The 71113-nt window shown below is 45.7% G+C and overlaps 3 protein-coding genes and 1 long non-coding RNA gene across 8 annotated transcripts; 3 read left to right on the top strand and 1 right to left on the bottom strand.

Annotated features, from left to right (window-relative positions):
- The first annotated feature begins 528 nt into the window (after positions 1-528).
- On the top strand, positions 529-21305 carry ago4 (argonaute RISC component 4). 4 transcript variants are annotated; one of them, XM_014973090.2, is made up of 19 exons: positions 529-720; positions 8492-8663; positions 8735-8855; positions 8928-9109; positions 9679-9815; positions 10489-10623; positions 10852-10939; positions 11018-11165; positions 11745-11864; positions 11942-12070; positions 14444-14577; positions 14910-15094; positions 15170-15329; positions 16490-16661; positions 16732-16875; positions 16950-17084; positions 17162-17263; positions 17335-17534; positions 18711-21305. In XM_014973090.2, exons 1-19 carry the CDS (start codon positions 702-704, stop codon positions 18817-18819), a joined length of 2592 nt encoding a protein of 863 aa, XP_014828576.1. In that variant the 5' UTR covers positions 529-701; the 3' UTR covers positions 18820-21305. The 4 variants fall into 4 exon arrangements, with proteins under 4 accessions (XP_014828576.1, XP_014828575.1, XP_014828574.1 ...); XM_014973089.2 differs by having other exon boundaries at positions 14429-14577; XM_014973088.2 differs by having other exon boundaries at positions 11942-12103.
- LOC148156615 (uncharacterized) lies at positions 727-4288 on the top strand. The gene is made up of 2 exons (XR_015764696.1): positions 727-2182; positions 2291-4288. It is a non-coding gene; the product is annotated as an uncharacterized LOC148156615 (long non-coding RNA).
- Positions 21306-22457: 1152 nt separating the features above from the next.
- On the top strand, positions 22458-56844 carry ext1c (exostoses (multiple) 1c). Of its 2 annotated transcripts, XM_014973099.2 has the most exons (12): positions 22463-22940; positions 28724-29870; positions 47475-47568; positions 49237-49344; positions 50242-50361; positions 50448-50580; positions 52152-52270; positions 52791-52886; positions 52953-53039; positions 54914-55074; positions 56147-56318; positions 56381-56844. In XM_014973099.2, exons 2-12 carry the CDS (start codon positions 28924-28926, stop codon positions 56564-56566), a joined length of 2223 nt encoding a protein of 740 aa, XP_014828585.2. In that variant the 5' UTR covers positions 22463-22940; positions 28724-28923; the 3' UTR covers positions 56567-56844. The 2 variants fall into 2 exon arrangements, with proteins under 2 accessions (XP_014828583.2, XP_014828585.2); XM_014973097.2 differs by having other exon boundaries at positions 22458-22940; positions 52791-53039.
- Positions 56845-57769: 925 nt separating this feature from the next.
- On the bottom strand, positions 57770-68556 carry LOC106923081 (mediator of RNA polymerase II transcription subunit 30). Its single transcript, XM_088010554.1, has 4 exons — positions 68251-68556; positions 67633-67791; positions 67466-67555; positions 57770-58054 (listed from the first exon to the last, which is right to left on the bottom strand). The coding sequence occupies exons 1-4, from the start codon at positions 68419-68421 to the stop codon at positions 57959-57961; spliced, it is 516 nt and encodes a 171-aa protein (XP_087866680.1). The 5' UTR covers positions 68422-68556; the 3' UTR covers positions 57770-57958.
- Positions 68557-71113: the final 2557 nt, after the last annotated feature.

The raw sequence follows: 71113 nt of genomic DNA, 5'->3' as shown, positions 1-71113 counted from the left end.
TTATAAACTAAACTAAACTAAACTAATCTGGGAGTGACTGGGAGTCATTGCGCGTATATAAAACCCTGTAAATTCTAGACTAACAGGTAACCAATTAATGCACAAAATCCGCGTAGGACAGCGAAAGTCCTAGCGCAAAATTTTCGCGAAACAGGCGGACGGAGCCTGGTGTTGCAAGGCTGGAGGCCTTGTCCTGTTAGGCTGTGATTTTATCTTTTCTTTTTATCTTTTTATTACTTTCTTTTTCTTTCTCACTGTTTAAAATTATGTAAAGCACTTTGAAATGCCTTGCTGCTGAAATGTGCTATACAAATAAAATTTGATTGATTGATTGATTAATCTAAACTAAACTAAAAAGTAAATACAATAAAAATAAAATAAAAAACAATCACTGAAGAACTTCTGAAGAGAAATCTTCAGAAGTTCGTTTACATGCTGTCTTTTATCATCAAGTGGTGTTTTTAAAAGTGCGCTACACCCTCTTTGCGCATGCGTACAATCGGCTGTGGGACTGCTAAGGGCACATGCGCAGCTCAAAATCCCCAGCAGTACCAACGGTGAGTCCGTCAGCAGCAGCCAGCAGAGCGTCCATCTCCAGTTTCCTTTAATCAGACACCAACAGCTTCGACATACCGCCCCCAATTTCAGCCTCGGTACGGAGCCGCCAGGCCGGGACAGAGACGGAGAGAGAGGCCTCGGCCATGGAAGCGCTCGGACCAGGTAAGACTCGTCCCACACCGCGGAGCAGCGGGCGGAGTGCGGGAGGCGTGTGTGGAGGCGGCGCGCTTCACTGGGGGCCGAGGCTGTCGTGAGGCCTCCACGGAGATCCCACCGAGGCCCGGACCGTGGTCCCCGAGAGTGTTGGTGTGAGGTGGGGGGTGTATTTCTACCTGTGTGGGGCGTCTGAGTGTATTTAGAGTGGGTCTCTGCTGGTATTGTGTGTCGGAGGGGATTTAACTGGGACCTTCCTTCCTTCCTTCCTTCCTCCTTCACGCTGTGTTTACGCTGCTGTTTATTCTGCCTCGCAGCTTCACGCTCATTCTTTTCCTCTCAAAATGTCGTCGAAATCCGCCTGAAAACCCAGAAATCTCCTCACCGCCGTAAGCGGCTGCCTGCCTGGAGCCGAGCTCTCAGCGATGGGCGGAAAAACAAAATGAAAGCTGCTTTAAAAACACAACGCGTTTCGGTGGTTGAGCGAGCCAGCGTGCGGGGTTCTTCGGGCTCGTTGTTTTCGGTTTTTCTGCGGGGCTGTCATCGGTTCACGCGCTTCTCCTTGAGCCGCAGCCACGCGCTCAGCGGCGGTGGACGGATGGCGCTTTTATTGATCCCATCTGCGGCCAGCTCCATCATATTCATCTCCTCTTATATGATAACAAAGACACAGCCTGCCGAGAACACGGCCCGGACACGCACTTTCTGCGCCCAGATGCGGTGATTGTGCTTGGAAATCCATTTCATGACCGACCAAATGTGATCACATTTATCAGCCTGGGAGATAAATGAAGAATCTGGTGTTTTTAGTGGCTTTATGTGCTGCTGGTGGGCAGCAGCGCTGCGCAACCATCCACAGGTGTGTTGTATGGAAAACCAGAACTGCCAAAAATTCAGATTCACATCATTAAATAAACATAGGTGATTAATACATCTTAATATCTTAAGTTGAATTAAAATTATTTCACTTTTTTTTGTTTACCTTGCTGCTATATCTGATTATTCAGAAGAGAATATTTATATCCTATTATGGTACAGACTGATGAAGTTTCTCAGACTGACAGTTTTCTTTCCCTACAAGTTAAAATGACTCAATATCTGCTTGATGAACTAATTTAAAGCACCAAATATTTTTTTCCATTGATGTCAAACAGGAAAAACCATTTAAACATATCAAATAATTTAATTTGTAACATCATTTTTGTTTTAGTTTTAAAAAGTAATTTTAACAAGCCGCAGGTACCGTTTACAGCAAGGGTGTTCAAAGTGGGGCGTGGGGGCCATTAACGGCCCCTAGACTGATTTAATGCGGCCCCCCAAACACAATTCAAGAATAAAATACAGAGGTTTAACTAAAGCTGTATTGCCATGATGTGGTCTGTAAATTATATTTATGGAGTGTTTTTGTGGAAATCCAGATTAGAAATGCAGAGACGGCTGTCCAGTGTTCGGTGAGGTGTTGACTGAACAGGTAAATGTCCGGGGTTAAACCCGATCTCTGCCTGCAGACTCAACAGATCGTTTGAAAAGAGGAAGTTTGGGGGTGTTGTTTCAGCTAATTCTGGGTCTTTTTCTGCAGAACAGAGGAGGCCGAGTGCTGGAATGACTCACAGAAAGCTCAGCAACAAGTGAAATGAGGACATTTGTTTCTAGTTTATGGAAAACCAGATTGATAATTATTTAAATTAAAGGGATATATTATATTAAGAGCTGCAGGTTGTTAGAGCATCTTGTCTGGTGATAATAATGCTAAATATTGCTATGATGACATTTTCCTTCTCACCTGTGTTTCCATCACTGTGTGACCTTTAACCTTTTGGGTAATGTCATGTCCTGCAGCTCATCGGTCCAACTGACTAAATATTACGTTGGCATTAAAAATGCAGTTGATTTAATCAGAATTGTATGAATATTTAAATCGGTGGTGTCCAAACTTTTAGTCCCCTGGTCCAAAACTGACTAATTTAAACTAACAGACCACAAAAAACATTAAACTAGAGATGAAAAATTAGTTTGATTTTTTTGTTGTTGTTGTTTTACCAATAATAAACATTTTTATGAACTCTAAAGATGCAAAACACAAAAAAGAAAAGCAGACATTTTCCATCTTTTTGTGGTCATCATCAGCTGTTTTCGTTTTTGTTGGCCAAATTTTTACTGTTCTTGACTTCTGGTTGAAGGGCCGATTAAATTCATTTAAGGGCCACATGTTGAACACCCTGATCTAAATAATACACATTTGTGTCTAAATTATTGTTGAAAATGTGAAATGAGAATTTGTGTTTTACCTGGACTTTCTGGCTGCTCCGTGTTGTTCTCTGTGTTGGACTGTTTCTGCTGTGAACCGGTGAATCGGTGGAGTCATGGAGGTCTGGTGGAAACGGACAGAAATGATTCACTGCAGGAAACAAACAGGAACCGGGTTCAGACTCCACTAGGATCAAGTTCAGCTTCATCTGCTGCATTTCCAACACACTGAATGCCAGTTTATAGCAACATAATTAATCATCTGTGGTCTAGTTAAAGTAAAAGTTTTGGTTTTAAAAGTTTTTTTTTTCTAAGCTGTTCATCTAGTTCCTGCAGGAAAGTTAAATTAAAGCATGTTTGGTTTTGTTTTCAGGATAAACGAATCTTCCATCATTAGTGTAAGAACCAGTTTGTTTGTTTTTAGATGAGCTGTGAGTTTTTATCGTTTCATAACCAGCCACTTCTCAGCGTTGTTGTCTGAATCTGAGTTTGCTTAATGTCTGAAATAAAATCAGAAGCAGGAATTCCAGCATCTCCAGTCACCGAAAGCATCAGGAAGCAGAACTGTAATCTGAGTTTAGACAATAAATATCAATAATCTATTAATTACTGCATTTACTATGTACAAAACTCCTGCCTCAATTAAAATCCAGTTGGGCTGAAACAGTGGGATTAGTGGTGATTAATCAATTTCTGATTTAATCGTCAACTAATTTAGTAATCTATAAATTAACTGGAGTATAGAGACTCTAAGAATGAGCTATAAGAACATCCAGAACAGAAATTAACCCAAAACTGCACAAAATATATAAAGGTTTAGCATTTAAGATAAAAACCTTCTTGGTCTGTAAATCTCTAGTGGCAGTTTTAACTTCACCTGGTTAACATTCTGCAGATAAATCTCCTATCAATCACCTTTTTTTTCTCCCTAATAAATTATTAATCTGTTAATCAATAAATGAATCCCAGATCAGCTGTACTCTGCATTGATGTTGAGTCCAGCAGAAAGCCCTGAGCTTTTCACACGTTGATTCATCCAGAAAGGCAACACTAAAAAATGTTGTTTCCTTCTAGGTAAGGAAATGCAACAACTTATTTAAAAAATCAATAGATTTGTTTGCATTTTTATCTATTTTATAAAATAAGATTAAGTTGTTACATTAAAAATCTGCAAAATGTTCCAGTTTTGTTTTAATTCAGTTAATCTTCAGAGTTATTGATTACTGAAACTATCAATAGCTGCAGCCGTAAAATCCTGCAGAATCTTACTGAAATAGTTTAAGTCCAACTGACCTTCAGCCTGCAGGCAGGAAGTTACATCACAATGAAAGAGGACTGGAGGGGAAAACCTGCAGGGAGGGAAGGCAGATTGTTCTGGGCTTTGATTAGTTTCACCAACAGAAGAAACGAGGAGTAGATGTGAAGATCTGCAGGATCAGTCCAGGTTTCTGCAGATGTTCAGTCTGATTGCCACTGGGGATCTGAGCCGGCGGCCTCTGGTTGCCATGGGCAGCCGGGCGTTAGGCAGTTGGGCCCCTCCGCGGTCCGGCCCCTCTGTGGTCAGCCCCTCCATGGTCCAGTATACTCGATATATCGCGATATTTTAAATTTACGGTAGTTAAAATGACTATATCGCAACTGTCGAGTATAAATTGTCATTCAAATAATAAACTTTCGCCGTCAAATTCACTGCGAGTTTGGTTTACCCGACAGCCTATGAATGCACCACTAGTCCCTCGCCCCTCCCAACCTGAACATTTTCTACCAATCACACTGCGGAGAAAACCAACATGGTGACAGCAAGAGTTTGAGGCGATGAATGAGACGGAAACTGAAGAGGAGTCAGATGAACTAGTCTAGTTCCGAACAGAATCAGCGCTGGATCAATAACTTGGCAGTAGTTTGGATTTTATATGGAGGATGTCGAACAAAATGAGGTAATTTGCGAAACATGTTATAAAACTATTGCGACAAAAGGCTGAACCACAGATTTAATTCACCACCTAATCAGGCTATTCTTTTACATGCCGTTCATAGCCGGTAGAACTTAAAGTGAAACCTGGAGACTTGGTAGGATCCACTTAGTGCTATGCAATGGGAAAAATAGCCACGCTAACACAGCGGTGGTAGATTAGCCACCGCAGCTATTAGCCATGCTAACACAGCGGTGGTAGATTAGCCACCGCTGCTATTAGCCATGCTAACACAGCGGTGGTAGATTAGCCACCGCTGCTATTAGCCACGCTAACACAGCGGTGGTAGATTAGCCACCGCTGCTATTAGCCATGCTAACACAGCGGTGGTAGATTAGCCACCGCTGCTATTAGCCATGCTAACACAGCGGTGGTAGATTAGCCACCGCAGCTATTAGCCACGCTAACACAGCGGTGGTAGATTAGCCACCGCAGCTATTAGCCATGCTAACACAGCGGTGGTAGATTAGCCACCGCAGCTATTAGCCATGCTAACACAGCGGTGGTAGATTAGCCACCGCTGCTATTAGCCATGCTAACACAGCGGTGGTAGATTAGCCACCGCAGCTATTAGCCACGCTAACACAGCGGTGGTAGATTAGCCACCGCTGCTATTAGCCATGCTAACACAGCGGTGGTAGATTAGCCACCGCAGCTATTAGCCATGCTAACACAGCGGTGACTGATTAGCTAGTTTACTAATGATCTGTCAGTTAGTGTGTAGGCCGCCCTTTTTATTTTTAAGCTGAACCAAAACACACCTTATTCCACAGCACATCTGTTTAAGTTTGTCAAAGTCAAGCATAACTGACCTACTTCCCTCTCCCTCACTATTTTTTCTAACTTATTTCTCACCTTGTTATCTAGTCATAGTGTAGATCAGGGGTGGCCAAGTCCAGTCCTCAAGAGCCACCATCCTGCAACTTTCAGATGCATCCCTGCTTCAACACACCTGAATCAAATGAATGGCTCGTTATCAGGCCTTTGTAGAGCTGATCCCGGTCTGTTGGAGTAAGGATACTTCTAAAACTTGCAGGATGGTGGCTCTCGAGGACTGGACTTGGCCACCCCTGGTGTAGATAGTTCACAGAAAAACACTGCATTCCTTTTTATATGAGCTTATATTCAAGTCTAGCAGAGAAATGGAGGCGGGAACCTGCGTGGGTGACATCCTGGTACAAGGAGTCCAGTTTAAAATAACCTTGGAGCTCATGTAAGGATATCGTGATATATATCATGTATCGTGATATAGCAAAAAATATATCAGGATATTAGATATTCCTCATATCCCCCAACACTAGTTGGAAGTACCCAACTCTTAAGATGTCACACTAACAGAGTTCACCAACAGGATGGTTAGGACGCTAACTGGGCAGTTAAGATGCTAATGGGGCAGTTAGGACATGTGGGTCACTGGGCCTCCATTCAGCTCAGGGATTGAGTTGTCCCCAACGATGCCAGGTTTGCTTGGGTCATCTGTCCTGAGGACGAGATGAGGCCCTGGTTGCTTCTCCCACTCTTCTCTTAAGGCTCGCCTTCCCTGTCCAAAGTTTGGACTTGATGTCCTCCAATGACTGTCCCTCTTGTTCCAGGGACGTTTGCGTGTTTGTGGATCCATCCGAGTCTGGACCGGTTGGATTAGCTGATCTGATGGAGAGGTTCTGGTTCCCCTGAACACACCGCCTGGATGTCGGGCTGTGTTTTCTAACACCGACGTGTTCACACCTTCTGCAGCCTCCGGCGGGGCGTTGCTGTCGGTGACGAGGTTCTGCAGCCTCCGGCGGGGCGTTGCCGTCGGTGACGAGGTTCTGCAGCCTCCGGCGGGGCGTTGCCGTCGGTGACGAGGTTCTGCAGCCTCCGGCGGGGTGTTGCCGTCGGTAACCCGGCCAGTTGGATGGAGTGGTCTGAATCATCAGACGTTTTGGGTCATGACAGAACCCATCGGCTGGCGTCATCTCTGAGGTTGGAGTGCAGACGGGTCGGTCCAGAGGAGGGGGTGATGGGGATCGGCGACGGCGTGGGGGGGGGGGGCAGCGGCGTGTTCTCAGAGCGGCGGCGAGGCTCCTGATTGTCTGTGCTCTCGCGCTTCACTGACTAACTGGAGCGTCATGTTTGGGTTCAGGACCCCCGTGTTCCCCTGGCCTCCATCGCTCCGCTCCTCGTAGCCGGCAGCCTTTCTGGGTCGTTTCTGCTAATCAGGAGGTCCGGTTGATGTAACGGAGCGGTGTTGGTTCTGAACCTGGACCGTCCTTCAGATCTGCTCTTCAGCCACTAAATTCACTAAAATGTTTGAAATCCACCAGATCTTAGTATTATTGCTCAGTGTAGCCATGATGGGAAGCTGCACCCCCCCATGTGAACACGGGGTGTAAAGTTCAGGGGTGTACTTTCTTTCCAGAGCAGCCATGCCAACGGTAATCACTCCATCTGGCCGTCTGATGGGGCCCGCTTTGTTCCCCATGGGGGCTAAGGGGGATGTGTCTGGGTGGAGCTGGGGAGGCGGCGCATAACTGGAGGTCGTTGTTTCTCCGCCCTCTCCTTGACCTCTGGAGGTCAGAGGTCAGAGCTGACTGTCTTTCTTCTTCTTCTGGGGTTCTGAAGCTCAGTTTCAGTTCTGTTTGGGTCGCCGAAAAGTTCAGGGGTCGCTGGAAAAGCCAGAACTCTTTCCAATCTGTATTTTTCTACAGTTTACATTAAAATAATTATAAAAATATCCACTTTAGCTCCAATCTGACCAGACAGGCTGAGCTTCAGAGCGATTCAGCTGCTGAGAGCGACTCTGACGTTTCCATGTGAATTTAGATTAAACTTTTAAAATGTCACAAAGAAGAAAAAATAAAATTTGAGTTAGTCGTGTTTCCTTCTCCTAGTGTGGAGAGAATCAACCAGGCAGCGCAGAACATGATGTTATCAGATGACGCTACGCATGGCTGTAATAAACAGGAAGTGGAGGTTGCTAACTAGCATGGAGCAGAGACGGCCCTCGGTTTGGTTCCCCTGGTCAGGCTCCGGCCCAGCAGTGGGTGGGATCGTTCACTACATCAGAATTTATCCAGTAAATCTGTTTCCTTCGCTCCTTTAGCATTAACTCTTTGTCCTGAAAACCAAAATCCGCCTCCAGCAAACATAGAAACAGTTTTGTGAAATTGAGAAAGTTATTTTGATGTTTCTATAAATATTTTTATAATGCATTACTTCAAACTGTGAATAAAGAAGTGTCTACTTCTGGGGGTTGTCACTGGTTCTTCTGGACTGGATTCATGATGATGAAACTAAAATGAATAAATTTCCTCTCAGCACCGACATGTTTGTCTTATTTCCATTTTGATCATTGTTGGAACTTAACGTCTCTCCATTCTGCTTATTGTACTGCGTTGTCTATTTCATTATTGATTATTGATGTGGCGTTTATCCGTAAGCTGGTTTTATCTAGAGAAACTTTAAAGAGGAAGTAAAACGGAGCAGAGCCTGCTGCTGGCAGGGCTCTGTCTGTTTCTGTAACTGTAGATGTTGTTGTGTCGTTGGAAACCGTCTGACCTCCTGACCTCCTGTCCCCCCAGGCCCGCCTGCCCCCACCTCTCTCTTCCAGCCTCCACGGCGTCCCGGCCTTGGCACGGTGGGGAAACCCATCCGGCTCCTCGCCAACCACTTCCAGGTTCAGATACCCAAGATTGACGTCTACCACTATGACATCGAGATCAAGCCGGAGAAACGCCCCCGGCGGGTCAACAGGTGGGTGACGGCCCGGCCCGGCCCGGCCCGGCCCGGCCCGGCTCTGTGGTGATGTTCTGTCCGTCTTGCAGGGAGGTGGTGGACACCATGGTGCGGCACTTTAAGATGCAGATCTTTGGGGACCGGCAGCCGGGCTACGACGGGAAGAGGAACATGTACACGGCTCATCCGCTGCCGATCGGCAGAGACAGGGTGGGTGTCTGACCTTTGAACCCTCTACCTCTCGACGGCACTGGCGTGTTGACGGTTCTTGTCCGCCCCTAGGTGGACCTGGAGGTGACCCTGCCGGGCGAGGGGAAGGACCAGACCTTCAAGGTGTCCCTGCAGTGGGTGTCAGTAGTGAGCCTGCAGATGCTGCTGGAGGCGCTGTCGGGTCACCTGAACGAGGTTCCCGAGGACTCGGTCCAGGCGCTGGACGTCATCACACGGCACCTGCCCTCCATGAGGTAACCGGGCCCTGCAGGCCCACACAGAACCACGTGGTACCGTGACTAATAAAACCTGCATCTACCCAGAAATATTTTAGTTCTGAGAGCAGCTTCTATCTGGATCCCTCAAGCATTCAGATGATGATTGAAAAATCCTTCAATCTCCATGGTAACCATTCAGCTGCTAAACGTCTGGATTGGCTTAGCCCCGCCTTCAAGGCGTAGCTCCTCCCCCCCAGCTCCTTCAGACTAGCCAGCAGAAATTAGCAAACAGCTGCTGAGCTCATTACAGGAGCTGCTGCTCAGAGCAACACTGGTAAAAACATTAACTTAAAGGGTTAACAGAGGAGCCATGATGGGACGACTTCCTGGAGGCGGAGCTTCAGGAAGAGCAGGAGTTCTTAAAGAGACAGAGGCCCAATTTCAAGGAGTTGGATCAAATGTCTTATAGGTCATATTTAATACACAGCATTTTTATCACAAATTAAGGTAACATAGTTTGGATTGTCTTATAAAAGTATACTGTTTATAAGTGAGTGGGTGAATGTTGTTATTCCTGGAGGTGACGGGGTGAATGTCTCCTCCAGGTACACCCCGGTGGGGCGCTCCTTCTTCTCTCCTCCAGAGGGATACTACCACCCTCTGGGCGGAGGCCGGGAGGTTTGGTTCGGCTTCCATCAGTCCGTCCGGCCGGCCATGTGGAACATGATGCTCAACATCGACGGTAAGAAGCTAATCCTTCCCCAGAACCCGGATCAGATCTAACAGAACCTCCAGAACCAGACCGATCTCTGATGATGGAGACTCAACGTCTGCTGAGAAACACAAAGAAAATGTATTTACCCACAATGATGAAGTTAGAAATGTTTTTCTGCTCAACTATGAGACATCTGTGTTTTTGGTTGCTGTGCAGCTAGAACATGTTTAATTTTATTTTTATTTCATTCCTTTCTCCATAAACTATATACAGAGCCATTCAATAAATTAGAATATTACTGAAAAGTAAATTTATTCATGACCTTTATCACACAGTGAAACGCATCAAATATTAATTACTATTTAATTAATAGTTTGAAAGCCTTATGGGTGATGGAAACATGACATTTAAAATTACAATATTACATCCGATCAATTAGAAAACATTTTAAAAACAAGGAATTGCATGTTTATGACCTGGTTAAAGATTAGAACAGATTTCTAAAAAATGTTCATCTTTAATACTAAATATTTATATTTTGTACAGTTTTGGCTTCATTAATCCTTTCAGCAAATTACCTTCGTTTTAGATTTTATATACTTCAGTTAACGATTAGTCAATCATTCCGGTTATTTCTGTAATGATTAATAGGACCGTGGTTCTGGTTCCGGTCCTCTAATGTCTCCTCTTCGCTCCTCAGTGTCGGCTACGGCTTTCTACCGCGCTCAGCCCGTCATCGAGTTCATGTGCGAAGTGCTGGACATCCAGAACATCAACGAACAGACCAAACCGCTGACGGACTCACAGAGGGTCAAGTTCACCAAGGAGATCAGAGGTACACACACACACACACACACACGCACACACACACACACACACACAGAGATAGAGAGAGAGAGCGAGACACACACACCTTATCAGACCCCCAGACAGAGATTTGGTTCATGGAGCCACAGGTGTGTGTTAGCACAACGCCAGAGCGGAATGACACCAGCAAAGCGCGTTGGTGTTGGCGTGTTAGCTGTTGGCGTGTTAGCTCCATGGTCTCTCTCTGCTCTGGCAGGTCTGAAGGTGGAAGTGACGCACTGCGGCCAGATGAAGAGGAAGTACCGTGTGTGCAACGTGACGCGCCGACCCGCCAGTCACCAAACGTAAGCTTCGCCTCCTCCTTCTTCGTCGTCCTCCTCTCCCTCCCAGCCGCTCACCGCGGCGCCGCTGTTCCTCTGCAGGTTCCCGCTGCAGCTGGAGAACGGCCAGGCCATGGAGTGCACAGTGGCCCAGTACTTCAAGCAGAAGTACAGCCTGCAGCTCAAGTATCCTCACTTACCCTGCCTGCAAGTCGGGCAGGAGCAGAAGCACACCTACCTTCCTCTGGAGGTGAGAACCCGCCTGCTTCCTCTCTGACTCCTCTTTACGAATCCACAGACAGTATATGGAAAAACATTTTACTTGGCATAAATTCTGCCTCATGCCTTCTAATTTTTGTTCACAATAAGCCTTTAGGTGGAAAATTTTATCAGGTGACTTTATTATTCTGATCTTAATTTACTATAAATTAAAATCCCTTCTTTGGATAAGAAAATATGTACGGTAATATTTTCATATTAATCCCACTGGCGCCCCCTGGTGGCCCTGCTTTGAGAAACACTGATATAGAATATTCACTGAACTTCAGTCCAGAACCGCACAGCATTCTGGGAGATGTAGGCAGAGGAAAGCTTTTGCTGCTCAACCTCTCATGGCTAGCTAAGCTAGCTGGGGGCCATCAACTAACTCACTCATTCTTCGGTTGCCTAGCAACAACCTGCTGCGTAAGTTGCGCAGCAACAGTTTCAGGTTTCTCAACCAGCAGTGTGGCAGTATTTCAGATATTTAAAACAAAATGAATCATTATTGATATTGACGCTGATGATGTGATCCGTTTGCTGCTGGGTTTTACTTCTTGTCCTCTTGCAGGTCTGCAACATCGTGGCCGGCCAGCGCTGCATCAAGAAGCTCACCGACAACCAGACGTCCACCATGATCAAAGCCACGGCGCGCTCCGCCCCCGACCGGCAGGAGGAGATCAGCCGCCTGGTCAGGCCGACCGCAAAAATAATAATGATGTTCTGCAGCTGCTGTGGGCGGGGCTTAACGCTCCTCCTCTTCCTCAGGTCAAAAGCAACAGCATGGTCGGGGGCCCGGACCCCTACCTGAAGGAGTTCGGCATCGTTGTGCACAACGACATGACGGAGGTGACGGGGCGTGTCCTCCCAGCGCCCATGCTGCAGTATGGGGGCCGGGTGAGTACAGACACAGGGCGGGACTGTGGCAGGGTGAGTACTGGGCTGGGGAGCACCGGGTGGGGGGGGGCGCGCCGCGGGGGGGATCCAAGGTTTCAGGGCCGAGAGGAGCCAGATCAGATTTAAACTGAACTGAAGAGGCGCCTTGAGTCTGAAACCTGGAGCCTTGCCCGAGTTCCTGTACGGAGGGAACCTCAGCAGCTTCTCTCACCGCCTGGAGCAGGGTCGCACCGATACGCCGACCGGCCGATGGGAGATCGGCAACAACAGATACTCATATGAGAAACCGATCTTCGGTCAGGAAATCCACCACCGATACCAGTCACCCAACTGTTACCAACTTTATAACCATACTTAACAATTTTTTAGACCAAAAATCAGAATCAGCAGGTCAGTCTTTTTAAAGATCGGCCAGAAAACTTGAAATCGGTGCAGCCTTGATCTGGTTCCTGCTGTAATTTTGTTTCATTTACTGTTTAAAATACTGAAAAATGAACCGTTTTTGTCTAAAACATCATCTTTAAATGGAAGGAAGTGAAATAAACACTTTTAGGAACTTTTATTCCTGTTATGAAGAATTTTATAAAAGTTTATAACCTCTGTGAGAAAAGATCAGGATCAACGAGGAGAACCCCCTGTTTTCAGGTCATCAGGAGCATCAGCAGCGACATTTCCATCAAAACGTTACGCAAATTTTTAACACGTAACAAAAAGGTAACTGAAAACGCAAATTTATCATCTTTCCATCTTCTGGTTTGAGTCGACCAGGCAACAGAGAGCATGATTTTGTCAGATGTTGACACTATGCATGACTGTAATAAACAGGAAGTAGAGGATGCTTTGAACCAGAGAGAGTCCTCCCCTCCTGGTGGTTTGGACTAGAGTTTGGCGCCTCTGGTGAGGCACAGATCCAGCTGATGGGAGCGTTTGCTACGTCAAAACTTGTACAGCAAATCTTGAAAATGAGATCTGGCTCTCAATGGAGTTTTACTGGTTAAATAAAGGAAAACAACTGCTTTCCATCTCCCATTGGGAACACCAAATGCAATACTTCAAAATGTGCATAAAGGTTTATGGAAATACAGTTGTAGACACGTCAAAGATTGAGTTGCTGTTCAAAACTAATGATTCTTCACAGTAGGAAGTTTGTTACCTAATACCCCAAAGTTTTGGTGTTAAAATCCAGGTTAGTCGATCCAAATGATGCAAATCCAAATGCTCTAAAGAGTTCCTCTCCTAATGACCAAATTCAGGTATCAACCAACAGCAGCGCTAAGCTGATGTTTCTGCGTTTAAACCTCTTCAGTCTGTTTGACTGAAGAAAGAAGCTGAAAGTAGATCTTCAGCAGGTTTACTCCCCGGCTACCACAGACGCTGCAGATAGAAACTGGTTCTGCTGGTGAAAATCGATGCACCTTAATGCATTTATCTCCATTTTAAGCTACTGATGTCTCCCCCTGGTGGACAGAATATGGGTTCATTCATAACAGAAGAAAGACGTGATGAGCTGCTGAGATTCCCTCTCTGAACTTCAAACCAGCTGCTTATAGACCAATCACAGATCAGAATGTTTTCCCATGCACTGATCAACAACCAATCACAAATGAGAGTTTTGTAGCTGGTTTGGGTTCATTGATTGTGTGAAAGGAGAGTGGATGGATGTGCTTCTAACAGGAAGATAATCCGACTCCCAGCAGGAGGATGATAATCCCACCAGACTGCTGTTTTCCAGATAAATAAAACCAGACGTTTTCTGTGATTCTCACAGAGAAAAATATTTCAAATTAATAATAATCTGCTGCCCTCCTGATCCGAATGACTTCATGATCCAGACTCCCTGAGTTTCCTGGTTCCGGTCCTGCTGGTATAGAGTCGGGTCATCTTCCAGTGAACTGCTTTAGAATGGAAGCTTTTCCCAACACAAGTCCTGAATAAATTTAACTCATGTGACCAATTCCAGATGTTGGCTGATTGGAGTACCCTATGACTGGTTGGGACTCTGAAGGGAGAAGCTTCAGTATGTTTCCTGTTGAACATCATCTCCCAAGATGATGATGATTCTCTGTAAAATTTCTGATGCTGTAAAGTGACGCAGGAGCTGCTCAGCTTGGTTCTGATCTTGGAGGATGAATAAAGCTCTGAATAAACTGTAAACATTTTGAATTGAAGTTTTGTCCATATTTTCATGATGTCAGACCCTCTGATAAGGAAGCTGGAAAATCTGAGCTCCTCTCCTCCAAGCCACCTGCCTGATGCTGAAACGTCTCCTGCTGAAGTCTGTGTTCAGTTCTGTGGGTTTGTTTCTAGTTGCAGTGTTTGTATCAGCCCATCCAAACGGGGGGTTGACTAAGAGTGTAGGGACTCTCTCCGCAGAATAAGACCGTGGCCACGCCCAACCAGGGGGTGTGGGATATGAGAGGGAAGCAGTTCTACGCCGGCATAGAGATCAAGGTGTGGGCCGTGGCCTGTTTTGCCCCCCAGAAACAATGTCGGGAGGACCTGCTCAAGTGAGTTGCTGTCTCAACGTCCTGTCAGATTTTAATGCTTGCTGTCGGATTTTGATGCTTGCTGTCAGATTTAGAGCAGATTCATTCTAACTCATGACTATGCTGTGATCTTCATATCTATTATATAATCTTTCTGGGTGGATGTTTACAGTGTTTGAACCTTCACCCCAGTTTCAGGACTTCTGCAGCCCCTAACTTTAGTTAGATACAAAGTAGATGTTGTCTACTTTGTGTTTGTCGTTTTACAACAAATCCATCAGAATTGGGGCCTGATTCTGTAAAAGTTTTAGGTCGACGATTCTTTTCCAGAACAAACCTATAACTTTTTGCAGGAGCTTCACCGACCAGCTGAGGAAGATCTCCAAAGATGCTGGGATGCCAATCCAGGGCCAGCCGTGCTTCTGTAAATACGCCCAGGGAGCCGACAGCGTAGAGCCCATGTTCAAACACCTCAAGATGTCCTACGTAGGTCTGCAGCTGATCGTTGTCATCCTGCCTGGAAAAACGCCCGTCTATGGTAGGAGCTCCGTTCTTTCCTGCTGAAGACGTGTGGTAACGCGGTGCGGGGTTTTAACAGTGATGTGGTTTGCAGCTGAGGTAAAGCGGGTGGGAGACACGCTGCTGGGCATGGCCACGCAGTGCGTCCAGGTGAAGAACGTGGTGAAGACGTCGCCCCAGACTCTGTCCAACCTCTGCCTGAAGATCAACGCCAAACTGGGAGGCATCAACAACGTCCTGGTTCCTCATCAGAGGTCAGTGAATCGTCCTCAGGCTATGGCGCAGTATTGGTGCCAAAATTAGGACTGTCGCGCACGCAGTGGTAGCTACTTCCTTGTAGCTGGAGGCTATATCTAATGGGAGATGTTAAGGAGAGTTCTAGCTGGCGTTGGCATTGGAGAGGTTGGTTACTGGCATGCCTCAGGAGTTTCCCCCATTGGATTGCCTACTTCCTCTGCAGGCCATTAGCATGGATAGACTGGCATTATCTTTTGATGGGCTAACAACTAGTATGCCTACTCCGATCACCCACGACTCGTACTTTCTTCTTTAAAGGGAATTATATCAAGAAAACTGGTTGACATACAATACCTGAGTGCCTTAAATTACATGCATTGATGTCGTCTTTTAATAGTTTACCGTAATCTTCAGCTCTGAATTATACAGGATGTTTATGCTTGGTGTCACATTAGATTACAGTAAACCAGGGGTCCCCAAACTACGGCCCGCGGGCCGGATCCGGCCCGCCACATCGTTTGGTCCGGCCCCCTGAACAATGCCGGATCCGGCCCGCCTCCTCATACCAGAGAGCAGTCAGTGTTCTTTTTTCGTATATTGTATTTTCCGGTTTATATGTGGATTTTTCTTCAACCACCAGGGGGCTCTTGAGCAGATGTGAAACTAACTTTCCCTCAATGGAATATATACTAGTCAGTACCAGTCACCGTTTCACTCACGTTTTTTTCCATTTGCATTCTGGGTAGAAATCTATCTAAAAGCGCGACCAGAGAAAGGAACAGCTATGTGGCCCTCGCAGGAAAAAGTTTGGGGACCCCTGCAGTAAACTGTCAAAAGAATTCATGTCAGTGCATCTAATGCATGGCGCTTACAGATATTGTGTGTCAACCAGTTTTCTTTATAAATTTGCCAACTCTTCTCCTTGTTTATAAATTTGCTCTTATTTGCCAGCGCTGGCCGCTCTGTTGCCTCCAACGGTTGCTCTGTTAGCATTGCCGGCCTGCCAACAATCAGATTAGTAGCTGGCTTTGGAATGAATGTAGCCTTGTGCTACAAGGAAGTAGCCACTGCTAAGGGCGCAATAGTCTTAATTTTGGGGCTAATACAGCGCCATATAAGAGAACCTGGAGGGATGATAACTTCAGCTGATCTGTCCTTCATGCTGCTCCTCGTCCAGGCCCTCCGTGTTCCAGCAGCCCGTCATCTTCCTTGGCGCAGACGTCACTCATCCTCCAGCGGGCGATGGGAAGAAGCCGTCCATCGCAGCGGTGGTGGGAAGCATGGATGGTCACCCCAGCCGATACTGTGCAACGGTTCGAGTCCAGACGTCCCGACAGGACATGTCCCAGGTAGTTCAAACCCTGTCCAGTCCCAGAATCCCTGTCTGGGTCGTTGCTAAGAGCCAAGCTTCCTCTGCAGGAGCAACTCTTCAGTCAGGAAGTGATCCAAGATCTGACCAACATGGTGCGGGAGCTGCTCATCCAATTCTACAAGTCGACCCGCTTCAAGCCCACACGGATCATTTACTACCGCGGTGGCGTGTCCGAGGGCCAGATGAAGCAGGTGGGGGTGGAGTCTGGTCCAAAGAGCCTGGCGACTCGTGTGGCAGGAAGTGATTCGGCTGGTTTGTGTTCCAGGTGGCGTGGCCGGAGCTGATTGCCATTAGGAAGGCGTGCATCAGTCTGGAGGAGGACTACAGGCCCGGAATCACCTACATCGTGGTCCAGAAGCGCCACCACACCCGCCTGTTCTGCTCTGACAAAGCCGAGCGGGTCGGTGGGACTCTGTCTTCTGTCCCCGTCTGTCCTCCGGTCTGTCTGAGTCTCAATGCGGTGTGATTGGTCCACAGGTTGGGAAGAGTGGGAATGTTCCGGCTGGGACCACGGTGGACAGCACCATCACACACCCGTCTGAGTTCGACTTCTACCTGTGCAGCCACGCTGGAATTCAGGTGGGACCTCAGACTTCCTCACATGGATGACGAGATGAGCTGCAGGTGTTTGACCTCCCTTCACCCCCCAGGGAACCAGCCGTCCCTCCCACTACCATGTCCTGTGGGATGACAACTGCTTCACAGCCGATGAACTGCAGCTCCTCACCTACCAGCTGTGCCACACCTACGTCCGCTGCACGCGCTCCGTCTCCATCCCGGCCCCGGCCTACTACGCCCGGCTGGTGGCGTTCCGCGCTCGCTACCACCTGGTGGACAAAGACCACGACAGGTGAGGCGGGCCTGGTACCTGAGGTTCTACTGAGCATCATCCTCAGAGGATTGCTTTCAAAATAAAAGCTGAATATTAGGAATGCGACTAAACACAAGAGCAGTGGTTTTCACTCTTAAGACGTTGGCTGCACTAACCCTAAAATCTAATCATACGCATTATATCTGTAGATGCTAAAGCATTACAACACAGTATTTAATAGAAGCTAATGCTAAAGCCCTATGCTAACATGGTATTTAATAGAAGCTAATGCTAAAGCCCTATGCTAACATGGTATTTAATACAAGCTAATGCTAAAGCCCTATGCTAACATGGTATTTAATACAAGCTAATGCTAAAGCCCTATGCTAACATGGTATTTAATAGAAGCTAATGCTAAAGCCCTATGCTAACATGGTATTTAATACAAGCTAATGCTAAAGCCCTATGCTAACATGGTATTTAATAGAAGCTAATGCTAAAGCCCTATGCTAACATGGTATTTAATAGAAGCTAATGCTAAAGCCCCATCCTAACATGGTATTTAATAGAAGCTAATGCTAAAGCCCTATGCTAACATGGCATTTAATAGAAGCTAATGCAAAAGCCCTATGCTAACATGGTATTTAATAGAAGCTAATGCTAAAGCCCCATCCTAACATGGTATTTAATAGAAGCTAATGCTAAAGCCCTATGCTAACATGGTATTTAATAGAAGCTAATGCTAAAGCCCCATCCTAACATGGTATTTAATAGAAGCTAATGCTAAAACACTATGCTAACATGGTATTTAATAGAAGCTAATGCAAAAGCCCTATGCTAACATGGTATTTAATAGAAGCTAATGCTAAAGCCCTATGCTAATATGGTATTTAATAGAAGCTAATGCTAAAGCCCTATCCTAACATGGTATTTAATAGAAGCTAATGCTAAAGCATATGCTAACATGAAAGCTAATGCTAATGTGCTCCACCAACAATAATTTGTGGAAGTTTATGCTAAAATAAATGAGTGATTTTGAATTCATCTGGGAAAAAAACACGAAATGACCAATCCATGAAAGTTTGTTTGAAACGGGACTGTGCAAAAGTTTAAGGGGTGTTAATAGTTTTGCTGATCTTTCAGAAGGAGCACCTGTGCTGATGACCTCACTTCCTGTGTATTTCCTGCTGACCTGAGCTCTTCCTGTCATTGCAGCGCTGAGGGCAGCCACGTGTCGGGTCAGAGTAACGGTCGGGACCCGCAGGCGCTGGCCAAGGCCGTCCAGATCCACTACGACACCCAGCACACCATGTACTTCGCCTGAGCTGAGCGTCTTCCTGTGGATCTTCTCCTCTTCCTCGTCTCTCTGTCCTCGTCTCTCTTCTTCATCACTCTGTTTTTATTTTCTGACTCTGCACCAAAGCGGCTCGGCTGCCGGTCAAACGCAGCTCCGCGGGGCGCTTTCTGACCGGCGTTTTCCCGCCCGGGCCGCCGTTTCTCAACCAGCAACCTAGCACTGCGGGCCCCCAGGGGCCCCGCTGCACAACCGAAAAAACAAAAACAAACCCCACACACACAAACGACCAGTCGAGCCATTGTTTTGAGTTTGTTTTTGTTTTTTCTTCTATGAATGTCTGCACTCGTGGCGTGTTTGTAAGAAACTCGGAGCCGCGGAGCGCCGCCTGGGCGCGTCCTCGGCTCTCCCAGCTAAGCAGGACTCTGATCTACTTTACCTCAAAGCCCCTCGGGGCCAAATCTGTCACAAGGTCTGGGGTTCGTCGGGTGGTGGGAGGGAGGCGCAGGGGCTCGACCTTTTAAGAATGAAATATTATATATTATATTTTTCCTTTTTATGAGTGCGTGTTGAAACTTTTTCTCCTTTTCAGTCTTTTACAAGCGAGGTGACCTGTGTGTCCATGCTTCCCCTCATCTGTGTGTGTGTGTGTGTGTGTGTGTGTGTCGGTGCTGTATGAGTGTGTGTTTGATGGCAGGCCACTGAACTGTAAAGGGAAACTAGGAGAGAACTGCTGTAAATGCCTCAGATGACTCGTTTTTATATTCACACATACAGGACATATAAGCATATATTTACACCTGCAGAGCAGCGCCTCCTGGAGGCAGCGGAGGGAATCTGTGGGGGTGTAGCAGGGGGGTGGGAGCTGAAGGTGGCGCTGCCGGCCGGGTTTGTTGGCGGCTTCCTCATTGCACTGACCCGAGGCCGCTCTATCAGTCTCTTTATGCATTTCTACATCCAACGAAGCAGATTTGTAAAGTTTAATATAAAGCGTTTGGTGGTTGTTGTTTAGAGCTCGTAGTTTACCCTCGATGTCGTCGTCGTTGTTGTTTATTGTTGTCGATGTTACTGTTGTGATGAACTTTTACGGTGGACGGCCGGCGGCGGGTTTAATCTTTATTTGTAGCATTCTGGTTCACGCTGAGGAGGAGGAGGCTGGATTCATGCTTCCTCCCATGTGATTGGTTCAGTGTAGCAGCTTCCGATCGGATCGATGGAGACAATCAGGAGGGATCTGAAACGATTTCACCGGAGCAAACTCACCGCAAAGTCTGGGCGGTGTTGGCTTTGCGTTTTTATTTTTAAACACTGGACTAAACGAGCACTGCGTTGATGACAGTGGAGCCCCCTGGTGGTGTGAGGCAGGAGTGGCCGGCGTGCACGCCTCATTCAGGTGGGGGCGCTCAGTGGAAACCCTTTTGTAATAAACCGCCCGTAAAGCTGCAGGTTTACTATGAATGAGTTTGAGCACCTTCCTGTTGGCGGCGTGCACACTGGCGCGGTGGGGCGCGGCGGCGGGGGGCGGGGCTTATGATCACTCCCAGAGCAATATGAACCTCGATCAAAAGAAGCGATAATGAATCTCCTCTTCTGTAACTGATTATTATTTTCTGAAGCTTGGTTTGTTTTCTTTGCTCGTGTCAATCAGTGGGGACGTGCATTCAGTGGCGTCAGCAGGCGATTGCCGGCTTCCGCGCGTTTAGTATTGGCGTTTGCGTTCGGCCGGCAACGTTGACGCCTGTTCGTTGGCGTCGGCCTGCGTTTGGTGGCGTTGACGTCGTCGTAGTTTAGACCGTTTCCTTTATCTCGTTGTAGATTTGCTCGCCTGCATGCTGGAGTTTCGTCCTTTTAAAAACTATTAAAACCTTTTTCAATCATATTTATTATAAGAAAAGATCTAAAGTTTGGGGTAAATGTTTTTAGCCTAGCAATATTGTCCCGTCTCGCTGTTCCTGAGGCTCCTCTGTGGATCACGGGGCGGCGGAGGGCGCCGGCTCTTTGCGTCGTGTTCAGATCCAAACGAGGTACTTTGATCAAACGTGGACCCGTTAAAGAGCCGGCCCGCTCCTCCGGGCCGGGTCAGCCGGGGAACAGGGACCTCCTGTTGCCATGGCGACTCTAACTCCCTCCTCTTTGCGGTCCTGAGGCGCCGGCACAGCGCCAGGTCCGGTTTTTAACCTTTTTAAAGAGGCTTCCTGGTTCTGTGGCCCGTTTTAACAGGAGAGCATGAATTATTTTCAATTCCTCTCACTTTGATATCTGTTTATATCTCGATGGATTTGTAATTTTCTGTATTGTGCATTTCATTTTGTTTTTACCTCTTTGGTTCCTGTTGGGGGTTGTTAAACTTCTGAGTGAAAGGTTCTGTTGGACTGTTCTGTTTGGACCGTAGAGCAGAAGGCCATTCACTTGTTATAATTATTATTAATATTATGTGACATGTTAATTTTTTTAGCCTGCAGGGAAAATCTTGTGTTCATGTGCAAAGTAATAAATTGGTATTTTAAGCCCATAAAGTTGCTGTGTACTTATTTCACCTGATGTAATTTCAGCCACCAGATGGCGCTGCTTCTCTTTTACTGCTTCTCAGGTTCGGATGATAAACATGTTTCTAGATTTATTATTTTCTAACTAATAAAAAGTTAAATGTTTATACAATTTAAATTATAATAAAAGAATAGTTATATTTTGGGGTCAATCAAAAAGGAAATAGTCATTTTCTTCAACTCTCCAGCTCCCCCTGGCGGATCTTCAGGTGTTTCTGGTCAGTTCCGGTTCCGGTTCTCCCCGGCTCACGCAGGATCAGCAGGAAATAGAACCCGACCTCGGGTCCAGATCGGTTTTAATGCAGATCGGTCCCAGAAGTTTTATTTATTCTGTTAATAATTTGCCTAGAACTATTTTTCAGTTACTAACCTGTTTGAGAAAATGTACGTTTATCTAATTTTAGTCTTTTTACCTGATGATAAAATGATTCAGGCCCGGTGTTGAGAGGTTTACTTTGTCTATGGAAGTCCCTTCCTGCCATAGAAAATAATAAAGGCCCAACAGGAAACCACAATTGTGAGTTTTAAAGTCATAATTACAAGAATAAATTAACTTTGTCATAATTTTGAGATTAAAAAGTAATTATGATCATCACTGTTTCTCTAAAGAGACTTGTATCTTATGATCTGAATTCCTTAATTTGTGTCAAAATAACTTTGAAAGTTGAAATTGACTGATTCTCAATTATGAATGAAAAACTAAAATGACTTTAATTCTCAAAATGATGAATTTTTATCCAAAAATGACTTAAAATCAAAACTGACTTTGAATATCCAAACTGACTTCAAAAGTCAAAATTAACTATTTTTAATAATTTGACTGAAAGTTAAAATTATGACCTCCTGTTGGGCTTTTACTTCGTCTTTAATGGCAGAAATGGATTTCCATATGTTCTCTGTTTATTTCCGGTATGTTGGTTTCCTATAAGTATCTTTGTTGTTTTTAGAAATCATGGAGCTTTTTCTCTGCAGCTGCTGACGACCACAGAGTGGCGCTGTCGAGCCGCGGAGCTCTTCCTCCTGACTCCTCCTCCTTTAAAGGAGCCGCCGTCACGAGTCTCCGCGTCCCTCCACGGCCGCGCGTGACCCTCCAGTTGCGCAGGTCACGTCCAGATGTTGCGTGTCGCTCTGAACCAATCAGCTGCGGCCGGGGGGGCGGGTCAGAGCGGGGGCTGAGGATGAGGATGGAGCACGGCCCACGCGCGCAGGGACTCTCATCCTAGAGGAGGAAGAGGAGGCGCGCTCCTGTGCACGCGGATCAGACCTGTCTGCGCTGATCGGTTCGGTTCCGGTTCGGATTCGCTGCTTCCTATCCGCAGCAACAACACAGTGCGCGCGCCCAGCAGCGCACCTTTGTCAGCAGGTGATGGAGGCGGCGCGCGCGGCCACGGAGCCTGAACGGAGACGGTGAGGAGAGGTGGACCGGACCGGACCGAACCGGGTCGGACGGACCTGGAGATCCGGGCCCGGTTTGTCGGGCAGTTTTAATTCCGCTGGTTCTGGACCGCAGAACCTCCTCGGAACCCCCGGTTCTGAAAGGAAAACCGGCTCATCTCAGGACAGTTCGGACCGGGACCAGGCAGTTCGGACCGGGACCAGGCACGGGTAAGACTTCCTCTGTCGGGTTAAATGCTGCGGTTCTGTTGAGGTCCGGTCCAATGTAGTGTCAGATCTGAGAGGTTCTAGTTTGTTGTGGTTCGGTCCATCTCACCTGAGATTCTGAGGTTCTGAGGTTCTGACCCAGCGCGAGGTGGGCCGCAGTGCATGCTGGTCCTCAGCAGGTTTCTGGTCTGACGGGTCCAGACCGACCGGAACAGAATTTAACAGGACTTATCAAGGGAAGCTTAGAGGTGGGAGGTTCTGGTTCTGGAGGTTCTGCTCACCGCGGACTGAAGTCGCCATCAGGTCCAGAAACCCAGGTGGTTCTGGATCTTCTGAACCAAAATGAAACCGGTCATTCAGCCCAGAAACACTTGGTTCTGTTCCTTCAGAACCGGGTCTTTAAGATGAACTGAACCTGACCGGGTCCAGTAAGGTTTTGGCTGTTGGTGCCTTTAATGACCAGGAGGAAAAACTGATTCTTTGGGATAGAGCTGCGGATCAGAACCGGTTCTGATGAACTGGATCTCTTCCTGATGTTCCAGGTCCTCAGGAGGTTCTGGTTCTATGCATCTGATCCGGGTCTGAAGCTCTGGTTCCGGATGAAAATAAAAACATTTAATCAGAACCTCTGAGGTCTGAATCTCAGGTGTTTGGACTGGAACCGGGCCCGTCCAGAACCGGTCCAGTTGGATGGATCCGTGTTGGACCCGACTCTGGTTCTTCACCTTCACACAGCCCCCAGCATGATGCTGCCACCACTGGACCGGACCGGACTCCATCTGGAAAGTTCTCACTGATCTAAAATAATGGAGCTCGGCCCATTTACAGCGGGATGGAAAACATTCAGACCCGGTCCAAACAGAACCGGTCCAAACAGACCCGGTCCAACCAGACCTGATCCAAACAGACCCGGTCCAAACAGAACCGGTCCAAACAGACCCGGTCCAACCAGACCTGATCCAAACAGACCCGGTCCAAACAGACCCGGTCCAACCAGACCCGATCCAAACAGACCCGGTCCAAACAGAACCGGTCCAAACAGACCCGATCCAAACAGACCCGATCCAAACAGACCCGGTCCAAACAGAACCGGTCCAACCAGAACCGGTCCAAACAGACCCGGTCCAACCAGACCCGATCCAAACAGAACCGGTCCAAACAGACCCGGTCCAACCAGACCTGATCCAAACAGACCCGGTCCAAACAGAACCGGTCCAAACAGACCCGGTCCAACCAGACCTGATCCAAACAGACCCGGTCCAAACAGAACCGGTCCAAACAGACCCGGTCCAACCAGACCTGATCCAAACAGACCCGGTCCAAACAGAACCGGTCCAACCAGAACCGGTCCAAACAGACCCGGTCCAACCAGACCCGATCCAAACAGACCCGGTCCAAACAGAACCGGTCCAAACAGACCCGATCCAAACAGAACCGGTCCAAACAGACCTGGTCCAACCAGAACCGGTCCAAACAGACCCGGTCCAGCCAGACCTGATCCAAACAGACCCGGTCCAACCAGAACCGGTCCAACCAGAACCGGTCCAAACAGACCTGGTCCAACCAGAACCGGTCCAACCAGAACCGGTCCAACCAGAACCGGTCCAAACAGACCCGGTCCAACCAGACCTGATCCAAACAGACCCGGTCCAAACAGACCCGGTCCAACCAGACCCGATCCAAACAGAACCGGTCCAACCAGAACCGGTCCAAACAGACCCGGTCCAAACAGACCTGGTCCAAACAGACCTGGTCCAACCAGACCTGATCCAAACAGACCCGGTCCAAACAGACCTGGTCCAACCAGAACCGGTCCAAACAGACCTGGTCCAACCAGAACCGGCCCAACCAGACCTGATCCAAACAGACCCGGTCCAACCAGACCTGATCCAAACAGACCCGGTCCAAACAGAACCGGTCCAACCAGAACCGGTCCAAACAGACCCGGTCCAACCAGACCTGATCCAAACAGACCCGGTCCAAACAGAACCGGCCCAACCAGACCTGATCCAAACAGACCTGGTCCAACCAGAACCGGCCCAACCAGTCGGGCTGTAATGACAGAGTCCCCGTTTAATTTTAGCTCCTCTGAGCCGCTCACCTCACCACAAGCTCCGTGTTTTCATCTGAACTGAACTAATCTGCTGCAGCCAGAGAAAACACACACCCCCACACACACACACACACACACACACACACACACACACACACACACACACACACACACACACTGGCCTCCATCAGCGTTTTGCTGTTGGGATCCTTAGTGTTGATACAAGCATAAAAATTCCCATCAGCCACTTGGATTTCAGGAAGAAGGTCATTTTTCCAAGATGGCTGCTGTTTTTGAGCCTTTTAAACCAATTATTGCCATAAAATGTTTCCCATTTCCATGACTTGGATGAACTTTATGTCACATTAGTTGTTTTCGGCTTTGGTACTGATCACACAACTTTAAAAATCAGCAGAATGAGAAACGGAGAACTTCGATATGAGCGATTCTCTCACCGACATCGACTGGAAGGAGATGAAGATGAGACTCAGACTGAGAAGCGTCTTCTCAGTGGTTAGCATTAACTTCAGCTAATTTCTTATGTTTAGTGTTTTAGCATTAGCCTCTGCTAATTTTTGTGTGGTTTGCAGTTTAGCATTAGCTGCCTTTCATTTTTTTATGTTTGGTTGCTTAGAGTTAGCTTCTGCAATCTGATTTAAAATGTTTTATGCAGAATATGCTGCAGATGGAGCAATCAGTGAGTTTTTCAGAACATGCAAGGCATTTTCACTTTCATTAAAACACCGAGAGTTTTGAATATTTCATCTGATTTATATGCGACAGACGTTGATCAATGAGAACTCTTCTAAAACTTGATTTTTGTTTTATATCTAAAATTTTTAACATATAATTGAGCATTGGGACATTTTTTTACTGCTACAAAATAACCATAAACTTTGTTTTACCAACATTTAAGCAGCCTGTCCCTGGTAGGAGCGCTAGGGCAGTCCATGGTTTTGTGTTGAAAACTTTAAACTTATAAAAAATTTGTAGGCGTACAAGCAGGCGCCATAATTTCAAAATAATAGCGGGAGGTCAACAGGCAACGGCAGCCAAATTAGTGGTGCCACCAATTCAATGCGTCAACTATAAAGCTAGCATAAACCGTCTTTACTGTCCCTGTTGCCTAAAAACTTTAGATTAAATAAATAAATGATGCTTAGCCTGGAGGGGGGCAAGTAAAGCCTGGAGGGGGGCAAGTAAAGCCTGGAGGGAGGGGCAAGTAAAGCCTGGAGGGGGGGGCAAGTAAAGCCTGGAGGGGGGCAAGTAAAGCCTGGAGGGGGGGGCAAGTAAAGCCTGGAGGGGAGTGGGGGGATGTCTTGAGAAGAAAATGGGTCCAAGGACCGGCCCTTGTGGTACTCCATGTTTAAAATCAGAGTTTCTGTTTTGGGTCACCGTTACGAGCGATGTGGTTCTGACCCGGTTCTGCTCGGGTTTCCGAGCTGCTTGTCTGAGACCAGAACCTGTAATTCCTTGAGTTTTTCACCTGGGCCGACTCTGTAATCTGATTACTGAAACCCGGTCAAACGATTCTCTGGATCTTCGGCTGCAGGAGGAGAACAGCAGGGAGGAAAATCAATTCTTCAGCTGCAGCAAGAGCTGAATAATTGATGAGGAATCAGGTCCCTGAAGGAACCGAGCTGGAAGCGGACTCTAACCCGACCACCCGGAACCAGAACCAGCATATGTCACGAAAGAAGCCGATCCAGAACCCTTTGGAGCCGGTCTTTCTGTGACTCATGAATATGAGGACAGAATGGAGACACCAGATGGTTTCCTTCAGCGGGAATTCTGATAAATTCATGAATCAACATGAAGCTGAAATAGAAAATCTGTGAACAGAAACACGGCGCCATCTGGAGCTCCAGGGAGTTAGCACAACGCCGCGATGGAAAGACATCAGCAATGACCTTAGAGAAGCAGGTGAGAGGTCAAAGGTCATTCCCAAATCATCTGAAGAGAAATATTCCCAAGAGGCTGAGGTTAGCAGAACAGCAACTGATGGAGGACAAGAACCAGGATGGAGGGAACCAAGATGGAGGGAACCAGGATGGAGGGAACCAGGATGGAGGGAACCAGGATGAAGGGAACTAGGATGGAGGGAACAAAGATGGAGGGAACCAGGATGGAGGGAACCAAGATGGAGGGAACCAGGATGGAGGGAACCAGGATGGAGGGAACCAAGATGGAGGGAACCAGGATGGAGGGAACCAGGATGGAGGGAACCAGGATGGAGGGAACAAAGATGGAGGGAACCAGGATGGAGGGAACCAAGATGGAGGGAACCAGGATGGAGGAAGCCAAGATGGAGGGAACCAGGATGGAGGGAACAAAGATGGAGGGAACCAGACACAGGAGAGCTGAGCAGAACCTATTTGGACTGAAGCAACATTGAAAAGGTGAGTGGACCTCTGATCCATGTTGGTTCCATCTTTAACCAGAACTCTGTAGAACCTGCTAAAACCCGGTTTGTCCTGTAGAACCTCTAGAACTGATCCCCAGAATGTGCTGGTGGTTCTGAATGGAAGCTTGTTGCTCCACATTCCAGATGTTCTGGTTCTGCAGTCTGAAGCCGGGTCAGAATGTCGGTCAGTAGAATCAGGTCGGCGTTAAGCCTGAGTGTTCTCTGCTGGCGCCGATTGACCCGGTTCTGTTTGTGGAGCTGCTAGCGGGCCGGGCAGGTAGGAGGAATGTGAAGGTGAGGCCTGAAAGCTGCCTTTGTGTGACTGCTGGCAGGAGGGGAGCTGCACACACACACACACACACACACACACACACACACACACACACACAGTTAATGGGGGGAAAGTTTGTGTAAATAAAGAACCGCAGAAGAACCGTTGAAACTCACAGAGACCTGGTTCTGTTCAACTGTTTAAACGGTAAACTGGGGCCCAGTGTGACGTTCCCAGTTCCTCCCTTCCTGTTTCCTGTTTGGACCTCATTCTGAAATATCTCATTTTATTTCTTATGATTTCTGTTGCTTTCTGAAGACTGGGTGGTACACTCTCTGTAGTCGGTTCTGGTTCTGGCCTGCTGACCTTTGACCCCTGACAGTTATGACCTCTGCGGAGGTTTTAGGCCTCCTGCTGAGCTGCTCCACCCTCATCGACATTTAAACTGAAGCATGTTTACTTCAGAACACGAACTATGTTTTTATTTTTATACAGTTGATGACATCACGCATCGTGTGGATTACATCGTTTCCTAGCAACCAGCCGTTTCCATGGCTTTTATTGGCTGATGTTTATGGGCTGCTGGTAAAGTTACAGTGAAAAGTTGACAGCAGCAGCTTTGGTCATTTATCCTGTTCTAAGAGGAAAACCTGGAGCATTTCCACCGTGTTGCTCATTCATTTAGAAATGCCAGATAAATATTTAGCTTCAAATTATTAGTTAACAACCAAAATATTTAATTAACTCTGCCTCAAACTAAGTATTGGTATTTGTAAATCCATGTTTTGACAAATCGATGTGACGTTTGGTCAGGAAGTTGCTCCACCTCTGGCAGAGGGAGGTGTCAGTCCTGGTTTGGTTGCCCTGCCGGCAGCAGGCTCTCCTCCGGGGACCCGGCTGGTTTAAGATGTTTGAATCAAACTGGATCCTGTTAGAGAATCAAAGCGGTTCCAGTTCTGCTGCTGGAGCGGGTCCAGCCCCCGGTCCGGCCCGCGGAGCCACACAGCAGCAGCCTTGTTGTGCAGTAATGTGGTCTGTGTTTGCTCTCTCCTGTCCAGGTGGCGCCGCGCGTCAGCATGAGGCGGAGCGGGGAGCCGGCCTTCATCAGCCAGAGCGCGGCCGGACGGCAGCAGGAGCGGATCAGAACCTCAGATCGGATCGTTCTGGATCAGCGGCTGTCATGTTAGCACCCCGGCCCGGACCCCGCTGTTAGAGTCCGGACCGCCCCGGCCCGGCCCGGCGGGGGGCCCGAGCCCCCATGCAGGCGCGTAAGAAGTACGTCCTGCTGGGCCTGTGCGCCTGCTGCTGGCTGGTTCTGTTCTACTGCGGCGGCGGCGTCCAGCTGCGTCTGCTGCGCCTGCTGACGCGCCACCGCTCGGACGTCCTGCGACCCTGGCCCAACTGGACCGACCGGGCCTTCCTGCCCCGCTACGCCCACCTAGACGAGCTGCAGACCGACCCGGGCTCGGCCGAGTCGCCACGGCAACGGCGGCAGGCCTGGTCCACCGTCTACAGAGACAGCCGCTGCCGCATGGACACCTGCTTCGACTTCTCGCGGTGCCGGCGCCGAGGGCGGGAAGGCTTCCGGGTCTACATCTACCCGGCGGAGAAAGGCGACCGCGTGTCGGAGAGCTACAGGAAGATCCTGACCTCCATCGCCGAGTCGCGCTACTACACGCCGGACCCCCGGGAGGCCTGCCTGTTCGTCCTGGGGATAGACACTCTAGACCGGGACCAGCTGTCGGGGCAGTTCGTCCCCAACATGGACGAACGCATCCGCAGTTTCCCGTCCTGGAACGACGGGCGGAACCACCTCATCTTCAACCTGTACTCTGGCACCTGGCCCAACTACACGGAGGACCTGGGCTTCAACGTGGGCCAGGCCATCCTGGCCAAGGCCAGCCTGAACACGGAGCACTTCCGGCCCGGCTTCGACGTCTCCATCCCGCTCTTCTCCAAGGATCACCCGCAGAAAGGCGGCGAGCGCGGCTGGCTGCTCAGGAACACCACGCCGCCGCGCAGGAAGTACCTGCTCATGTTCAAGGGGAAGCGCTACCTGACTGGCATCGGCTCCGACACCCGCAATGCGCTGCATCACATCCACAACGGGAAGGACATCGTTTCCCTGACGACCTGCCGCCACGGGAAGGACTGGGAGAAACACAAGGACGCCCGATGTGACCATGACAACCTGGAGTATGAGAGGTAAGGGCGGGGTGGGGGTAGTGGGCGGAGTCAGGGCGGGTTACCTGTAGGTCCATGTGGGCCGGGTCAGTTTTCCAGCATCACTCCTGGACAGGATGTTTCTAACTTTGACAATATTCTGGAGATTAATAGCAGATTATTAACATTTATCACAATGATGATTTTCTACAATAGGAATCATATATATATATATATATATATATATATATATGTAACATAGTAAACCATTTTGAGAACCTTTTGACCCTTTGCGTGTCGATAAATATAAATCTGATATGATTCCAGATTCATAATTCTGATAAAAGAACCGGTCCGAACCCAGAGCCCTGTGGGATTTAAACAGAACCAGTTCTGTTCCTCTGATACCCGCATGTCCAGGCCGTTCTAAGAGAATATTGTGATCAACTGGATCAGAACCGGAACCAGTGGATCACAACTGGTTCCGGTTCTGATCACTAACCATCATTAGTGGTTTTCACAGGATGTGGATTTTATTAAAAATGGAGGATGAACATGGAGAGCTTCCTCCTGGTTCTGGTTCTGTCCCAGTGACCCGCGGTGCAGCCTGAGGTTCTTACTGGGTCCCTTCAGGCTAATGAGCGGCTGCAGCTGCTGCCAGCAGATTAACCTGAAGGGACCGGAACCACCAGCGACCCAACAGGTCCAGAACCAGCAGGAGGAGCAACAGAACCCGACCAGCTCAGATCCATGACACAGTTCTGCTCGGTTCTGCTCAGCCTGGTTATGACTGATAGTCATATAATTATAACGATGAGATTCTGCAGATCAGAGGGAAAAATGGAGAAAGTCAGAAACAGAAACGCTGCAGACTGAAAAATAATAAATATAATGAGCCCCTGCACCCCCACCGCCCCCTGCACCCCCACCGCCCCCTGTACCCCCAGTCCCCTGAACCACCACCGCCCCCTGCACCCCCACCGCCCCCCCAGTCCCCCTGCAGCCCCCCCAGTCCCCTGAACCCCCACCGCCCCCTGTAACCCCCCAGTCCCCCTGCAGCCCCCCAGCCCCCTGCACCCTCCTGTACCCCCTGCCCCTTGTAGCCCTCTGTAGCCCCCTGTGCCCGGCCCCCCCATGGCCCCAGCAGCGCCCCCTGCTGCTTATGCGATTACAGCAGGAATCCCTGCAGCCGATGCGACTCTTTGTCTGGATCAGCTGGAGTGGAAACCTGCAGCTCTGCTAGTTAAACCTCAACGACCTCTGACCCCTGCATCCTCACCTAGTAGAGGAAGGGTTGCAGCGATTAGACCGGGCCCAGCGACTCAGAGAAACCGGGTCAGAACCACCAGGCTCCTCCAACCAGAGGAAAAACTATTTAATATCAGCTGCTTTGGTGTGAGCAGAGCGCTCTGATTGGCTGGTGCTCAGCGGCACTTCCTCCCTGCAGGGGAACCGAACCGGAACAACTTCCTGGATAGGGTATTAATGGCGGGGGGTAACAGGGCTAAACTGGGATTTACCCGGTGGGGGGCAATTGATGGGCTGACTGATGATTATAAAACATCAGATTCTGGAGGAGGTTCTGACCCGGATTTGACCTTCAGATGGATGGATGGAGAATTTTAGATTCCTGTTTGCCTCGTCTCTGTGTGTGTGTGTGGGGGGCGGGGGGGGTGCGTGTGTGTGTGCGTGCGTGGGGGGGGGTGCGTGTGTGTGTGCGTGCGTGCGTGTGTGCGTGCCTGCGTGCGTGTGTGTGTGTGTGCCTGCGTGTGTGTGTGTGTGCGCCCCAGATAGCGCAGCAGAGGATGATGAATCACTCATGAGGCTTTAAAGATGGCCATCTCCTCCTGATGAATGGGAAACGTTTGGAGGAATCAAATTCTCTGCGTTGCTCCAGAAACGTCTCGCCTGCAGGTTTCGATCTGATGGATGATCTGAACATTCAGCTACAAACGCTGCTGAACCCACAAACCGGCGGCTCACTCCAGCATGCAGCTGATGATGAAACACGACTTCCTCTCCATTCCTCAGTCTCTGCTTCAATCTGGACATCATGGCGGTTAGCAGGCTCCCGCTGACCTCTGACCCACAGACCAGCAGCAAGATAAACATTTAGGGCTAAAGAGGTAGTTAGCTAATATTTATATCCAAGCTAAATATTTAGTTAGCAAGCTAATTATTTATTTATATAAAAATAAACATTTAATTTTGTCATTATAAATAAATAGAGCATTTACCTCTGGCAAAATATTGCGTTCAAAGCTAAATGTTTATTTAGCTAACAAATAAAAATATAATAATAACTGATAATATAAAAAATAATTTTACAAAATAAAAAATATTATTATTTTTAGCTACATATTTAGCTTGCTAACTAAGTATTTTTTGAACTGTAACATTTGTAGACGAGTAGAAGTCAGACTTTTAGACATAATTCCTGGTTTCTGTCGGTTCTAAGAGGCTAAATAACTCAGATTATTCCCGCCGGCGCCCTCTGGCGTTTCCTCCTGATTCTGCAGATCTCAGCTGGAAACAGACGTTCACCATTTTACCCCCCATGATTTTACAACACAGATGCAGCTGAACAGTTGGAGTAATCTTTAAAAGCTCCAGATGAGCAGGAATGCTGATGAGCATCAGGCTAGCGCTGGGAGCTAACCTGGTCACCGCTCCTGTTTACAACACATGGTAAAAAGCGTCGTCATGATGACGTCAGTCGGTTATGAAAACGGCCTGATCTCCACAGGAGATCAAAGGCAGATTTCATCATGGCCGCTCTGAGACGCAGAATGTTCTGGAGGAAATCTGAGCGTTTCCCCAGAAACCGGAGGAAGTGAGGTCATCACCTCTAGCTGCTTCCTCTTCGCTCCCTCTGGAAGTGAAGCCTCACGTTCTGAGCCGCTTATCGCTGCCCTCTGATTGGCTGTTCTGCTTCACCTGGGTAACGGACCAATCAGCTATCAGCCTCGGACCTGGAGCCGCCAGCGGTTCTGATCAGACCTGATCTGGTTCGGACGGACCGGCTGGTTCTGCCATTCAGACATAAAATCTGACAAAGTCACTTTTGTCTTCATTGTAAATATCTTAGTAACCTTCAACTCCAACCCGTTAAAGTAATAAATCTGAACTTGTTTTAAGTCAATAATCCCTTAATATTGATGAAAAAGTTTCACTTTCAGATTATTTCAGTTAAAAAGTTTTACTATATTATAAGTGAAATAATCTGAAACTGGAATTTTTTCAATAATATTAAATAATTATTTACTTAAGTTTCTATATATTGATAAAAAAATTACTTTTACAAGTTAGATAGTTCACTAAAATATTTACACTACAAACTAGATAAAAATACTTGGTAAGATTCTGTGTCTTTGCAGAGTTAATATGTATGGCAAGTCATTTGGGTCAAAAACACATCAGTAAAAGAAATCTCATAAAAATTATAATTTCTTTTCAGTGAAGACGGTAAAAATGGGCAGTTGATCCAAATGGATCCAAAGTTCTGTAAGTAGTTCTGCACTGGTTCCATTTGGACCTATCGGAGCGTTCTCCGGCGCTCCCTGGTGCCACCAGTGTGATGTGTGACGGAACCGGACCTCCCGCTGCGAGCGGGTCGCTGCTAAAGACCAACCAGTCGGATGTTCGCTGCTCTAATGAAGCCCTCAGATCCAGTTCCAGGGATCTGAGGCTCGGCAGTAATTGGATGCTGCGTGTTGGTGCAGCTCTGAGGACTTCAACAGTTCAGTCACACTCGCTGCTCGTGTTGTTGTTTAATTAGAGGATCTCACCTCCCCTGGAGTCCCGCTGCTGCCTCTGATTCCTCGCTGCTCTGCCTTCATCGCCTCTGTTTTATCTCCCATCATGCATCAGTGCTCCCCTCTGGGAGGAGACGGTCACCAGTTAGACAAAAACATCAGGAGCCGTTTTCTCCTCTATTTGTTGCTGTTCAATAAATAACTTTACTGCTGAGCGCCTGGAGTGTTTGTAAAGATTCAGTCAGAAATTACCAGCAATAATTTGGATTATTTAGGAGTTAGGAAAATACAGGAGTTAATTTTCCAGTCATATCTTCACCATGTTGTTCACTCATCTATAAATGTCGCCGTTTCAAATTAAATCTATAGATAGAAAGATAAATATTCAGTTTCAAGCTAAATGCTTAGCTTGAAGTTAAATGAATGTATTTAGAAAATTCAACCTGAACATTTTGTTAGTAAGCTAAATATTTAACCAGCTATGATCAACATTTGGTTTACTAATTGATTATCCAATCATATTTGTCCTGATCCGGTTCGGAGCTGCAGAACCTGTTTTTCCGATTGTGTGTTTCTGGTTCTGGACCTGCTGGCGCCCCGGTAGCGTTTCTGACCCGAACCCGACCCGAACCCTGACCCGGTCGGTTCTGTTAAAGACGCCACATCAGCAGCCGGTTCCAGAACCTGGAATCTGGACGGGATCCCGGAACAGAAACATGAATCCAGCCGCACACACGCATCAAATGCAGCGCAGCGTGTCGCCGCCCTGCTGCACCCAACACCAAAAATGTCAGAAACCACAGAAATCCCAACATAAACGGCACATTTCAGCAGAATACGGAGAGAAAAGGAGCTGCAGCTGCCGCCGGTTTCTCCCTGCAGAGACGGAAACACGACTGGAGACAGAAGCGGCAGGATTTACTGGATCTGAAGGTTTTTCTCTGAGGCTGAGCAGTAAAAGATTTAAATAGACCAGAAACCTGTTTGTCAAGCCTAAAATGGATGACATGAAAAGTTGCTGTGGAGTTTTCACCAGAAAACATCCACAGTCAGACTATTCAGTCATTTAGCCCCTAACCATCGCAGTGGTTGTCATGGAAACTGGCTTCAGGGTCCAAATGAAGTCAGGAGAAAAAGTTTGATATTTCTTAACATGGATCAAACTGACAGGATGATCTGAGCTCAGAGTGAAGGAAACAGGACACAGCATCACCAACAGATAATCCATAATAATCCTGAGGATTATGCTGCTTCTGTCTGAATTATTACAGTTAGTCAGAGATTTTATGGCTTTAATTGAAGCAACAAATGTCTTTCATTCTGTTAGTGAAATTAGGTCAAAGAACAAAGCGACCAGATGGAGATGGAACCAGGCTGGCGGCTCTGGATGAACCTCCAGAATATTTGCTAGTGCTTGCTAACCTCTGCTAACCTTTGCTAACCTCTGCTAACCTCTGCTAACCTTTGCTAACCTCTGCTAACCTTTGCTAATCTTTGCTGCTATCTTGGCCTCATGCACCAACCAGGCTGCAAACTTTCCATCTGAAGCTGAATCGATTAAATCATTATAATAGGACTGATGAATGAAATCAGGTTCATTAATTGGTTAATAAAACTGATTAATTGCAATTAATCGAATAATAATATAATAATAATCATCATCATCTAACTTAGTGATTGATTAATCGTTAGCTGGATTATATAGACTTTAAAAAACCATTTGCTGAAAGAAGCACTCAGCCAGTTAGACAAAAACATCAGGAGCCGTTTTCTCCTCTATTTGTTGCTGTTCAATAAACAACTTTACTGCTGAGCGCCTGGAGTGTTTGTAAAGATTCAGTCAGAAATTACCAGCAATAATTTGGATTATTTAGGAGTTAGGAAAATACAGGAGTTAATTTTCCAGTCATATCTTCACCATGTTGTTCACTCATCTATAAATGTCGCCGTTTCAAATTAAATCTATAGATAGAAAGATAAATATTCAGTTTCAAGCTAAATGCTTAGCTTGAAGTTAAATGAATGTATTTAGAAAATTCAACCTGAACATTTTGTTAGTAAGCTAAATATTTAACCAGCTATGATCAACATTTGGTTTACTAATTGATTATCCAATCATATTCAGTCGGTACTGAAGCCAGAAACATGTTGGACCCAGATCTGTTTCAGGTTCTGGAGAGAAATCTATGAAACACTTTAATGATCAGCTGGTTAATCCTGACCAGAGCTGCAGTAGCTGATTGTATTGCAGTTAATCAATAAATCAATCAATCACCAGATCAGCTCCAGATGTGTTTTTCTCATGTTTGTGTTTTCAGTTGCAGATTCATCTTTGGTGCAAATGATCAAATGTTCTCTAAAGAAAAGCAGTTTTTAACTTTCAGGCAACAAAATGTTGATTTTATTATTTAAAACATTTTAATTATTATCATTTTTTTATGTGTGATGCATTTCCAATACTGAATAAAATAAGTTTAGGTGATTAAATATAAAATCTTCAGAATGTGGCAGATTTTTTATCCGATTAATCATCAGAATAATTGATTAGTAAACTTTAGCTGCAGCTTCAGAGATCTGTCTACAAAGTCAGGTTTTTAAATCGTCAACAGGTTTTCTCTGATTGGCTGAAATGAGCCGGGGTTGCCATGGCGACGGCAGCTCTCCTGTAAACAAACCAGTCGGTTCTTCTTCAGTATGTCCATGAGAAACGAAGATCAAACGGTGGAAAGCTTTGACTGAACCGACTGGTTGGTTCTGGTTGGGTCTGGTTGGGTCCGGTTGGTTCTGGTTGGGTCTGGTTGGGTCCGGTTGGGTCCGGTTGGTTCTGGTTGGGTCCGGTTGGGTCCGGTTGGTTCTGGTTGGGTCCGGTTGGCTCTGATTGGTTCTGGTTGGTCCGGTTGGTTCTGGTTGGGTCTGGTTGGGTCCGGTTGGCTCTGGCTGGTTCTCATTGGCTCTGATTGGTTCTGGTTGGGTCTGGCTGGTTCTGGTTGGGTCTGGTTGGGTCTGGTTGGTTCTGGTTGGGTCTGGTTGGGTCCAGTTGGTTCTGGTTGGGTCTGGTTGGGTCCGGTTGGGTCCAGTTGGTTCTGGTTGGGTCCGGTTGGGTCCGGTTGGTTCTGGTTGGGTCCGGTTGGCTCTGATTGGTTCTGGTTGGTCCGGTTGGTTCTGGTTGGGTCTGGTTGGGTCCGGTTGGCTCTGGCTGGTTCTCATTGGCTCTGATTGGTTCTGGTTGGTTCTGGTTGGGTCTGGCTGGTTCTGGTTGGGTCTGGCTGGTTCTGGTTGGGTCTGGCTGGTTGGGTCTGGTTGGTTCTGGTTGGGTCTGGTTGGTTCTGGTTGGGTCTGGTTGGTTCTGGTTTGGTCTGGTTGGTTCTGGTTGGGTCTGGTTGGGTCTGGCTGGTTCTGGTTGGGTCTGGTTGGGTCTGGTTGGTTCTGGTTGGTTCTGGTTGGGTCTGGTTGGGTCTGGTTGGTTCTGGTTGTGTCGTCTGGATTTGTTGATCAGGGTGGTTTCAGACCAGATTCCTGCAAAGTGACTCCATGTTTGTTCAGTTTGTCTGCTGGTTTATACTGGATATATTGGATGCAGGCTGGAGTGTTATTGTGTGGAGTGTGTGTGTGTGTGTGTGTGTGTGTGTGTGTGTGTGTGTGTGTGTGTGTGTGTGTGTGTGTGTGTGAGTTTATCGATGCAGAAAGCCTCTCTCTCCAGAGCTGCAGTAGCTGATTGTGTCGCAGCGTGAAGAAGCTCCCTTTCTCCTCTGCGTGTCTAATTGACTTCACGCCTGGTTCTGGTTCTGGTTCTGTGTGGGCTGAGGCCGGCTGCCAGAGCTAAAAGTGGGAGCGCTTTGTTTAGAGAGCATTTGTCAGCTTCTGAGAAACAAACCTGCTGAGGAAAATAAGTATTCAACACGTCAAAATGTTCAAAGTAAAAACATTTCTGATATTTTCACCAGGTGTTTGTTAGCAAACCAAAGCAAATGAGTTTATGTGTGATAACATAAATACTGATATTTATAGCAAAGCTTCTTGGTAACAGCAGCTTCATTCTTCCTCACAAACCGACTTTAGATCTTCTCTGAACTCTGATTTTTAGTTCTTTACATATATTTTCAATTGGATTCCAGTGGGGATGAAACAATTTATTGTGATTAATCAATTATTGAAGTCAACTAATTTAATAATCAATTAATGGTTGACCATACAGACTCTTAAAAATGAGTTTTCTCTGGTCCAATTAGATTTTTCTAAATTAAATTTGCTTAATTTAAAACATTCTTTGCGTCACTTGAGTCACATGATCAGCCAGCGGATGTTGCCGCTGGCGCAAACCACAGAGAAAAACAAACCAGGAAGTCGTTGGAGGACGATGGCACTGAAAGCTTCTAATGACTTATAGCTCAGCAGGTTTATTCTCACATGGTTTTTAATTGTTTATTAAACATTTAAATTGTGAAATTGTTTTTTGACATGGTTAGAAAATTACTAAAGATTTACTCAAATTTGTGATGAAAACGCAGCTGCTGATGGATTTCTCTGTTTGTGTTCAGTACTTTTTCCCTGCATCTTTTCACATTATTACATATAACTCAAATTCTTAATTCATATTGCTTGAGTTTCTGGTGTCAACAGCCTTTAGAAATATGTTTCCAATAAAATATGTTGTGTTTAGTTCTGATTCTAGCTGCTGTATATTAACTCCACAATCTGTGTTGTAGCTCTGGGTTTTCCTCCAATCAGAGGGCAGCTGTGATGATGATGTCACACCGGCTGCAGAGAGCTGAGGCCGTCAGACACAAACAGGGAAACAGAAAATCAGATTTAGAGCCTGAAACAGAGACGTGTTGCTCAGACCTCGAGTTTTAGCAGGTTTATCAGGTTAGCAGGTTTAACAGATTTATCAGGTTAGCAGGTTAGCAGATTTATCAGGTTAGCAGGTTAGCAGGTTTATCAGGTTAGCAGGTTTAACAGATTTATCAGGTTAGCAGGTTAGCAGGTTTATCAGGTTAGCAGGTTAGCAGGTTTAACAGATTTATCAGGTTAGCAGGTTAGCAGATTTATCAGGTTAGCAGGTTAGCAGGTTTATCAGGTTAGCAGGTTTAACAGATTTATCAGGTTAGCAGGTTAGCAGGTTTATCAGGTTAGCAGGTTAGCAGGTTTAGCAGGTTAGCAGCAGCTGGTTCAGATTTAAAATCTGGACGTCTCCTGCAGCTCTGCTTTTGTTTCAGTGGAGGTTTGGGCTCTTTAAGCAGCAGATTGCTCTGCAGAGCTGCACATTCTCATGCAGCTCACTCTCTCCTCTGAGGCGTCAGGAGATCAATAGAAACCAGCTTCAGTCAGGAGCCGGCGCCGCGCCGCTGCAACCGTAAGGATGCAGCCTCCGATTAGCGAGCTTCTGCTCCAGCTCAGAGCGAACCCAACATGTTCCTGCAAACTGAAGCTCTGATCTGCTCCAGACTGGTGATCAGAACAGAGACGATTAATCAATTTTTTAATAAATAATTGTCAACGAATTTAGTAATTGATTTGTTAATTATCTGTAAAAAAAAAAAGGCCATTCGCTGAAAGAATTACAAAGTCAGAGCAGAAATCCAAAACTGAAGAAAAATAAAAACATTTCGATAAATTTGTCCAGAACTTCAATATCGGCGGGTTCAGTTTCTCCTGTAAACTGTCTCATATCCAGTTATTAATCTGCTAATCCAGATTAATCACCAGATTAGATCCATGTGAATGTCCAGCAGGAAGGCATGAGATTTTCACAGGTTGATGATGTTTGGATTTTTTAGATGCAGGTGATCAAAGGTTCACTAAAGGAATAAAATGTTTATTTTCTTATTTAAAACAAATAATTTGTTTACTTGCAATTTTTTATGTATTTCTAATATTGTGTAAAAAGGCTTTGATGAAGAATCAGAAGGTTTTTTTAAATCAGAATAACCGATTAATCGTCAGAATAACCGATTAATCGTCATAACTGATTATCAGAATAACCGATTAATCGTCATAACTGATTAATCGTCAGAATAACCGATTAATCGTCAGAATAACCGATTAATCGTCAGAATAACCGATTAATCATCAGAATAACCGATTAATCATCATAACTGATTAATCGTCAGAATAACTGATTATCAGAATAACCGATTAATCATCATAACTGATTATCAGAATAACTGATTATCAGAATAACCGATTAATCGTCATAACTGATTAATCATCAGAATAACCGATTAATTGTCGTAATAAAGGATTAATCGTTCTGTTCTCTGAGCGTTAATAGTGTGTAAAATGCCGGATCGGGTCATCCCGCTCCGGAACCGGGCCTCCTCCTGCTCTCAGCTGTTGTTCAGCTTGTTTACCAGAACCCTCCAGCTGCCAGGCGGCCGTCTCTCTCAGGAATGTTCTGGAGAGTTTCTGGACCCGGGCCAGGCCCAGCACACTGCCTGCTCTGTGTCCCGCTCCCCAGCGCCGCTCAGAGCGGATCGGCCCGACCCGGTTCCGGAGCTCAACCAGTGCCTCTGTGCGGCGGACGGCTGGTGTCACGTTTCACCAGCCGAAGAGACGCAGCGGAGATAAAACATCTCTGCTGCGTCTTGCAGCTGCAGACGTTCTGACGGGTCCAGTTACCAAACGGTACCAGTCAGGCGCCGACATGTCAGGAAAACTTAACAAACATCTGAACAACCTGACATGAAAACCTTTTCTCTTGGCTCATCATTGTGGTTTTCTTTGTTCATCCTAATGAAGGTTGAAGCTGTTTGAACGTTTCGACGTTACAGGATGAAAAGTTTTCCAGGTAAAGAATCAAAAAATACATTTTTATTTACTATGAGTCTGATGGTTCTGGTCACATTTTAGGACTATTTGTAGTTTACAAGGATAACAAAAGAAAAATAGATGAGTTGATTTAGTAGAGACCAAAATGTTCCTTCAGCCTGAAACTATAAACGTTTCTGACATCGTTTGGTTGGTTTGACTCTGGAAGAACCGCAGCAGAACCGGGTCAACTGGACTACCAGACTTCGATTCAGTCTGACGATGATGGCGAGTCCATCGGAGGGGGACGTGTCCCCTGTGTCCATGTCCTCAGCAGCAGGTTGGGGAGGGGCGCCCTGGACTCCATCGCTGCTGTTTCTATTCCGAGGAGCCAGCTGGGAATGAAGCTCTGCCGCCAGCAGGCTCAGCCGGGCTTAAAGCGGAGGGACAGAGTTCCACCGGGCCGGGCCGGGGTCCAGCAGGGGTAAACAACCCGGGGTCAAAGGTCATGTCCAGGGTGACCCAAACGCCTTCCCAAACTTTCCAGCTGCAGACACAGAGAGACGGAGATTCATGAGAAACTCCCAACATTCCAGAAACGCCTCACAGATAAACATGGTCAGGCTGCTCCATGTCACACACACACACACCTACACACACACACACACACCTACACACACACACACACACACACACACACACACACACACCTACACACACACACACACACACACACACACACACACCTACACACACACACACACCTACACACACACACCTACACACACACACACACACACACACCTACACACACACACACACACACACACACACACACACCTACACACACACACACACCTACACACACACACACGTTTGTTTTGCTATCTTTGTGGGGACTTTCCATTGACTTCCATTCATTTCTACAGCCTAAACCTGACCTTTACCCTTTTCCTAACCCTAACCAACCAAAACTCAATTCATACCTTAGCCCTAACTCTGACCCCTGACCCAAAAACAGGGTTTCCCCTCGTGGGGACCAGGCTCCGGTCCCCACAAGGAGCAATTGGTCCCCACAATGTAGTATATGTCAGGAAAATCGTCCCCACAAGGTATTACAAACAAACAAACAAACAAACACACACATGGTGATGTCACACCATCCCTTAAACATTAAAACCATCAGGAATCTAAAAATAAAGACATTTTTTATTTTTCAAGGCGTTAATTGATTCTTTTTTCTGTCAGGTTATTCATTCATTTATAAATGTCACAATTTCAAACTAAATATTTAGTTAGCAAAATTGACTTGTTTAGCTCCAAACTAAAAATTTAGTTATCTCTGTTTAGTTTGGAGCTAAAAATTTAGCATCAAATTGAATTTTACCTCCGAGCTAACTTAGCTAATATGCAAAGTGGAGAATAAATTGTATTTTCTAAATAAATAGCTTACACCCTCAGGGGGTATAAATAAATTTCTGCCTGACAAAAACACACAAAAGTAAATCACTTATAGCCTCACAGCTATTAGATTTAAGAAGAAACTTTTGGTACCTCTGTAAAGGTAAGATGTCATAGAATGGTTTTCTGGTGTCAGCACCATTGTAGCTTTGACCCTGCCTGAAATATTAGGGACAAAATACAAAATATTTTGCATTTTTTGAACCTCGCCAAAATTTTCTTTGAAATAAACATTGCAAAACACTACCAAAATATTATTTATAGCACAAAAAAGTAGTACAGACTTTTAAATCTAAATGTTGTGTAAAAATATACCAAATTTGGACTCAATCAGATGAATCATATTTATTTTAGAATGGTATTAGTGAGAAATTTCTTAGGCGGAGAGGCCATTTTGGCACATTTATCCAAAAATGTCACCAAACTGTGCCAAATGTGTTTTTTACATCAATACTGGGGGTTTGTTAAAATTAAATAGCTTATTACCATCTAATGACACTTTCTACATATAATATAACCATTGGTCATGACATTTACCCCATTTATATGCAAAATGTACCATTGTGCACAGTATAATATGTATAATAATGATGAACTGAAAGCTCTTTCTTTGACTCCAAATAGAAAACTTTTATTGAAACAAGGTAAAACAGTCAAAAATACTTTTTGAAGTAATTTCCAAGAACAAATAAACAATTTTGAAAATCCACCACCACCACCAAAAAAAAAAAAAGTTCAAAAATAAAAAAAAACTACAAAAACTAAACTAAACCCTAAAACTACAAAATGAAGCTGCATCACATAGTCTTATAAAATAAAGCAAAGACACTAATGTTGCACTGTGACAACACATTTCTTATTTTGTAACAATTTTTTGGCATAATGGACATCTTATCTCAAAGAAGATGAAGAATCATGAGAGGTGGGGGGAGGTTCAGCTCCATCTGAGCTTGATGGTTCGGCTTCCACTTGACTATGAATAAAAATAAAGTATTTGAAGAATTAGAGGTTTATTACAAAGTAATGAACCAAAGTAAACATGAAATCCTTACTAGTAAAATAAAACATATTTTAGTAAAACATAAATAAACAAATAACCACATGGTTTTACTTCCTGCCGTTATTACAAGCATATAATCACAGAAATAAATAAATAAATAAATATATAAATAGAACCAAAACATCAAATATTTTGTGTGAAATTGCGGGGGAAAACTTACACATCACCGAGATCAAGTCTGTTAGCTGTGTCCGGCTCTTCCTCTTCCTCCTCGTCCGAATCCCACCAGCTATCAGAAGAGTCTTCCAGCTCAACGTCGCTCCGAAATATTTCCTCCAACGCCTCCACATCTGACATCTCCCTCCGCGCCATTCCAGTTCTAATCAAATGCGCTCAGTGAATGGTCCTTTTCGGGATAGGTTTCGATCGGCGTAGTTGGAAGCATCCAAATAAGGTGTGTACAGTGAAAATTCTTATTTCACTTGTGCGTTCTGTGAAAGAACAGCGGCTTTTCGAATTGCTACGAGCGGAGCTAACGCTAGCAAAATTAGTGTAGCTAGCGCACCGAGAGCGCACAGAGAGCGCACGGAGAGCGCAGACGTTTAGATCGGGTTCCGGAAAATACATCATGATGTTGCATAGCCGACATCTTGTGCCATGCTCTGAGAGTCTTTCCACTGTCTCGTGAAGCCACCAAATGGCCGTGATGATCAGCTGATCGGGTGTTTTCCGGGCAGTTGCTTCATCGCCTGAGGACCTTTATATCTCATCAGCTGTTTTTAAATAGCTCTAAAATCTTAACATTTTGGGCAAAACCTTTATGCAGAGTAGTTTTTGAAAGATCAAAGCCTCTTTTAGCGGATAAAAAAAAAAAAATTAAAGGCACGTGGAGCCTTTGTTTACAGAGCGAGCTGAGGTCACGTGGCAGCTGGACCCACCGGTGGGTCCGTCGGGTTCTAGGGGTTAAAGCTAAATATTTTGTTAGCTAAGCTAACAATTAGCTTTATATTTAGATATTGCTAGCTAACTGTTTAGCTTAGTGCTAAATATATGTTTTCTAAACTAAATATTTAGTTTAGAGCTAGCTCCAGACTGAAAGGTTCAATAGGGTATATGCCACGGACTTCCGTTTTAGCACTTCCGCATTTTTTTCCACATAGCCTGCTTCCGGTGCGCAGGTCACTCTGTGTTAGAGATGGAGTTTTTCACTTGGTCCTTGCTGGATTTGCCCACAGTAACCGTTAACCATTTTAAAAACAAAAAGCAGCAGGAGGATGTAACTTCATAACCTCATTTTCTAAGCAGAATCTCAGAGGGAAAAAAAGAGAAATTACATTGTGTAACACAAGAACAGATGATAGCAGCCAAGTGGAAAAATTCACTCTAACGTGGATAATAATGATGAAACAGCAAAGGTAGATAATCATATATTAGGGATTCGGGAAATACGTGATTTGCACCATTTGTTCTGTGGGTTTTTTATGTGGGTCGGTGCCACTTAAGGTTTTGGACCTTAATCTGACTGACTTCTTGTGTGGTTTGGAGCGTTGCTGCTCTCGGCTGTTTTTAAATGACCGTGCTCGGTATCGCTCCGACTGCATGTTAAATGTATTTTATATAATTGTCACATAAACAAAAGCTAAGGAGCTGCCTAAAAATAATTTCATACTCCATATAACATAAACGCACATCAACACACGTATTGACTTACCTTGTGCCGAATCGCTGCCTCTGTCCTCAGCCTGTTCCCGTAGCAGTGGATTTCCTCCGGCATTATTTTCCTCCAACAAATTATTCCACTAAACGAACCACGTACAACTCCCTTTATATCCCCCATCTTCCCATTTCTGACGCTGGATCTTCAATATCCTCAAGCTTTGAAATAGCAGGCAGCTACAAACCGCGTGTTAGCTGTAGTGGCTAAGTTTTTGCTACATTCCGCTGTCGCCTTGATATCAGCTGGAAAATGAAAAAACTAAGCACCGGATGGTACCGGCTAATTACTGGAAACAACGGCACACCACAAAACTCAGTCGTTGTACCAGCAGCTCACAGATATTTTAAGTTTTGCATCTTTTTCATGGTACAGATCTTGCAGCTTCGGCCAAGAACAATAGGAGCAAGCAGGACCTGGAACCAACCTATGTGGAATAAATTCAAACGGAAATACGTCACCACCTCTCCGTATGGCGGCAGAATAACCAAAATTACTGTTGATAATCTCTGACTGTGTAACGTCATAAACTGTCCCCCACGCTGTCCGCTCCCAGGAACGTTCCTCCATGGCAGCAGAAGGTTCCGGTTTCGACCGGACCGGGTCTTGGTGTGTTGTAGATTCAGAACCTCAGCCGGGTTTGGTCCAGCATGTTGGGTTCTGGTTCTGGTCCAGACGAGTTGGGTTCTGGTTCTGGTTCTGATCGGCCCATTTCCCCAGTAACATCTGATTATTGTGTCCAGTCAGAACCGGTCAGCGGGTCCGGGTCGCTGTAGGACAACAGGACACGGATTCCCATCATGTCCAGTTGAGCTCCTGCTGCTAAACTTAGCATCAAACAAAGCGGCCAGAAAACGTCAGAAATAACCTGAGAGAAAATGATGCAGTTCACTTTCATTACAGCGTCATTCAGCCACAACCTGATTCTAACTAAACATTCAGTTTGAGGTAACAAATTAAATATTTAGTTAGGTACTTATTAAGTTAAAAAACTAAATGTTTTGGTTGAAAACTAAAAATATAGCTAGTTCACAACTAAGTATCTAGCTATCAAAGCAAAGACTGAGCTTGGAAACAAAATATTTAGTTACCAAGTTAAATATTTAACAAGCCAAATTTTAGTTGAGTGTTTAGTTTACAAACAACATATCTAGTTAGCTGGCTAAATATTTAGTTTGAGGCTAACTATCTAGCTTCCAAACTAAATATTTTTGCTTGAAGCTAAACGTTTAATTTCTAACCTTGCTAGCTCTGATCTAAATATTTACTTTGGAACTTAGCTGCAAACTGGTGAAAATGCAATTCTGAAAACTCCTTTTTTTCTCTTATGGACTAAATAATCCAGATTATTGCTGATATTTTTAACTTTACAAATGGCTGCCGGTATAAAATCCCCTGCAGAGCCCAGATGAGCCCGGTGGTTCTGCAGGTCGGATGGATTCATGGCAGATGAGTTAAATCCTTGCAGAGGAACCAGTCTGATGTTTTATTTAATGTGGTTTAATCCGAATTAAAGCTGAAACATTTTATGTAACTCCTGATTAAAAACACAAATCCGCTGCAGCTCTTCACCTGATGGAGGCAGGAGAACCGACCGGTGTCAGCGAATCAGCTGCTGCGGGGTCATGTTCAGATTACACCGCTCTGTGTTCAGTGGGAGGCAGAACCGAGAAGGTTCTGCTAACCGGGCCGGGCCGGGCCGTGGCCCTCTAATGACAGGCTGGGCTGCGGTCCGGGTATTTGTGTTCACCATGCAGCCGTCCAGAAACAACAAGCTGCACGCCGGAGCGGCGCTGAGGAAGAGGAGGAAGAGGAGGAGGAAGAGGAGGAAGAGGAAGAGGAGGAAGAGGACATATTTCTGGATCTCAGATGAATTTCTGCTGTTTTTAACTGAATTATCCGTCAGTCTGACCGTCTCAGCCCGGTTCTGTGAGGTTCTGGTCCGCATCAATTGGCTGATGTTCAGTATAAAAACGTTACATATTTAAAAAAAATAACTTAAATTTTACTTCCTAATTTAAAGCCATGAAATTGGGCCTCTGTCTCTTTAAGAAGCTTCTGCTCTGTCTGAAGCTCCGCCTCCAGGAAGTCATCCCAACATGGCTCCTCTGTTAACCCTTTAACGTTTCTGCCAGTGTCGCTCTGAGCAGCAGCTCCTAGAATGATGGATCGCAACTTTCAGATGTTTTGCTGCGTTGCTGAGTCCTCCATGTTGCTCCTCCATGTTGCTCCTCCATGTTGCTGAGTCCTCCATGTTGCTGAGTCCTCCATGTTGCTCCTCCATGTTGCTCCTCCATGTTGCTGAGTCCTCCATGTTGCTGAGTCCTCCATGTTGCTCCTCCATGTTGCTGAGTCCTCCATGTTGCTGAGTCCTCCATGTTGCTCCTCCATGTTGCTCCTCCATGTTGCTCCTCCATGTTGCTCCTCCATGTTGCTCCTCCATGTTGCTGAGTCCTCCATGTTGCTCCTCCATGTTACTCCTCCATGTTGCTCCTCCATGTTGCTGAGTCCTCCATGTTGCTCCTCCATGTTGCTGAGTCCTCCATGTTGCTCCTCCATGTTGCTCCTCCATGTTGCTGAGTCCTCCATGTTGCTCCTCCATGTTGCTCCTCCATGTTGCTCCTCCATGTTGCTGAGTCCTCCATGTTGCTCCTCCATGTTACTCCTCCATGTTGCTCCTCCATGTTGCTGAGTCCTCCATGTTGCTCCTCCATGTTGCTCCTCCATGTTGCTGAGTCCTCCATGTTGCTCCTCCATGTTGCTCCTCCATGTTGCTGAGTCCTCCATGTTGCTCCTCCATGTTGCTCCTCCATGTTGCTCCTCCATGTTGCTGAGTCCTCCATGTTGCTCCTCCATGTTGCTCCTCCATGTTGCTGAGTCCTCCATGTTGCTCCTCCATGTTGCTCCTCCATGTTGCTCCTCCATGTTGCTCCTCCATGTTGATCCTCCATGTTGCTCCTGTGTTGCAGGTTCGACTACCAGGAGTTGCTCCATAACTCCACCTTCTGCCTGGTTCCTCGCGGCCGCCGCCTCGGATCGTTCCGCTTCCTGGAGTCTCTGCAGGTAGCAGATCAGCTCATCAGTTTCCTTCTTCCTGGATTTCCCTCCATCCATGATCCCACAGCATGATGCTGCCACCACTGTGTTTCCATTCTGGTCTCCTCTCCCACATGTTTACTGTCCTTTCACGGTTTATAGGAAATGTTTCTTCTTCATAAAGATCAGATTTGTGGAGTCCATCTTTCAAGATGGCCGCCGTTTTTGAGCCTTTTAGCCAATTATTGCCATAAAATGTTGCCAGTTTTTATGACTTGGATGATCTTTATGTCACATCATGTTTTACACTTTGGTCATCCTGATCACACAACTTTAAAATAATAACATGTAGTGAAACTGAGGACTTTGCTGTTAGTGAGTCTCAAACCAAACGTCAACAGGACGGAGATGAGAGACAGACGTCTTAATGTTAGCGTTAGCGTCTGCTAATTTTTTAATGTGTTTAGGGTTTTAGCACAAGCAGAGCTAAGATTGTTGCTTAGGTTGCTGTGGCTAATGATCATGTTGGTTATCTGTGGCTAATAACTCCTGATGATTTCAGTGTAAACATTTATTCTCCATTACAACAATGGCAGCCATTTTGAAAAATGTCCATCAGTAAAAGAAGATCAAGAAAATAAATATGGTCTCAAATGTGTACTTTATAATTCGATACCAAACACATTTATTTAATTGGCTATTTTAGCTCAAAAATAATTTTTTCTTGACAATCATGGCGGCCATCTTGAATAATCAGAAGACTTGATTGTTCAAGTCTTCCTGTTATGTTTGGTTTGACACCAAAAGATAAACGATGGACAATTTAGTGCAGAAATTAATTTTCCCTGATGACCATGCTCAATTTTAAAGTCGTTAACATTTTTTCTTATTTTGTTTTATTTTTTAAGTTAAGTCCCGTCTGTGCCAGGTCGGGTTCTTGTATGTGGAGATTTTACTGAATTATCTCTGGGTTTACCGGACCGGGCCGACAGGAAGCAGCTCAGTTAGCGTATTGATCCGTCTGAGTGTTTCCTGTTTCCTGCTGAGTGCTCCGGTTCTGGCTCGGCCCGGCCTGCTTTCAGCCCTTAGCCTCAGACGGTCCATTAAGTCGTCCATCACGGTCCGGCCAGGCAGACGGGGCCTTCTGAGGCACAGAGTTCTGCCCTGCAATATGGACCCAGACGGTTCTGGAAACACCGGGCCCAGTTCCAGGGAACCAACCAATCAGCAGCAGGAAGCCTGTTTCTACTTCCTGTCCCCCTTTCAGGGTCCAGCCTGGCGTGTTGGGTCCGGTGCCAGTCGGACCCAGAGAGGAGCTGTGGTCGGAAACTTCCCCCCAGCTCCAGGGTGTTTGGATCTCCCCTCACAGAGCCTCACTGAAACCGGTCCAGAACCACAGAACCCGGTTCATCCCAGCTGCATCCTAATTCCCTCCAGCAGCAGGTTTTCCCTTCCAGTCGCTGCTGCTGCCCCCTGCTGGGCTCATGGGGAACATCAAGGTCCGATCCGCAGAACCCAGAGGACGGGACCGGACCGGTTCTGTTCTGCTTTAGCCTCAGAGCCGGTCTCAGCTCCCACTGAGTCACTGCAGAGGAACGCTGGCCTCGTTCAGACCTGACCCCACCCAAACTCTGTGTGTGTGTGTGTGTGTGTGTGTGTGTGTGTGTGTGTGTGTGTGTGTGTGTGTGTGTCCAGGCGGCCTGCATCCCAGTCCTGCTCAGTAACGGCTGGGAGCTTCCCTTCTCTGACGTCATCCAGTGGAACCAGGCCGTCATCGAGGGAGACGAGCGGCTGCTGCTGCAGGTAACACACACACACACACGCACACACACGCGCACACACACACACACACACACACACACACACACACACACACACACACACACACACATAAAATCAATTATTGCCATGATAAATGAAAATGCTAATTTCCATTTGGACAACAAGCATTAAGTCTCTTGTAATATAATTGAAAAACCGCCATTTTGAAACTGCAAACCTTTGACACCCGCTACGAAGTAGCTAGTTAGCGCTACCTGCCCCTTTAGCCTGTTTTCCCTGTCTGAGCTGATTGTTGTTTTAAATACAATTTTGTTTACATACTTCATAATCCATTTTAATTATTGTTGTTTTGTTGTATTTAAAAAAATCTTTGAGTGGATGTGCTCACATTACGTTTGGTAAAAATGGTCTGAAAATGACGTTTTCATTTGCCGCAATAATTTCTGGGACAATTAATGGTTCAACAGAATGTGTTGAACGATGGGTAGGATTTTTATGAGGCCTTCAGTGAATTAACGCTGATTATTCAGTGTTGTCATCAAAGACAACAGTCTGTTAGCATTTAATGGCTAATTGGTTCGCTCGTTTAGTCTAAGTCAAAAAAGAGTAGAAACATTTTCTTCAGAACCAGAACCCTCAGTTTAGTCCTGAGTTAAAGTCCCTGTGAGCCTCGGAGTGGACAGGAAATCAATGTGTTCCTCTAATGAAGCTCAAATTATCCAAACAGAACCGGAGCCGGCGCCGAGTCCGATGTTTCACCGGGACAGAGAACTAATTATCTTCCTGAAGGCAAAATCCATCTAAATTAGCCTCCATGTTCAGCCCTGGATCCAGGTTCTGGTTCTGGTGTTGGAGCTCCTGTCCACCCTGAACATGTCTGAAAGAGAGAGAGTCTTCCTCTTCCTCTTCCTCCTGCAGGTGCCGTCCACCGTGCGCGCCGTACCAAACAAGCGAGTCCTGCAGCTCCGCCAGCGGACCCAGATGTTGTGGGACGCCTACTTTTCCTCTGTGGACAAGATCGTCCTGACCACCCTGGAGGTGAGTCCAGAGTCATCCGGCCCGGTTCTGCTGGGTCTGATGTAGGGCTTCCTGCTGAGATAAAACTACTTCCTGTTTCTGCTCAGATCATCAAAGACCGGGTCTTCTCCCACGTCTCCAGAAACAGATACATGTGGAACTACCTGCCGGGCGGCCTGCTGGTTCTGCCAGAGTTCTCCACTCACCTGGCGCACTTCCCCTTCTACTACTTGGGACTAGGTACGCACTCACCTGGGAACCGGGAACCAGGACCTGGGACCTGGGAACCGGGAACTGGGAACCAGGAACCGGGACCTGGGAACCAGGACCCGGGAACCAGGCTGGGACCTGGGAACTGGGACCTGGGAACCGGGACCTGGGAACCGGGACCTGGGAACCGGGACCCGGGAACCAGGCTGGGACCTGGGAACCAGGCTGGGACCTGGGAACCAGGCTGGGACCTGGGAACCAGGCTGGGACCCGGGAACCAGGCTGGGACCTGGGAACTGGGACCTGGGAACCGGGACCTGGGAACCGGGACCTGGGAACCGGGACCCGGGAACCAGGCTGGGACCCGGGAACCAGGCTGGGACCTGGGAACCAGGCTGGGACCTGGGAACCAAGCTGGGACCTGGGAAACGGGACCTGGGATCCGGGAACCAGGACCTGGGAACCGGGACCTGGGAACCAGGAACTGGGACCTGAGAACCAGGAACTGGGAACCAGGAACCGGGACCTGGGAACCAGGACCCGGGAACCAGGCTGGGACCTGGGAACTGGGACCTGGGAACCGGGACCTGGGAACCGGGACCTGGGAACCGGGACCCGGGAACCAGGCTGGGACCTGGGAACCAGGCTGGGACCTGGGAACCAGGCTGGGACCTGGGATCCGGGAACCAGGACCTGGGACCTGGGAACCGGGAACCAGGAACTGGGACCTGAGAACCAGGAACTGGGAACCAGGACCTGGGAACCGGGACCTGGGAACCGGGAACCAGGACCTGGGACCTGGGAACCAGGACCCGGGAACCAGGCTGGGACCTGGGAACCAGGCTGGGACCTGGGAACCAGGCTGGGACCTGGGAACTGGGAACCGGGAACCGGGACCCGGGAACCAGGAACTGGGACCTGAGAACTGGGACCCGGGAACCAGGCTGGGACCTGGGAACCGGGACCTGGGAACCGGGACCCGGGAACCAGGCTGGGACCTGGGAAACGGGCCTGGACCTCCTCAACCCACGGCCATCTTTCAGTTTCACTTCCTAAACCAAAGTTATTTTTGGATTGAAGGTGAATGTTGGTTCTGCTTTTGGGAGGAGAACCCGAACGGTTTGGGTCTGCAGGTTTCAGCAACTCAAGCTCAAGACTTTTATGAAAGGAATTTAAGACTAAAGAAAAGTGCAAACTTCATCCAACCCATAAAATTACATTTACCCAAGATAGGCCCAAACAAGCTAACTAGCTAGCTAGCATGGGTATTAGCAGTGAGTCACAGAATGAAATGAAGATTTCTGCGTGACTCAAACTTTTACCTGACAGAAAAATCCAATGAGAAAGAAAATACATAGACTGTCTGAGATTAAATATCATTAAATATTTTGTATTCTATGAATACATTTAAAACCAACTTATTTTTAAAATAGATTTAAGACATTTTAAGGCCTTAATTGTAAATAAATAATGACTTTTGAAGCAGTTTTAGCTGTGGTTCTGACCCAGACCCAGCCTGTTGTTGGCTCACTAGTTGATCCTGATTGGTTCTGATTGGTTCAGACCCTCCGATCTGTCTTCTCTGTTCTGGACCGCTCCAGGGGTCAGTCCTGGCCACGAGTTCACCGCCGTCATCCACGCCGTCTCGCCGCTCGTCTCCCAGTCTCAGCCAATCATGAAGCTGCTCCAGGTGGTGTCCAGGTCCAAGTACTGCTCACAGGTAAAGAAACGGACCCGGCTAAAGAATTCACTCTGACCCAAACACCGGGCAGCGTGGCGCCATGGGCCATCGTTTTGTAGCAATCAAAATAAAAAAAGACATTTTAGCATGAGATAAAAAAACGGAGTTTTATTTTTCAAAGTTAAAGTTTCGCCATGTGATTCATTCGTTCATTAATCTCCCAATTTCAAACTAAATATTTAGTTTAACTCCAAATGTTTGGCTCATGAATTAATGAACAATGTGGTGAAAATAACTGAAGAATGAACCTCAGGATAAATATAATAATAATATAATATAATAATAACCGAACTGTTAGTTTTTCACTGTGTAACGTTTCAGACGGCGCCCCCTGTGGGTCGCCCTGAGAAGATCTCCGTTCATCCTCTGATGATCGGATCCAGTTGGTCAGAATCGGTTCTGGAACTGGTTCCTCCTGCAGAGTGAATCCTGAACCAGTCCCAGCTGGACCTGAACCGGGTTCTAGAGGTTCTGGTGCTGATCCGGTCTCTGCTTCCAGATCATCATCCTGTGGAACAGCGAGAAGCCGCCGCCCAGCCGCAGCAAATGGCCGCCCATGCCCGTCCCCCTCGTCGTCACGGACGGCAGGAGGAAGGTGAGAGCCGTGATGTCACTTCCTGTTTGTTCCACAGCTGCGTCTCACCAGCTCTTCTCCTGTCAGACCACCAGCCGCTTCCTGCCTCACGTCGCCATAGAAACGGAGGCGGTGCTGAGCCTGGACGAGGACACAGTGCTGCTGACCAGCGAGGTGTGAGGAGCTGGAGACACACACACCTACACACACACCTACACACACATACACACAGACACCTACACACACACCTACACACACACCTACACACACACACACACACACAGACACCTACACACACACCTACACACACACACACACACACACCTACACACACACACACACACCTACACCTACACACACACACCTAGACACACACACACCTAGACACACACACACACACACCTACACCTAGACACACACACACCTAGACACACACACACACCTAGACACACACACACCTAGACACACACACACCTACACCTAGACACACACACACCTACACCTAGACACACACACACCTACACCTACACACACACACACACACCTAGACACACACACACACACACCTACACCTAGACACACACCTACACCTAGACACACACACACCTAGACACACACACACACCTAGACACACACACACCTAGACACACACACACCTACACACACACACACCTAGACACACACACACCTACACACACACACACCTAGACACACACACACCTACACACACACACACACCTACACACACACACACCTAGACACACACACACCTACACACACACACACCTACACACACCTAGACACACACACACCTAGACACACACACACCTAGACACACACACACACACCTACACACACACACACCTACACACACACACACCTAGACACACACACACCTACACACACACACACCTAGACACACACACACACACCTAGACACACACACACCTAGACACACACACACCTAGACACACACACACCTAGACACACACACACACCTAGACACACACACACCTAGACACACACACACACCTAGACACACACACACCTACACACACACACACCTAGACACACACACACCTACACACACACACACACCTAGACACACACACACCTACACACACACACACACCTACACACACACACACCTAGACACACACACACCTACACACACACACACCTACACACACCTAGACACACACACACCTAGACACACACACACACACCTACACACACACACACCTACACACACACACACCTAGACACACACACACCTACACACACACACACCTAGACACACACACACACACCTACTCACACACACACCTACACACACACACACCTACACACACACACACCTAGACACACACACACACACCTACACACACACACACCTACACACACACACACCTAGACACACACACACCTACACACACACACCTAGACACACACACACACACCTACACACACACACACCTACACACACACACACCTAGACACACACACACCTACACACACCTACACACACACCTACACACACACCTACACACACACACACACACACAGACACCTACACACACACCTACACACACACACACACACACACACACCTACACACACACACACACACACACACACCTACACCTACACACACACACACCTAGACACACACACACACACCTACACCTACACACACATACACCTAGACACACACACACCTAGACACACACACACACACACCTACACCTAGACACACACACACCTAGACACACACACACACCTAGACACACACACACCTACACACACACACCTAGACACACACACACACACACCTACACCTAGACACACACACACCTAGACACACACACACACCTAGACACACACACACCTAGACACACACACACCTAGACACACACACACCTAGACACACACACACCTAGACACACACACACCTACACACACACACACCTACACACACCTAGACACACACACACCTAGACACACACACACACACGCTCGCTCCCATCCTGACGGCCTCCTCCCTGCAGGTGAACTTCGCCTTCCTGGTGTGGCGCAGCTTCCCGGACCGGATCGTCGGCTATCCGCCCCGGAGCCACTTCTGGGACCCGCTGAAACACGCCTGGGGCTACACGTCCAAATGGACCAACGAGTACTCCATCGTCCTGACCGGCGCCGCCTTCTACCACAGGTCCACTTCATCAGTTGGTCTGCGTCCGATTGGAACCGGAACCAGTCTGGATCCGATCACAGGGACAGAAATAAATCGATTTGTTGTCCTGAATCGATTCAAGTTGTTGGTCTTTGCTTTTCATTACGCTGCTAAGCTAAGCTAATACAGAACACAGTATGTAAAGGATGCAGAACTTTATGCATAAATCTATTTTTGGCCAAATATAAACGGAGGGAACCTTGTGGAATTGTTTTAGATAAATATTTGATTTGCTTACTCTTTTCCTCTTTTTTCTGACTTTAAAGTAATTTCTGGTTCAAATCTTGACGCTTAAAATAATTTCTATTGCATCTCTATTTCTGATGGACATGAACATCAGAATTACTTCAAAAGATTTAAGTCTGATTATATAAATATTAAACACATCGTGTTTAATTTAATGCTGGGACTTCACTGTGTTAATTTTCATTTACTAATTACAATTTTAAAGTAATTCATCACTTTTTTTCCCCATTCAAAATTTCTTTCCGGACCCTTTGTACCGATGCGCTTCTGGTTCCAGAGTTAAATATTCTTTAGAAACTAAAGTTTTATTGACCTGCTAACAGCAGCGTCTCTGGTTAATTTCTGGTTCTAAATTATCTGACTGGATGCTGCAAAAGGCTGTTGTTGGGTTCAAGTTGTGCTAAAAGGAGTTAGCTCATCAGTGAAGCAATGGTAGCCTAACATACACTGCTAAGCTAAGCTAACACACACTCACACATGTTTAGCATCTCAATGCTAAACATGTAGCAGCTAAGCTAGCGTCCACATTGCTGGAGAAGATCCATGAATAGCTCTTTAAGTTTTCTCCAATCTGAGGGTTGAAGAACCTGGAAAACATTAAAAACTATAAATATTTTAATTTTTTTTATCTCATGTATCTATTTATTTGATTATTTGGTTGCAAAAATGGTTTTTGAATTGAAATGTTGCTTATTTTGATGATTAAAATATTAATTCCAGACTCTGGTGTTAGCTCCATGAAACATTTTAATCCTGCCTCCAGTTTTTATTTACGCTTTGACTTCCTGTGGGCGTGTCCCTGCAGGTACTACAACTTCCTGTTCTCCCACTACCTGCCCCAGTCCCTGCGGACGCTGGTGGACCGGACGTCCAACTGCGAGGACATCCTGATGAACTTCCTGGTGTCGGCGGCGACTCACCTGCCGCCTGTTAAAGTGGCTCAGAGGAAGCAGTACAAGGAAGTCCCGCCTCCTCAGGTACGTCCTCCTGATCGTGGACAGGTTGTCTGAATGTCTCTGATGCGTCCCGTCCCCCCCAGGGCACGAAGAGCGCCCCCTGGGCCAACCCGGAGCATTTCACCCAGAGGCAGGAGTGCGTCAACACGTTCGCCAGCTGGTTCGGCTACATGCCGCTGGTCCACTCCCAGCTCCGCCTGGACCCCGTCCTCTTCAAGGACCAGGTGTCCGTCCTCCGGAAGAAGTACAAGGACCTGGAGCGGGCGTAGTCGCCGGACCGGACCGGACCGACCTGATGAGCACAGGTCCAGTCCTCCACACGGACCGGTCCTGGCGGTTTTGGACGGAGAGAGGAGTCCGTGTGGACGGTGAAAACTTTCTCTGATGGACGGTGACAGAACGCCGGAGGGACCGGTACCGGTTCTGCTCAGCCCACAGCAGAACTTTGCAGGAACCGTCGACAATAATGAACTGATTATTTCACAGGGAAATGTTGTCAAACAATAAAATGATTTCTATCAGAACCAATAAAGCGGTTCTAAATGCAGGTCCGGTTTTGTGATCCGGGTTTCTGTTCCAAACAGAACAGGAAGTGTTCAGGTTCTGGTTCTGACCAGAGTCCGATGAGAAAGCTCTCAGAATAAACAGATAAAATGTATTTATTTCCGCATAATCTGAGCAAAACAAGCAAACAGCTTCTTATGCAGATGGAATAATGGAGCTGAAGTTCAGAGGGAAAAACACCCATTTATTTACTGTGCCAACATTAAATTAAATCGATTTTATTAGCAAATCAAATATTTAAATACTTAGCTCTCAATAGTTGGCTACAAACTATAATTTGTAAACTAAATATTTAGCTTGGAACTAATAATTTAGTTAAGCTATAAGCTGAATATTCATCTTGCTAATAAGTTTAAAAATTGACAGTGAATGAAAACTGAAGATGTGATTTTGATTCATTTTAATTGAAATTTGACTTTGAAGGCTAAATAACCCAAAAATTTTACATGAAAGTTTTGACTAACTTTACAAACAGTAGCCCCGGTCAGTGTCACATTAAATCATGAAATGAATGATTGCAGTTGAAAAGACCCACTGAGTTTAATTATCAGAATTAAATCCCAGGATAGTTTTAACTTTTATCTAAAACAAACAAACAAAAACAGGATCAGAAATAATTTTCAAGGACGCGATGCCACCATGAGGGTTCTGAAAACCCACAATGCACCTTGATTCGGGTTCGGGTCGGGTTTGGTGGGTTCCGGGGCCGGAAGTCAGCTTTGTGTCATTGTTGTGAATCAGACTGAATGAGTCCTCGACTTGTTGCGGCGTGGGAGGAAACACGGATCAACACGGCCGGGAAACGAGCTCCACCCGGGGCTGGAGCAGCTCTGGTCCTGGGAATCCTGCTGGGATTAACGGGAATCCTGCTGGGATTAACGGGAACCACGGAACAAACACTCAACATGTTAAAAAAAAAAGGTTTATTTCATACAAAAGCACGTCAGTTTACAAAAACACGGCGAGACGCCTCCCAGTGAGGAAACAAAGACAGGAGACCGGCGCCCCCTGCTGGAGGCCAGCGGGAAGTGCAGCCAGCTGAACAAACCGAGTCACTAGCTGCCTGAGGAAGAGGAGGAGGAGGTCATGTATCTTCATCACTTCCTGAGGGTCAGCATGGCGTTGACGTCCCACAGCAGGTTCCTCATCTGGTCCATCAGAAACTTCATCTCCTGGTTCTTCTGACGGACTTTCTGTGGGCAACAGAACATCTGGGTCAGACCACGGTCCAAACCAACAGAACCAGAACCAACAGAACTATGTTCTTTATTATTTGGCTGATGGTTTTCCAGGTTGACTCACCGATATCCATTTTTATAAAAACATACAAAATTACAAACACAAAAACGATTAATCGACTGATGATAAATTGTTGATTAATTATTTATTCGGTTAAATTAGGTCCAGTCTTTTAACTGCGTCCGTTCAGACCCGTCTCAGTGCTGTAGCTTGGCCGCCATCCAGCGGGAGGCGCTGCTGGTTATCATCAAGCGGAGGAACCAGTTGATCCAAAATCAAAGATGGCGGCCATAACGGAACAGGAAAGAGAAACGGTCCAGTCAGAGTCTGGTGTGGGATATAAAACGTTCTCTGTTTAGAAATATAAAAACTGAACAAGGTCCTGAAGTTCCACCAACTTCTCAACCAAAAGCTACTGATGTGCTACGAGGCAAAGTGGAGGGAATAACGGAGAAACAGGGCAACGTGATTCAGTTGGGCGCCGTTAACATTTAATCCCAAATTTTTCCCAGACATGAAAGTATTAAAATCAGATGTCACTGACAGCCCTTTGAACCATCCATCCATTTTCTTTGCACCCTTGTCCCTCGGTGGGGTCAGGAGGGTTGCTGGTGCCTCTCCAGCTATCATTGTGGGTGGGGTCACCTGGACAGGTTGCCAGTCAACACAGAGACAAACAACCATGCACACACACACACACCTAGGGGCAATTTGGAGAGGCCAATTAACCTGACATGTTTTTGGACTGTGGGAGGAAGCCAGGGAACCTGGAGGGAGCCCACCATGCACAGGAAGAGCATGCAAACTCCATGCAGAGGGACCGGGGCCGGGAATTGAACCCAGAACCTGCGCTACCAACTGCGCCACTGTGCAGCCCTGCTTTGAACTAATCAAAGGGAACTAATTTTAAAAATTGTGGAAAAAATGTATGAAAAAGTGTGTTTTATGATCGGTGTTCTTAAACTAAGATGAGCTGAAAGTGCTTTTTCCAAATAGACATGATCATAATATGTGAACTTGTTTCTTTATTGGAATATATCTTGCCACAGCATTACTTTAGTGCAACATTTGCTCTGTAAAGTACAAATTTGACTATCTGTATATTCTAAACCAAGATAAATTTGAGTGCTAGAGCACATGTGTCAAACTCAAGGCCCGCGGGCCACATGTGGCCCGCCATGTCATTTTATGTGGCCCGCCCCAGCATTTTATAGACTGATTGACTTAAAATAGGTTTTGAGCACGAATTGACTACAAACTACATCTCCCATAATGCATTCTGATTGTTACCAGCCAGCATTACGGCTTCTCGCCACTAGAGAGCAGCAGAGTCACCTCAAGCTGCTTATTGATTTTCCCAGAATAAAACTGGGAAAATCAGTTTTGATGTTGACAAGCTAACATCAAAACGTCCAAGAAAAGAAAGATCGATTTACAAGTAAGACTGAATGAAGATGTGTGAGTTGGTGTCAGGGCGGCAGGTGGCGCTAGATGTTATCTTGACCGACAACATTAAAAAAAAAAAAATCATCATGTACTATTTTTATCAGTGAAATTACAATCATATTAACATCGGCTATTTATTCGCATTTTATGCGGTTTAGTTAATATTCACCGTGAATAAAGATCTCATCACAAATTAAACAGATAAATGTATCCACATCTAAGCGACTTCACGTTTTTAATTCTTCGCAGTGGCGTAGCCGCGACCGCAGTGGTTGAGCAGCGGACTGCGCATGTTACAATCTGATTAACTTTTGCATCGTCATTTATTTCCTCAAGATAAACTGCCGGCTCCTCAAATGGTTTAACACAACGTTTCATTCTCTTTAGTTTTCTCTGGTCTGTAATGGAGACTTGAATTCATTGCGCCATTTCAACCAAAGGTTTGTAATGCGCTTCCTAACCATTTTTTATTTGTAAGAATTGATTTTATTTCATAGCCATTAACCAAGACTCTGTAGAACCATTTGTCTCTGCTAATGGCATCTTCAATACATTTTTTGATCCCAGGCTTAGTTTATGGACTGACACAGTTACCATTATACATTTTGAACTGTTGATTTTATTTTTGAAGTGTTGATTTTATTTTTGAACCTTATTTATTGTAAAGTGTTGATTTTATTTTTGAACCATTTTTTAATTTTGAAGTGTTGATTTTATTTTTGAACCCTTTATTTTGAGGTGTTGATTGTGTGAAAGACCTTAGACATGAATTGCCCCACATGGGGTTTGAACCGATGACCTCAGCATTACCAGCACCGTGCTCTAACCTGCTGAGCTAACTCACCTACCTTACAAACTGTTGAGTTTCCATGGATTTAAGAAGAACTTACATGATCTTACCACAATGAAGATTTGATAAAAGGGCTTATATTCTAATGTTTTTCAAAACAACATACATAATATTTTATTTTCCAGAGATTTTGTATGTGAAGTGTTGATTGTATTTCAAAGATATTTTTTATTTTAATGTGTTAATTTTATTTTCGAACCATTTTTTATTTGTAAGTATTGATTTTATTTTATAGCCATTTAGCCAAGTCTATGCAGAACCATTTGTCTCTGCTAATGACATCTTCAATACAATTGTTTGATCGCAGGCTTAGTTTATGGACTGTAATGTGAAATTAGGCACAAGTATAAGTTTGTTCACCAAGTTACTGTGCTCTCTGAGAGGATCTGTAAGTATTTGACATTGTTCCATGCCCATCATTGACGTTAGTCTCTAACAAAATGTGGATCATCTACCAGGACCACTGCAAAGAGCCTGAGTTTCTGTAGCGTAGTGGTTATCATGTTGGCTTTACATGCAAAAGGTCTCTGGTTCGAAACCAGACAAACAAATTTTGTACGTTCTCTTCATCACAGGTGCTTACTAAAGGTCAACAAGGGTCTGTGGTGTCATGGTCTGTACTCTGAATCCAGGCATCTGAGTGCAAGCCTCAGTTGAAATTTTCATGCGTTGCATCTCACATCATCAACTTTGGAACCTCAAACTGAAACAAAGCAGAGAAGTTCAGTTCCTGTAGTGTAGTGGTTATCATGTTTGCTTTACATGCAAAAGGTCTCTGGTTCGAAACCAGACAGAAACAGTTTTTGTAGGTTCTGCATCTCTTGGGGTGCAGTGAGACAACAAGAGCCTTCCTCTTCCGTGATGGTTCATTTGCCAATCGACTTCAATGTCGGCTTCTTTGTAATCGAAGCTACTTTACTTCAATTACCAATTGGCAGTTCTGTGGCGTAATGCACATGTGTCTACATCTACAATTTTCTCGTAGTGACAAAAACCACCCCAATAACTTTTAAGAAATTAAATTAAGCGTCTTCACTTAAATTAGCATCACTTCACCCGCTGGGGTCTGACCAACTTCCTCCTGGTTCCCATCTGCAGAAAAATCTGCGCTAATTCATCAGTCGGTCGGATCTGTCTGATCCAAACAGATCAACTGAACTCTGTGAGAGTTTTACCCTGCGCGGTCCGGTGTGCGCTTTTACCAGGAGTTTTTTTTTTTTTTGCGTGGTTTCGCTTCTCCGAAACGGACAGATGTTACGTCTGCAGCTCCTCCAGAGCGCCGCTCTCCTGGGTAACGTGAACCCAGAAGGCTCCATTTGTTAAATCCGCTGGATGAGTTACTTCCAGCGGTTTTTAATTCTTTACAGCGGCGGAGCCTCGTCCGCAGTGGTTGAGCAGCGGACTGCGCATGTTACAGTCTAATTAACTTTTGGATCGTCATTTATTTCCTCAAGATAAACTGCCGGCTCCTCAAATGGATTAACACAACGTTGCATTCTCTTTAGTTTTCTCTGGTCTGTAATGGAGACTTGAATTTAACGCGCCATTTCAACCAAAGGTTTGTAATGCGCTTCCTAACCATTTTTTATTTGTAAGAATTGATTTTATTTCATAGCCATTAACCAAGACTCTGTAGAACCATTTGTCTCTGCTAATGGCATCTTCAATACATTTTTTGATCCCAGGCTTAGTTTATGGACTGACACAGTTACCATTATACATTTTGAACTGTTGATTTTATTTTTGAAGTGTTGATTTTATTTTTGAACCTTATTTATTGTAAAGTGTTGATTTTATTTTTGAACCATTTTTTAATTTTGAAGTGTTGATTTTATTTTTGAACCCTTTATTTTGAGGTGTTGATTGTGTGAAAGACCTTAGACATGAATTGCCCCACATGGGGTTTGAACCGATGACCTCAGCATTACCAGCACCGTGCTCTAACCTGCTGAGCTAACTCACCTACCTTACAAACTGTTGAGTTTCCATGGATTTAAGAAGAACTTACATGATCTTACCACAATGAAGATTTGATAAAAGGGCTTATATTCTAATGTTTTTCAAAACAACATACATAATATTTTATTTTCCAGAGATTTTGTATGTGAAGTGTTGATTGTATTTCAAAGATATTTTTTATTTTAATGTGTTAATTTTATTTTCGAACCATTTTTTATTTGTAAGTATTGATTTTATTTTATAGCCATTTAGCCAAGTCTATGCAGAACCATTTGTCTCTGCTAATGACATCTTCAATACAATTGTTTGATCGCAGGCTTAGTTTATGGACTGTAATGTGAAATTAGGCACAAGTATAAGTTTGTTCACCAAGTTACTGTGCTCTCTGAGAGGATCTGTAAGTATTTGACATTGTTCCATGCCCATCATTGACGTTAGTCTCTAACAAAATGTGGATCATCTACCAGGACCACTGCAAAGAGCCTGAGTTTCTGTAGCGTAGTGGTTATCATGTTGGCTTTACATGCAAAAGGTCTCTGGTTCGAAACCAGACAAACAAATTTTGTACGTTCTCTTCATCACAGGTGCTTACTAAAGGTCAACAAGGGTCTGTGGTGTCATGGTCTGTACTCTGAATCCAGGCATCTGAGTGCAAGCCTCAGTTGAAATTTTCATGCGTTGCATCTCACATCATCAACTTTGGAACCTCAAACTGAAACAAAGCAGAGAAGTTCAGTTCCTGTAGTGTAGTGGTTATCATGTTTGCTTTACATGCAAAAGGTCTCTGGTTCGAAACCAGACAGAAACAGTTTTTGTAGGTTCTGCATCTCTTGGGGTGCAGTGAGACAACAAGAGCCTTCCTCTTCCGTGATGGTTCATTTGCCAATCGACTTCAATGTCGGCTTCTTTGTAATCGAAGCTACTTTACTTCAATTACCAATTGGCAGTTCTGTGGCGTAATGCACATGTGTCTACATCTACAATTTTCTCGTAGTGACAAAAACCACCCCAATAACTTTTAAGAAATTAAATTAAGCGTCTTCACTTAAATTAGCATCACTTCACCCGCTGGGGTCTGACCAACTTCCTCCTGGTTCCCATCTGCAGAAAAATCTGCGCTAATTCATCAGTCGGTCGGATCTGTCTGATCCAAACAGATCAACTGAACTCTGTGAGAGTTTTACCCTGCGCGGTCCGGTGTGCGCTTTTACCAGGAGTTTTTTTTTTTTTTGCGTGGTTTCGCTTCTCCGAAACGGACAGATGTTACGTCTGCAGCTCCTCCAGAGCGCCGCTCTCCTGGGTAACGTGAACCCAGAAGGCTCCATTTGTTAAATCCGCTGGATGAGTTACTTCCAGCGGTTTTTAATTCTTTACAGCGGCGGAGCCTCGTCCGCAGTGGTTGAGCAGCGGACTGCGCATGTTACAGTCTAATTAACTTTTGGATCGTCATTTATTTCCTCAAGATAAACTGCCGGCTCCTCAAATGGATTAACACAACGTTGCATTCTCTTTAGTTTTCTCTGGTCTGTAATGGAGACTTGAATTTAACGCGCCATTTCAACCAAAGGTTTGTAATGCGCTTCCTAACCAGACGCTCCAAACCAGGGGTGTCAAACTCGACTTCACCGAGGGCCACTTCAGCATATTGGCCCCCCTCAACGGGCCACATTGACGGTACAGATCAGGAGGGCATCCCTGCTAAAACACCCCAGACAAAAGGTTGACTTCCCTCTTTCAGTTCTGTAGAGGCTTATAATGAGTCAATGGTCCAGGTGTGTTAGAGAAGGAACCATCTAAAGCTGCAGATGGTGGAAAACTAGACTTGGGCAGCCCTAGCATAAAAGTATAAAAATACAATGTTAAAAATAAATTAAACACCTCATATTATTAAATAACTGATTTTATGTATTGAAGTTTTAAATAGAGGTGTGCCGATCGATCGGTCACCGATCACAATCGGGCCGATTTTCGTGAAAAAGTGCATGATCGGTGATCGGCGATCATTGTCTCTTTTACCGATACCGATCACCTGCATCTCATTTCGCAGCCTGCCTGTGCAGCTGGTCTCCTCTTTCCTTCACTCTGCGCAAACGCGCAGCAACAAATCCTAAGCGATGTGGAACTATAACCACTGAGTGAATGGGGAAGTTTGCGTGTTGCGGCGGAAAATTGAAGCAGGTCAAAATGCATCAACACGACGAATCTAGTATGGAATAAAAACAATGCCATACTTGACGGAGTTTGGCTACATCGAGGCTCACTGCAGTAAAAGACATACGGAGGATCAGATAGCAGGTAAAGCAGCGCACAGCTACAAACACTCACCCGGATTAGCATGACGGTCAGAAAGCTAAACAAATAACCTGGAAAATTATTTAAGTCTTCGAGCTGCGATGTCAGACGCTGGTTCTGCTCTCCTGTTGAACCGCTGCTACGCTACAGGTAGTAATATCTGACAGGCTACAGGTAGTAATATCTGACAGACGGAGCTTCGCTTCTGCTCCACCTGGTAGTGACTCTCACACCGAACCTGCTTAAAGCTGCAGCATCTAACTTAAAAAATACATTTTACATACGTATTAAAACTTTCGCTGTCCTAACATGAGACAGATAATCTCTGAAAAAATAATCGATCTCCTCCCTGATCTGCATAATTACTCCACTCAGTCAGAAACAGCCAATCAGAGCTAGCAGTAACCAGCTAGCCGCCATGCTAACAGGAAGTTTTCATTCAGTAACTCTGGATTGTTTATTGTAATGGATCCTGTTTTGGCCTTTGAATGTTAAGTTTTATACTTTAATTTTTTTGGCAATGTTGAGAGGTTTTATTTTGGCTCTTTGTATTATTTAGCCTCTTCAGAGCCTTCATATGTTATCAGTCTGTTAATATAGTATTATCAATAACAGTACAATTTGCACAATGCCTGTTTTGTTTAGTTTTCTTCTTGGAAAAAGTTATTAAAAACAAGTTTTTGTCTAAATTAAGGTGAATTCATGGTTCCTTTTTCCACATAATGTAACCAGTAGTGTTTATGATAATAATAATTATGTGATCGGTATCGGTGATCGGTATCGGTGTATCGGCCCTCATGGGTGATCGGTATCGGTATCGGGAGGAAAAAACCTGATCGGCACATCCCTAGTTTTAAATATTACATTTAGTTTCCATGGATGTAAAATTACTGCTCAGTTTAAAAATTACAATATTTAAATCAGTTGTTTAAAGGTAAGAAAACAAATAATAAAAACAAGTCACATGGGCAGACATTATAGACTTTACACAGAGATTTAGTCTCAGAGGCAACTGAAATCTATGGATTTAAAAAAATCCTTTCTGAATATCATCTCATGGTCTCTGAACTAAATGCGTCTTTCTGACCGGAGCTGACAGCGAGTTGAAGAGTTATGGACCGGACGCTTTGGAGCAGGGGTGTCTAACGTACGGCCCGCGGGCCGGAACCGGCCCGCCGAACGATGTAGTCCGGCCCGGGGGCTAAATGCATTATCACTATTCATGAAAAAACATATACTTCGTTTAATTGAAAATCTGCAGTTCCTATACTGTCCACGAGGGGCGCTGTGTTTTATTCAGAGCACACAACATGATGCAACACTGCAGCGGAACTAACAGCAGATGGCAGCACTGAGCTTCAGGTTCTGTAAACAAGTTGGATTCTACCAGCTTTTTATTTTGGCCCTGGCAACCTCATATTTCTCGTGCATGCTAACATACATACATGTTATGTATGCATGTTTTTCTATATGTATGCATTTTATGCATCAACAAATGTACTCAATCAAATGTCTGTTTAAAACAGCTGACACTTAAGATTTCAAATGTGTGAAGCCAGATAAATTTGTTCAAATTGCTTCCCAGATGTTGAAAATTGATTTTAAATCTTTTCTTAGTTTTTGTCTGTTGTATTTTGTGATGCAGTGTTTTTAAGTTCCAAAAACTGTGAATAAATGTTTTGCAACATTGTACAATCACTGAGATCAGTTCTTATGCATAATGCACTTAAATAAATGCTTAACTGAGTAAAAGTATTGTTGAAATTGCAGATACCTTTCTTAAAAACTGAGATTATTCATAATATATTTTGTAAAAGTGAAATTCGTTTAATATAAAAATCAACAACAAGTCCACTTTTATTGGTTCTATTTAATCTGGCAATGAGTTTACTTGTGTGGCCCCCTGCAGATCAGATTAAGCTGTATGCGGCCCCTAAACCAACATGAGTCTGACGGCCCTGCTCTAAACTTTCAATGTTTGCTGAACATTAACTGAAAATTTAACCAGGAAGCTTTTTGGAGTCCTTGAAAGTGAAAAACATTTCTTGGTCACTATTGTGACCGGTGGGGTGAAATGGGCCGTCAGGCTGTCGCTGTTCATGGAGAACTGTCGATCAATAAGATCAATCACCTTTAGACTGATAATCGATAACCTGCATCTGTTCTCTGAACCAGCTCAAGGCCTGCTGCTGAGGCAGTGCTGCCCCCTGGAGGCGTCTGCAGGGACCTGCATCATCAACGACCTGATCTGGAAACTAAAGAGGAATCTGGACTTGAGATGGTCAACAGGCTGGAGCTCAGCGGCTAATTCACGCAGGCCTGTCACAATAAGCAATAATCAATTAATTCAATTTAATATCAGTGAAAAGAGAAACACTACCTGCCCCTTTAGCCTGTTTTCCCCATCATAATACTGATTACTATTATTATGATTATTAATTTTTAAATATAATTTTGGTTACAGGAACTTCATAATCTATTTGTTTGTTTTCTTTTAGTTTGGACATTTTAAATGTTTTCTGGCTCCAGTGTTAAATTTTCTTTAGAAATTAAAGTTTTCTTGATCTTGCATTTTTATGTCATTGACAGTAATATTATAAATAATATTATAATATTTTATATTTGTTGGAAATGGTTTCAAAATGACAATATTATTATTGATTATAATAACTTCTGGGACATTTTATCGTCCAGCATCGTTTGTTGTGGTGACAGGCTGAAGGTTGATGTTGGGTCGCTAACATGAACAGAACCAGAACCCGTCCAGAACTCAGACGGTTCAGAACCGGTGACCAGTGAATAACTGGGCTCCTCTCACCTCCAGAACCTCCTGGCGCTCCTGGACGACGGCCGGGCTGCAGGGGTCCGATCGGACCGGAACCAGCTCCTCCCCGGCGTACGGGACAAGCTGAACACACAACCACACGGATCGGATCGGATCCTAACGAATACGCTGTTAGAACCCGGGTCCAGCTCGGCCCTCACCTCCGTCGGCGCCTCCTGGAGGTCAGAGGTCATCTCCACGCAGCGCTCGTACAGCAGCCGCAGCTTCCTGAAGAGCAGGGCCAGCTGCCGCAGGTGTTCCTGCAGCTTCCCGAACCGGTCCTGGTACACGGCGTGGCTCTGGGTCACTCCGTTAGGCAGCTGGGTCACACAGGGAGATGTCAGAACCAGAACCACAGCTGGACCACTCAGGAAGATTTTTTTTCCCATTTAAGCTGGACAGTCTGTTTTGTTTTTAAATTAAAGATCAAATCAAAGATAAATAAACTGGCAAAAACATAAATAAATAAAAATAAAAAACTATTTAAAAACCCGTCAGGAGTTCCATTAGAACCACAAGGTGTCCTTCTATCCACTGGAGAACCTGACCCCAAAATGTCTGTGAACACCCCTGGTTCCGTTTCTCTACCGGTTCGGTTCACTTCGCCAGAAATGAAACCCAGAGGAGATTCTGGATTACTGAGGTTCCTTCGAACCTTCCCGGACCTGAAACGTGCTAAGGTCGGGTTTAAGGTTCTCCAGAGCCCCGGTAATCCTGCCGGAGCAGATCCGGGTCTCCCTGCCCCACCCGGACACACCTGCGGCCCCGCGGCCTCTCACCTGCGTGGCGCGCGTGATCTGGAAGATCTCCATGGTGCGCGTGACGATGTCCTGCACGGTCTCCTGGCCGATCCTGCAGAGGAACACCGGGGAGATCTCCCTGAGCGCCCCGGGCGGAGGCTGCTGCTGCTGGGGCGGCAGGCCGGCGAGCTGCGGGAGCGGCGCCGCCATCAGGCCGGGGCAGGAAGTGACCGCGGGGGGCTGATTAACCTCTGGGCGGCTGATGTTCGATACCAGACGCTCCTCTGCTCATTTAAACCCACCGATCCTCCACTCTGCTCACCGCGGGCTCTGTGCGTCACTTCCGGCTGCTGGTGGGCACCATCAAATCCACATACTGCCCCCTGCTGGTGGAACCTGGTCATTACAGCCAGCTCACGGGGAATGACGTCACCAAGCCAGGTGAAGAAACAAAGTTTGTCTCATCTAAATACAAAATGAATGTAATAAATTAATTCCTCTGGTCTCGCATTAAATCCTACCGGAAGTTCAATGCTGGACTCTCTCCACCAGAGGGCGACAGAAATCCAGATTTTAATCTGTTTATTTTTCTAACCTGTGAAGATGAGACCATAAACCTGTTTATGATAAAGTTTATAATTAACTAGAATAATTAATGGGTGTGTTTGTATCAAATTATGGGATGCCATTTTTATTGCCCTGCAATAATTTGTCATAAAAGGAAAAAAAATGGGGGTTAATTTTTCAAAGGAACATTTTCACCTTGTTTATTCATTTATAAATGTTACAGTTTCAAACTAAATATTTAGCTAACAAGTTAAATGGTAAATATTTAGGTCAGAGCTAAATGTTTAACTTCAAACTAAATGTTTAGATTGTGAAATGTTTAGTTTGGGGCAAAAATATATAATCTGTAAACTAAATGTTTAGTTTAACTCAATATTTAGCATTTATGTTTAAACGCCGGTTTAATGATGGAAAGATGTGACTTGTCACTTATTAACTTGCTTTAACCTGGTTCTTCATTGAACCAGGTTAAAGCTTAAAATGCAAGAATAAAAGCTTTAGCTAAATTAAAAACAGCCAAATGTAACTTTTAACTCTGAAATGTTTGACTGAAAATCTGCAGAATGTCAGGAAAGAAGAGAAGAAGGATGTTGGTGGATCTTATCCAGCCAGCATCACGGCGGATCAGGAAGCGCCTCAGTTTCTACCCAGCATGTAAATATCAGCTGTGTTTGCATGAGCTCCGGTTTCCTAGGAGATATGAGGGACATCCAAGTCACGACTGAATTCAATGTGATCAAAATAAAGACTGGTTCAGTTTCGGAGCTTTAAATTACTGCTGATTACATCATCATCATCATCATCATCATGCCAGGTTATTATAGGAGGAAGAACGCAAGTCAACATAATACATCAGTCACATTTACATCTACATCATTTACTTTATAGATTCACATGGGTTTTTAATATTTATATGCATTTGGTTGGTTTTATTCATTTATCTGGTTAAAAATAACTGAACTGAACTATAAAATCTCTAAACTTAGAGGAGATCTCCTGCAGCTGTTTTATGTTATATTTTACTGTTTTATTTGTTTGTTTTTTGTGTTTTATAACTGAAATGATTCATTCAGACCCGCCTACTGTTTTCATAAAGTGAGCTCCAACCAACACACACCAAACTGTTTAGGACCAAATGCAGAAGTTGAGTTTATTACAACATTTCAGGAACAGGCAGGTCGACGTGCTTCACTGATAAAAAACAGAATACAGACCCAACTGAATACAAAGGAGTTGTTAATGCACACTGTCGCCACATGCTTGTTGGGTTTTCCTCAGAAAATCTTTCTGTTAGCACCAGAACGTTACTGCGTTAAATTAATTACATAGACTTTAACATGTCAAAAATGGACACAATCAGTTGAATTTTTCATGGCCAACCTGGAACCTTTGGATTAGTGTGTTTCTGGTACGACCGTAAATCTGACGCACATCCACCAACAGCAGGCTCTTTGCATGTCTGCTTCCATGTTCAGGGCAGGGGCGCCGCCAGGAATCTTGGGCCCCCTGACAAAAAAATTGAGGGGGAGGAAGGATGAGCAGCACCACATGAGATTGTGATTGACGGCAATAAAACTCTCCTGCCACTGACTGGTTGTTTCTAGCACTGGGAGAAGGCAGAGGAAATAGATTTTTCACAGATTACCTCTCATACCATACTGTCACAACATAATGACAGTTTTAACAAATATGTGAAAAAAATATTTATGTAAAAGTTACTGCAGCTTTCATGTCACTCAGGAGAGGACGGGTCAGGAGCAGGGGTGAAAGTAGTTTTAAATTCTTGGGGGTACTATGACAAATATATAGCTCAATGGGTAAGTCACCAGGGGCTGCACAGTGGCGCAGTTGGTAGAGCTGTCGCCTTGCAGCAAGAAGGTTCTGGGTTCGATTCCCGGCCCCGGTCTTTCTGCATGGAGTTTGCATGTTCTCCCTGTGCATGCGTGGGTTCTCTCCGGGTTCTCCGGTTTCCTCCCACAGTCCAAAAACATGACTGTCAGGTTAATTGGCCTTTCCAAATTGCCCCTAGGTGTGTGTGTGTGTGTGTGCATGGTTGTTTGTCCTGTGTGTCTCTGTGTTGCCCTGCGACAGACTGGCGACCTGTCCAGGGTGACCCCGCCTCTCGCCCGGAACGTGAGCTGGAGATAGGCACCAGCACCCCTCCCGACCCCACTGAGGGACAAGGGTGACGGAAAATGGATGGATGGATGGTAAGTCACCAGTCTTCCACCCGGGAGACCCGGGTTCGAATCCAGGCTGGGGCAAACAGTTACAACAGTGAAACCTTGGAGCTATATAGCCTACCTCATACCATGAGAGACATTGATATGCATAA

Source organism: Poecilia mexicana, unplaced genomic scaffold (genome assembly GCF_051168715.1).
Source record: "Poecilia mexicana isolate PSO_F unplaced genomic scaffold, ASM5116871v1 scaffold_11, whole genome shotgun sequence".
NCBI classification, from domain to species: Eukaryota; Metazoa; Chordata; class Actinopteri; order Cyprinodontiformes; family Poeciliidae; genus Poecilia; species Poecilia mexicana.
Note: the sequence above shows the minus strand (reverse complement) of the source record. Positions and strands in the feature narration are given on the sequence as shown.

Bases quoted from the DNA above. Each gene is read 5' to 3' on its own strand.
- ago4 (XM_014973087.2), top strand. The intron at 10,940-11,017 runs GTAAGCTTCGCC...GTTCCTCTGCAG, and splicing joins CGACCCGCCAGTCACCAAAC to GTTCCCGCTGCAGCTGGAGA. The intron at 14,578-14,909 runs GTGAGTTGCTGT...AACTTTTTGCAG, and splicing joins TGTCGGGAGGACCTGCTCAA to GAGCTTCACCGACCAGCTGA.
- ext1c (XM_014973097.2), top strand. From the start codon at position 28,924: ATGCAGGCGCGTAAGAAGTACGTCCTGCTGGGCCTGTGCGCCTGCTGC. The intron at 47,569-49,236 runs GTAGCAGATCAG...GTGTGTGTCCAG, and splicing joins GCTTCCTGGAGTCTCTGCAG to GCGGCCTGCATCCCAGTCCT. The intron at 53,040-54,913 runs GTGTGAGGAGCT...TCCTCCCTGCAG, and splicing joins CAGTGCTGCTGACCAGCGAG to GTGAACTTCGCCTTCCTGGT.
- LOC106923081 (XM_088010554.1), bottom strand. From the start codon at position 68,421: ATGGCGGCGCCGCTCCCGCAGCTCGCCGGCCTGCCGCCCCAGCAGCAG. The intron at 67,792-68,250 runs GTGAGAGGCCGC...TGTGTGACCCAG, and splicing joins AGATCACGCGCGCCACGCAG to CTGCCTAACGGAGTGACCCA. The intron at 67,556-67,632 runs GTGAGGGCCGAG...TTGTGTGTTCAG, and splicing joins TCCAGGAGGCGCCGACGGAG to CTTGTCCCGTACGCCGGGGA.